Here is a 61654-nt window from a genome sequence, read left to right on the forward strand (position 1 = left end):
AATATCGTGTAGAACGCGACGTAGCTGTGACACATGCCAATGTTTACAGCTGTAATATCATTTTACTACACCGGATAATTTTCACAGGGCTTTCAATTCTAACATTGTCTGTCTGAATAACAAACGGATGTCGCAAAAAACGAATCCGTCTGTAAAACACCTTCACACAATGGTCGAAAACTACCGTCCGTCGTTACTTCGTTATAAAGATCATGTTTATTTTATAAGATGAAACACGAAATGAATTACGATTCTTTGTTGTGTCGGTATCGTCACTATATTGTAAGTGTTTGTGAAGTGATCTTGTTGTTTTATTAATGAACTATTATCCATCCTAAAAATTGCTCAATCAATGTTTGAATCGATATTAATGATGTAAAGTAGGCACTGTCTAAATGCGAACACAGGTTGATCAATAAGATGTACTTTTTGAACTGCCTGATTCATGGCTACACCGAAGCCTACTTTTTACTTTGTTTGATATTTTGGAAGATTTAAACATATACAGTAAACAAAACACACTCTCCGACACACCATCCACATGTACTGATTCGTAACATATCCGTTTCAAACCATTGGTTTATTAACTTATTAGAATTATTAAAAACTATTATTTTATTATTTTATTTCCACATGAAAGCTTGAACAAATCTTTTGTGGGTCATGATATTTTTTAATCCATAAACGGGTCGGCAGTTCACATTGTGTGCTGTGGTAAATGTATTGTGGGTATTGAAGTTCCAAGACACTTCCGTTTAAGATGGATCATATGCGCAGTGTGTTGGCTTTGAATTGCCACACACTATACCAGAAAACGCTCTTACTGCGCTCGCTAACTTAATGTTTATCATTCGTTATTTTTCTGTTTTGTTTTTTTAAAAACAGAGCGTTGTTACAACCTATACTTCATCTTATTCTCGATGATAAAATCGTAAATATAAACCGCGCGAAAATGAATGTTTAGTCTGATGACGATATCTTCATTAAAACGAGTAAAATCAACGATTAACATAGAATTAATATATATAATCAGGATCACATGGTATACTAATTGTCCTTGTGTGTGATCTAAACGTTCGCATGACTGAAAACGTAGACTAATGACTCAGACACTGTACATTAACACATTATCATACATCCGCCAGTCATACTACCCAATAATTCGCGGGTCGTTAGCGCCTGCTTCTACAGAAGATCCCGTCTGTCTTTATTTGTGACGTCATGTACATTTAGTTGCTATTTACAGAGTCTTAAGTGCAGCTCTGTTATCATCCTATGTTCTGTGATATTGGTTTGTAATTGCTGTCCAAGATATCTAGTTGTTTTGTCATCAGAAGCACGGCCACACGACTCTTTACTGGCTTTATATAGCTACATACATGTATAGTTGAGAGGTCCATCAATACCAGGGACCAGTTACTGAAAGCTTGGTAGAGATAACCAGCGGTTAACGAAAATGTTCACATATGAATTCAACGAAATTGGGAACATCCGTTATCATTTCACAGCTGTAGATTTGTAGAGCGTAGAGACATATCAGGTTGATATTTGAAAGAGTCAATTTTGTTTTGAAAATTCTTTTTTTCCTCATTGGCAACAATTTGATGTTTCACTTACATGCTTAAAACTTATCAACCTCGAACGACCGAGGTCAGTTTGTTGCTCTTCCCATCAACATTAAGGTTACAGTTGAAATGTGTGTACTACCAAATAGAATAAAATCTAGCGAAATTCTACCACAAAACTGGTAATAATCAGTTATAAACAATTACGAAACAAGCTGTCAGTTTATATCAATCAATGTTCTTGGCCCGAATAAAAGAGCGCAAGGAAACCGGACAACCTGAGAAATCCCATGTGGTCGGGAAGGTGATCCCGAACGTTTGTGTCTGCGCTCAACATTTCCGTGAAAGATATATACGTGTTTGGAATTTATATGCATTTGCATTTCCCAAGTTCTCAGTACGAGAACGTGAAATTAGATAGAAATTAAAACGTTTTGTAAACGAAAGAAAAGACGCTTTACCTTTCCAAATACCTGGTTTTCTTCTTAGTTATTTTTTCTTTCTTTCTCAATCCAAACCCTATCATAATCCAAACTCAAAATCAGTAAAACTAGGGCAAAAATGAACAAAAGAAAGATTTACGAAGAGACTCAAGTACAAGGAGGTAAAAGACACGGTGGTGTGGAAGCGTAAAAATCTTCCTCGTCAACGACACCTGCCACATAAATCTTGGTCAGTCCAAGTAAGTTGTATCACGATAAACAACGACGGAACTGACAAACATAATAGGTAACCAAATTACAACAGAAAGAAGTCTTCCATTTCCGGAAAGTAAGGTAACGCTACGAAAGGCGCTCTTACCTTTCGTCCAGCAACCGGTGCATGGATCCGATGTCAGATGGAAGTTGTAAATTTCAATGCTAAAATACCGATTAAATATGACGGTTGGAACAATATCCGTAAAGAAAATACATTTTATTACCTTTGTTATCGAATTTTGAGAGTTGCATTATGTGTTTAACTGAAATGATCGACAAACAGTTTTTTTTATCATGAAAGACCAAGTACTTTTATATTATACTCATTGATCTCACTTCATAACGCTTTTAAATTATTTTAATGGGGACCGTTGCTTAGCAAATGGAAATACAAAAATACGTCATTGGCATTTTCACTGACGTGAAAAACATTTAGGTCTATTGGCCGACCATACCAGGTTTCTTGGAGTACTCACTTTTCTCCCATAACGTTTTTATGATCTATTGATATAGTAAAAGAAACAAAATTAATTGAACCGAGTACAAATTCTCCTAAAATTCATTTTTTGTGTTGGAATGGCTGCTACCTTGTAATGCATGAGGTTTATAGAGATATTTTAGTGACCTTTTTATATCTAAAAAGGTAATTTTTATTGTCTCAGAAATCAACTGAGAGGTTGTATCTTTTTATTGACGACTGTAAAGATCAAGTCGTCTTCCTCGGGATTCAAATGTTGTTGATTTAGGCGGTGTATACTCGCCAGTCACTGGAAATATCAACGACAGTCAAGGTTTCCTTAAATGCCAAGAGTCATGTCAGATTTCACTAATGCGGGAGATTTATATTCACCTGTCTTGTCTCGTCTTTCAAATGTCATTCAATTTAGATCAATTGTATAATACGGTGACAAACTTACAACGACGACGACGACGACGACGATAATGATGATGATGTGTCTCCATATTATACTATTTTTTTATTTTATTTGTTTTTGTTTCTTTTTTGTTCACATGTTTGCCCAAATATAAATTTTAATAATGTTGAAATTTCGGTATTTTTATCGCTGTTCCCATTTGTACTTTTCCCTGTATGTCTATTGTGGAATTCTTTGGTAAGGAACGTTAGATAAAATGATATTATTTTCGACTACTCAATATCGTATGTACAAAAACCATGTTTCATCAATCTCTATTGGGTAATCAAAATATTGTACAAAAGACACACAAGTATATAACACCTTTCAGAGTTAGATACCATTGAGCCGCACTTTAAGGACTCGTCAGTGATTGCAATAGCCTAAATTTTGAATCCTTGGAGGTGACTGAAAATTTTTTTTCCATGATAATTTTAAAAAATACATTCCAAAATTACATGTTCATACTATCCAAAGTTTGTGAGGGAAAACGTTTGATTTTTAATTTGGTTTTGTAAATTACTTCATTTACTTGCAATGGTAGAAAAGAACAAGAGCATGAGGATGAAGAAACGTGTTAAGACTGCTTGTCTTACCTAGTCACCCGGAGATATTCTGAGGCAGTGTAACAACATATCATAAATCAAGGTGAACACTCTGAAATTTCTTAAACTTTCCTCTTTATATTTCGCTTGGTAGTTAAAATACAAAGATTTATCGACTATAATTGAATTACAGTGTCTTAACGTGTTCTATAATTGAATGCCTTTCATTTTTCATCATTCCTTCCGTAAATAATCAAGGTTAATGACAAACCGTTTACTTTCGACCACCATGAAAATTTATATTAAGTCTTTACCGTATCTGATTTTTGTCGCGAATGGTTTGCACAAGAACTACATTAAAAAGTATGCATTGAGAGAATGTAGAAATAAGATAATATTAAAAGCCACCGTTACATCAGTTAAGTATAGTAAGATAAAAATATCTGGAGATATGGAGAATTCCGATTATCCGTGATGGATGGTGAACGAGTGACAGCAGAATCCTATTAATTTGAAATGTAACATGTTCAAATTGGTTTCATTTTCTCTCATTTCAAGTTAATCCAAATATAGTGTAGATATATTAGCGACTCAAGACAGAAAGAGATTTCAAAAAAGGTTTTATCTTTAAGAATAATTTGTCATTTGTCAGTAGCTTTGAGGAAAATCAATAGCTTGTGTACGTGATGAATCCCCATAGGAATCGAGTTCAATATAAGTTATGATTTTAGCGTTGTACAAATGGAATCTCTTGGGAAGTCCCCTTGTTTTACCATCTTTACGACACAGCCGTATCATATGTCTAGTCAGCTTATCAATTCTTAGTCTAATATCTCAAATACGTGATTTGATTTTTTTTGAAAACTTCAATGTATTTGCTAATGTTGTCTGTTCTTTTTACAATTTCAAACCTATGTGAAGAAATAATCGTATGTTTTATTGCTTGACGAGTGTCTTAGGTCAATTGTTGTTGATCAGGTCAAGGTGACAATGCTTTGTTAAGACGGTCTGAAAGGATTTTTGTGTTTTATGACGAATGTTTTGCTTTCGTAGATTAGTATAATTCCCTTATAATTGGAATATCCCAGCATTACTAATATCGTTATCTAGTACAAACACATTTCAATTATTCTCGTAATGAGTTGTGCTCGTTTTAAAAACCGAAACTTTGAGACAAAAATTGATAATGAAATCCAACTCTGTTGCAAAAACATGCCATCAAATTTTGTAAAATATGTAAATTATTTCTACATCAATGCTATAGTGGTATATAACTTATTTCATTAGAATTCACATTAGCCTGGAACCGACTCCAGATACCATACGTGCATATATTAATGGGTATAAAGTGTCTTATTTTTGCCGCACCACATGTACAAAAGTTCTAATCATACTAATATGTCCTGTTGTTGTTATTCAAAAAAGCATAAAATATGAGAAACCTCGACATTTTGATCAATAAAAAATCTTCGAGATAGATCCTATTATTTTGTATAAAATCAGTGGACGGCAGCTTAATGGAGTTTGTTAGGTAGTTGAAAAAAATGAAAAATGACATTAGTTTGTCACCTACAACTGTTTTCTATATTAGTTATATCGAATGCTCGACATATTATATCGAGGACTCGGTCTACCAGCAGAGTCCACTACAAGCATATGTGCGTGAGATCGTTGGTTGTCAAGAGGATGGCAGTAATGGTTAGCCGAAGGGTTTTAATGAGATGACACTTGTTGTTTTGTATTTAACCTTGGATAAGACTTTCTTATAGCCGTCACGAGTATATAAACTCTAAACAAATTGTTTTTCTTATTTTGTTCTAAAAAATACAACTTAGTTTAGTGTCAATGAATACCAACAAAATGTCAGTCATAACGTTTCCCTCAGCATGTGAATCGATACTTCCGGTTTGGTAGTGTCAGTGACACAATGGTACCATAATACGGCTGTTCGCAGCTCGATCCTTCGGCAATGTATCATTGACCTGTTTAATATTTCATCATAATTTACATGAAATGTTTATAAAGTATTCCGTTTTTTTTGTTAACAAATGTCGTAAATATCAGGTTCATCAGAAATCATAAAATGATTTGAAAATTGATATGAAGAAATCAATTGAACTTGCTGTTATCTTTTCAAACACTTATGATCCGGGTCTTTAGGTCATTTGGATATATCTCTACTCTGGAAAATTGATGTCCTTGAGGACGGGGCGGGAGTAGATCTCATTACAAGACCAACCCTGGCATGAAGAAGTGTACGTGTCACTATATACTGTCACGATATAACACCCTAGGTTATATTCCAACAGACAAAACAGGACTGCAGCCCATGGTTCGAGACTTTCTCTGTATACGACTTCCGGTTGGTGATCACCACTTCTGATTTTAATCTTCTGCTAACTGTGTATGCCATATCGTAATGTTTACGAATAGTGGCGCGGTTCAGATTAATCACGCATAACATAACATAAAATAAAATATATATGTTTTAACATTTTGTTTTATCATTCGCCTCCAAGGCTACAACTCGTGAGACCCCTAGCATCACTGTTATAGAAGTATGAAACAACTTTTCATAGGGATGTACATTGTATATGAATTTTAACCGAACATTGCACTCAGTTTTTTGGCCATTTAAACGTGAAACAATGCGTTTTATTTCTTCAATAAAATTCAGAATGTATAGAGACTCGATCATGAACGTAAAAACAGCTGCATCACGTGTTACAAACCAGATCTCCCCTCCGGGAAAAGACAAACAGGATAACGTCAATCAGCCATGTAATACGTTAACTTGTCAAATATCATTGCTTTTCTCTAAGTTACCAAATCCTACTTTGACGTTGCAGAATGGAACATTGACTTGTTTAGTCCTTATTGCTATACTTTTTATAGTGTTCGTGAATATACACAGGTGTTATTTGAAATGGTTTATCTCCTCTAAGTTTTGTTTTTCGATTTTGACACAGCACGGACATTAATGAAACTCCTTTAAATTCTATTTCAATAAATAACTATTGACTGCCACAATACTTATCATATGCATGTTTTGTTATTGGACATATAAAAATGACGTGATTTAGTTCTAACACATGCTGTAGAATATGATCTTTTTTCAATTTTCTAGATCCCAGGCAATTCAAGATGACATCACCTTGCATTAAGCAAAGCCGTATTAAGTTCCTCCAAACTCATTAAGAAGCCGTTGATGTTTATTTCCGCTGATATCAATAGTACCTAAGCTGGCAGTTCTAACGTCTCTCATATCTGCCATTAATAACAAACCTTCGGTTATCAATATGATTTTTTCTTTGTTGACAGGAAGGGCATGTAATTATTTCTTAGAAGCTGACATTCAATCACAGAAACTGGGTATCATGTGTCAGAAGCACCGCTCATGTCACATGGAGGACAACAAGGATCACCACGAAGTCGATGTTTACCAAGTACGGCATATTGTCACGTGAGAGTCTGTATCCTAAAAGTGCAATAATTATACAGCTACATGTACGTACAGAACCAAATTGTGTGAAACCATATATCAGAATCGGCGGTCATCAATCCCGAGGAAATGTCATATTAAAAATCTATGCCGAGTTTTTTTTTATTATTCAACAACTGGCATTGCCATTGTCGTTATAACTTACCATGCTTATTTTTAATTCTCTACAAATAATTTATAATTTATGTAACTGTTACATTTAAAATATAAATAAATGTAAAAACATGTTTTCTTAACAAAAGTGCATAACAAGATCATTCAAAAGCCAATATTGAAGTTTTGAATAATTGTTCTTTGAAAAGTGTTAATATGTGTACATCATCAGACCTATATTTACGCTAAAATACCAAACACAATATACAAAATTATTTTCCTTTAGAATGTCATTTCCATTTGATAAATGGTAAAATTGCCATTTCTTTTTAAAACAGTAACGATATTTTGATTCGGGAGAGAAAAAACCTTGTCGAAGACTCACAATTACCGTCATTTGTTACCCTTGTCAAATATGTCTTTTAGACGATATCAAAGGGAAAGTATCTCAGCACCGAGCCTGAACACTTCATTTGTCATGGTTTGCTAATTTCAATTCTTTTAAAACTGTGTTTTTGTAAAGGTGTTTCAAAAATGATAAAATATGGTCTCAATTTTCTATATATAGATATATTTTGATCTCTGAGATCATTTGTCGTGTATGACAAAAATAGCGACGTTAATTCCTATTATGCGTATCGTCATACTACATCTCTTTGTAACCAACAGCAGAGACTCCAGATTCAAACTTCATATACTAATTTGATCGGAGTGTTTTAAAATATTTATAACCAACAAATTTATGAATATACTAACGTTCGCAGCAATGGTGTTTATCCCGATATCAATACACAATCGACTGCCGTCATACTTTGTACCGTTTCCTGTTTCTAAAGCACGCGGTTGCCAATTTCATTCCCAAGCCCTGTCGTTCAATGGTTACTATTTACTATAGAGAGTTCATTTGTAGTGATAGATTGAGTTAAGCACCAGTTTTGTTTTGCATGATCAGAATTCGTCAAACATACATGAAAAGAATATGAACATTTCTATTTATATTGTCAGTCATTGCTTTATATGACAGATTGGTGGATAGCACACAATTGATTAGCAGCTTTTCTGTTTCTGAGGACGTTTGGCTCAACAATACATGCCAAACTCAACTTAATTACTACGCCTCGTTCACAGTGTGATTGGTTTGCTAAAAGGACAATAACCTGGTTTTTAGGGATTTCTGTTCTTACACACTGGGTTACTACTCTGTAAGCTATATATTTAAAAAGTAAATTTGGGGGTGGGTTGGGGGGATTATGACTTCATATGCCGACATGTCTTGACAATAACCTCAGGTAATAAACTGTACATTTTAGTTCTAGTCTACTAACCATTCTTTGGGTAGATGTGTCCCTGCCTGCTGGAAACAGCCTCTTGGGTAACTGATTTGAGAATTTCTTTAAGGAATTTGATAAATACTGGCACTGGTTCCAGATCAAACACTCGTCCTGTGACACTGGAATTTCATTATTGTACTGATATTCATCTGCAAAGCCGTTATACAATAAAGGCTTTCTACCACTGCTGTCTAAATCATGGTATCTGAGTATTGCTACATCCTGAGGCGGACCTTCGGCTGTCAAGCTGAACCTACATATCATGGTAGTTATTTGCTATCTTGTGTTATTGTTTCCTATTATGCATATGCATTTCTTATGATTGTTCTTTTAAAGCATACGAAGAAACCTTAAACAAATTAAAGAATGTTTACAAAGGGTTAAAAAAAACTTTTATTGTGAAGTTTGCAAAAGAAAAAATATTGTGATATCTGTAAAATAAAAGCTCGAATTTCCATACAACATATGTTAGCTTGGAAAAACCCTAATGGACAATACTTTATTTACACAGTGTATTTTACACGATTTAAAGCAATACGTTTCAGATAAACTGGAAAGGCGACATTGTCTCCCAAAGAGCATTGCTCGGTGGCGTCGTGGTAGTTGATGGTCCACTGACTAGGGCCAGTACCAACCATCTTCCGTAAGTATATCCTGTTACTGGTGTTAGCTCTATCAAATCATACAGCGAAGGATGGAACCATAGGGGTGGGCTTCTCAGATGATCAATATGTCACTGATTTTGTGTTGATTACACGTTAATGATTCAGTCCCTTTGTGTATTATAATGAGTCTTTTGTCCTTAACTCCCCCTAAACATATCACATCTAACTATGTACTCGTGTAGCCCTTATAAATGACACTCTTTGTCATTAGACACTAAATTGATTAACACTACTGAAGTATATTTCCCACAAGAGAATAGTAACAAGCAGGAAGGCCTATTTCTGTGATACACCGACACTGGAATGGTAGATTTAAAGGTCAACAAGGGGATATAGGGTCACTCCTATAATGGTATAAGTTTGAACTTTCCACAGATATACAAATACTCGTATTTTCAAAATTGTCAAGTCTGTCATTCAGTAAGATATGATTTCGAATAGTCACATCATTCAACAGCCTTTTTATTGATAGATTGACACCAGAGGAACAAATCTGCCCAGCCCCTATCGTTCCTTATCTGTGACTACTGGGATAATTTTATATAGAAAACGGATTTTTCTTCTCAAAAACTGATTGATAGTGGAATAGCCAGATTTATGGTGACTGGGATTGGCCCGGGCTATAACGCACATGACATATACGAGTATAAGATAATTAGAGAATATCCATGTATACGACCGCCTCGAAGACTGCACTTCACAATTACTGACCTCAAATATCCAAAATGACCTCTAGTCGTCTACTAGCATAGCCACTAAACACACACCCTTTAAAATCACTCAGTATCACATCAGGAACAACTGGCCTGATCAACATCAAATGCCACGAGGCCGGGGATCAACACTAGAACCGAAAGGTCATTCCCTACCACCAGGCCCGGAGGTCATTTCCTACATCGAACTGCAATTATCATGTGAACAAGACGGAAGTCTGGAAGCGGCAGATGCATAAAACTTATCCTAGCCATCGTAGTTTCAAGAATCATCGATCTGTCCTGATTGTCATCACACGGGTGTTATGAGCCAAGTTGTCCCGCTTCATGCAAGCTTTCCTTGGAGGAATGGTAATTCACAGAAATAAAGATGGAATCTTTCCCGATCGTAGACTGATGGTGGATGCGACATCTCTCTGGAGAATAAGGCAGTCGTACAAACAAGTAAAGGACTGTGTTTACAAGGGTTAATATTGACGTTACAGTTTGTACAAGGTAATAACCATGGACCTACTCCAAATTGGCTCTTAAATTTGATGGTAGCCCTGTTTGAGGATGAATATGTAAGAATCGTAACGGTATTATATGGGAATGAAAACATTCTAGGCTTTGCGACAACATTTATCATCCTATAAAAGCCGGCCTTCCAATTGGGCACGTTTCAATTAATTCGAGTAGTTGTTCAGAATACGCACATGTACTTGATTTTTTTTCTGAAATTTCTAAACTTGTCAGAAATATGAAATTTACTATTTTCTTTATATTATAGCTAATGCGCATCTAGTGCATACGAGAGCGTATTCCGGCCACGTTGTGTTTTATTCTATCTCGAAATTTCGAGATAGCAACTCGAAATTTCGGATTACTAATGGCCAAACAAGGTAATATTTTTAAGCGGGGGCTGAAAATAAAACAATAAAACAGTTTGATAGAATCTTAGCTCACGCGTGAAGCTGTTCATATAGTTATCGGGATAAAGGTAAGCCAAATATAGAAAAGTATGTGGTGTCCTTGATATCTTATGTACTGATTATTTGTCTTTCCGCTGCAGCTTTATAACTCTGAAAATCAGTACATTTCAATAACTATCAACGTTTTTAACCTAATCAAAATTTATCAAATCGTTTCATTCTCAGCTTCCCCATATAAACATGATTTTGGATGGTCACTAATCGCTTATTAAAACTGATGTAATATAAAAGAACGCATTAGTACCTCGACGATTGTACAAAACACACACAAGTGAATTTACACCTTTTAATAGAAATTTCAGTGGAGTCAAATAATAAATTTAACTGTAATATATAGCTTTTTTTGTCCATCTATGACTCGTCAGTGATGCTAATAGACTAAATGTTAAACCCAGAAGATGGCGACTGGGGAAATCCAAAGTGATCAAAAGAAATGTCAATTGATTTGCCTTATAAAGCGATGCACGGCGGGAATTGACAAATACTAAAAGATACCTGAATTCTGGAATGGTACAAGGTGGTACGACATAAAGGCAAGTAGCTGTACGTTTAAGCCATTATGTTATTTCTTGGTTAATGCGGTGTCTGAATCAAACCAGCTCGTTGATTAGCGTCCCAGGTGGGAGAGACTTCGACAGACTATATATAGAGATGATAGACTTCTGTATAGATAGGCTGGGCGAACCCCATTCACCATTGCCAACAGGATCAGATGACAGTGAAATGTCCATGTTCGCGTTAGCCGGCGTACCGTCAACAGACGTTTCAACAGTAGAGGAATTAACTCTCACCAACCAGTATTACGTCCTCTGTATCTAGTGTCTGGCAAAACCAAACATGACTGTAATGGGGACATATTAGAATATTAGATCTACTTGTTTTGTTGATGAAAGCCGCACTTTATTTAATCTGACAGACGACAGCGTCCGTGTTTGGAGATCCAAGAAATACATTCAGAATCACATTCTGGGCATAACAACATTTCGTGGTGGCGGTGTTACTGTTTAGGAATTCCTTTTTTCTAAAATGTAAGCTTCGCTTACATGTCCTTTATGTAACTTTAAATGACCAGAAGTAACGCGATTAGCTCCTCCGACATGTAGTTGTTCGCATCCCGTCCATCGGCAGATCGGCCTATTCTAATGCCAGACAGATCCCGCCTAGTGCAAGACTGTCTTCAAAAAGAAGTGATAGAGACGCTCCTATGGTGTGCAATATCATGAACCCAACTGCGCATGTGTAAGACAATCTTGGACAAATAGGATCTACAATGCAAAACAATTGGAGAAAAACAAGGAAATACCAACATGGCAACATAGTCAAAATCAAAATTCAAATTTGCTAAACTATGAACAAAAGAAAGGCGTTCACGGAGACTTCTGAAAAAGTACAAAGATAATAAGACCATGTATTCAGGAAGAGTAAGCGTCTTCTGCTTCATCAACACCAGTTTTGTAGAATTGTAGGAATGTCTTTTTAGCTTGTCTTTTGAAAATGACACTGCAATTCCGGCTTAGTTAATCTAAAAATATATCCTGTTGAGTTGTCATTGATTTTTTTTCTGTTTTTTTTTTTTTGTTTTTTTTTTTGTTTTGTTTTGTTAAATACAGTCCAATCTTACATTTAGGCGTTCTCTAATTATCGGCAATCCAATAAAAAGCAAAGATATATAAATATATAAATAGTTTGGTGACACAAACTTCTGGACATTAAAAACCAATTATCAATTTCAGCAAAGTCTAAAATCATATGTATTCATGTACTATGAAGCTACGTCATCTTGTCCGATGCACCTGTAAAAAGTGATGATCTGTTTGCATGTAACACAACAGAAGACGTCGATCACAGGAAGGTATTCTCGGCCTTGTACATAGGACACTGTAAGAGGTAGCGGCTCCGCAGAGATCCATCCCACACGTTTTGACTCACTAAAGCAAGTTAACACAGTACATTGAGAGAAGAGTTGTCACAGTACATTGAGTGGAGAGTTTGTCACAGTACATTGAGAGAAGAGTTTGTTACAGTACATTGAGAGAAGAGTTGTCACAGTACATTGAGAGGAGAGTTTGTCACAGTACATTGAGAGGAAAGTTTGTTACAGTACATTGAGAGGAAAGTTTGTTACAGTACATTGAGAGGAGAGTTTGTTACAGTACATTGTCACAGTACATTGAGTGGAGAGTTTGTCACAGTACATTGAGAGGAGTGTTTGTTACAGTACATTGAGAGGAGAGTTTGTCACAGTACATTGAGAGGAGAGTTTGTCACAGTACATTGAGAGGAGAGTTTGTCACAGTACATTGAGAGGAGAGTTGTCACAGTACATTGAGAGGAGAGTTTGTCACAGTACATTGAGAGGAGAGTTTGTCACAGTACATTGAGAGGAGAGTTGTCACAGTACATTGAGAGGAGAGTTTGTCACAGTACATTGAGAGAAGAGTTTGTCACAGTACATTGAGAGGAGAGTTGTCACAGTACAGATTGTCACAGTACCTTGAGAGGAGAGGCTACCTGAGTTTGTCACAGTACATTGAGATAGAGTTTGTCACAGTACATTGAGAGGAAAGTTCGTCACAGTACATTGAGAGGAGAGTTTGTCACAGTACATAGAGAGGAGAGTTTGTCACAGTACATTGAGAGGAGATGTTATCTGAGTTTGTCACAGTACATTGAGAGAAGAGTTTGTCACAGTACATTGAGAGGAGAGTTTGTCACAGTACATTGAGAGTAGTGTTTGTCACAGTACATTGAGAGGAGAGTTTGTCACAGTACATTGAGAGGAGAGTTTGTCACAGTACATTGAGAGAAGAGTTGTCACAGTACATTGAGAGGAGAGTTTGTCACAGTACATTGAGAGGAGAGTTTGTCACAGTACATTGAGAGGAGAGTTTGTCACAGTACATTGAGAGGAGAGTTTGTTACAGTACATTGAGAGGAGAGTTTGTCACAGTACATTGAGAGGAGTGTTTGTTACAGTACATTGAGAGGAGAGTTTGTCACAGTACATTGAGAGGAGAGTTTGTCACAGTACATTGAGAGAAGAGTTTGTCACAGTACATTGAGAGTAGTGTTTGTTACAGTACATTGAGAGGAGTGTTTGTTACAGTACATTGAGAGGAGAGTTTGTCACAGTACATTGAGAGGAGAGTTTGTCACAGTACATTGAGAGGAGAGTTTGTCACAGTACATTGAGAGGAGAGTTTGTCACAGTACATTGAGAGGAGAGTTTGTCACAGTACATTGAGAGTAGTGTTTGTTACAGTACATTGAGAGTAGAGTTTGTCACAGTACATTGAGAGGAGAGTTTGTCACAGTACATTGAGAGTAGTGTTTGTTACAGTACATTGAGAGTAGTGTTTGTTACAGTACATTGAGAGGAGAGTTTGTCACAGTACATTGAGAGAAGAGTTTGTCACAGTACATTGAGAGGAGAGTTTGTCACAGTACATTGAGAGGAGAGTTTGTCACAGTACATTGAGAGGAGAGTTTGTCACAGTACATTGAGAGGAGAGTTTGTCACAGTACATTGAGAGGAGAGTTTGTCACAGTACATTGAGAGAGAGTTTGTCACAGTGAGAGGAGAGTTTGTCACAGTACATTGAGAGGAGAGTTTGTCACAGTACATTGAGAGGAGAGTTTGTCACAGTACATTGAGAGGTCACAGTACATTGAGAGGAGAGTTTGTCACAGTACATTGAGAGGAGAGTTTGTCACAGTACATTGAGAGGAGAGTTTGTCACAGTACATTGAGAGGAGAGTTTGTTACAGTACATTGAGAGAAGAGTTTGTCACAGTACATTGAGAGGAGAGTTTGTCACAGTACATTGAGAGGAGAGTTTGTCACAGTACATTGAGAGGAGAGTTTGTCACAGTACATAGAGAGGAGAGTTTGTCACAGTACATTGAGAGGAGAGTTTGTCACAGTACATTGAGAGGAGAGTTTGTCACAGTACATTGAGAGGAAAGTTTGTCACAGTACATTGAGAGGAAAGTTTGTCACAGTACATTGAGAGTAGTGTTTGTCACAGTACACTGAGAGCAGAGGTTACCTGAGTTTGTCACAGTACATTGAGAGGAGAGTTTGTCACAGTACATTGAGAGGAGTGTTTGCCACAGTACATTGAGAGGAGACTTTGTCCCAGTACATTGAGAGGAGGGGTTATCTGAGTTTGTCACAGTACATTGAGAGGAGAGTTTGTCACAGTACATTGAGAGGAGAGTTTGTCACAGTACATTGAGAGGAGAGTTTGTCACAGTACATTGAGAGGAGAGTTTGTCACAGTACATTGAGAGAAGAGTTGTCACAGTACATTGAGAGGAGAGTTTGTCACAGTACATTGAGAGAAGAGTTGTCACAGTACATTGAGAGGAGAGTTTGTCACAGTACATTGAGAGGAGAGTTTGTCACAGTACATTGAGAGGAGAGTTTGTCACAGTACATTGAGAGGAGAGTTTGTCACAGTACATTGAGAGGAGAGTTTGTCACAGTACATTGAGAGGAGAGTTTGTTACAGTACATTGAGAGAAGAGTTGTCACAGTACATTGAGAGAAGAGTTTGTCACAGTACATTGAGAGGAGAGTTTGTCACAGTACATTGAGAGGAGAGTTTGTCACAGTACATTAAGAGGAGAGTTTGTCACTGTACACTGAGAGCAGAGGTTACCTGAGTTTGTCACAGTACATTGAGAGGAGAGTTTGTCACAGTACATTGAGAGGAGAGTTTGTCACAGTACATTGAGAGGAGAGTTTGTCACAGTACATTGAGAGTAGTGTTTGTTACAGTACATAGAGAGGAGAGTTTGTCACAGTACATTGAGTGGAGAGTTTGTCACAGTACATTGAGAGGAGTGTTTGTTACAGTACATTGAGAGGAGAGTTTGTCACAGTACATTGAGAGGAGTGTTTGTTACAGTACATTGAGAGGAGAGTTTGTCACAGTACATTGAGAGGAGTGTTTGTTACAGTACATTGAGAGAAGAGTTTGTACAACCAACTCGTCATGTTTGGTGAAATGAGACTTCTGTTTAACGCAGGTCAGAGTTAAGATGAACTAGATTATTTCCCAGTTTCAATCAGTGCAAGAGCGTCCATTATAGTTTCGGATTTTAGAAGAATTTGTTTTACTCACGTTACATGGGCCCGTGTTTACCGTCGGTGGGTGTTGTGGATTATTGGACGGAGTAATAAGGTGTCTGGAGCTGTGAATGTAAAGCAAAGTGTTCTAATGAATCAGCCACACTTTATAGGCCACTTAGAAACCTGTCGCACGGACACACAGCCTTTTATTACAACAGTGATGTATAGATAATTCGCACTACTCGGATACTTCAGGAAAATTCGATTTGCACCAAATACTGGAAGCCCACAACGGGCGAATACATGTAGTCCGGCTAACCATCGAAGATCGCGCTGGCAATTTACTGAGCTAGCTTTTTATTGAAGTACATTTACACCTAGTAGAAAAGCGGAGACTGGCGGTCACACGTACCGATGTGATTTTTTACCAGTTTCTAAAGGATGACGTAACGCATGATATGCTGACCAGGAGCTCTACAATACCAAACAATATAAAAAAAAATGCTTTGTTTTGATTTGATATGTTGTAATGAACAGTTTATTTCTGAAGATTCTTAAAATTCTAATACATCCGTTCAAGTTCGGAACTCTTGAACAGGCAAAATACAGTTTTAGGTTAAACAAGTATTGAAAAACATAGTATTCAACAACATTGTATTGAACAATATAGTATCAAACAACATAGTATTAAACAGTATAGGATTGAACAACATAGTATTGAATAACACAGAATTGAACAGCAAAGTATTGGACAACATAGTGTTGAACAACATAGTATGAAACAACATAGGATTGAACATCAAAGTGTTGAACAACATAAGATTGAACAATATAATATTGAACAACAAAGTGTTTAACAACATAGTATCTAGCATCATATTATTGAACAACATAGTATTGAACAACATAGTATTGAACAATATGGTATGAAACAACATAGTTTTGAACAACATAGGATTGAACAACATAATATTGGACAACATAGGATTGAACATCAAAGTGTTGAACAACATAAGATTGAACAATATAATATTGAACAACAAAGTGTTTAACAACATAGTATCTAGCATCATATTATTGAACAACATAGTATTGAACAACATAGTATTGAACAATATGGTATGAAACAACATAGTTTTGAACAACATAGGATTGAACAACATAATATTGGACAACATAGAATTGAACAACATAGGATTGAACAATAAAGTATTGAAAAATATAGTATTGAGCAACATAATATTAAACAGCATAGTATTGAACAACATAGTATTGAACAACATAGGATTGAACAACATAATACTTAACAACATAGTATAAAACAACATAGGATTGAACAGCATAGTATTGAACAACATAGTGTTGAACAACAAAGTATTGAACAACAAAGTATTGGACAACATATTATTTGATAACATTGTGTTGAAGTTTATTAGAATCAGAATAAATAGAATAAACGGTTACTGTTCGGGCTTTTTATATCATAAATCACGTGATCTGGTATCACAACTTCCAGAAGTTGAATTAATGGAATATGGATTTGAAGATCTCCACAGAGCTTTAGAATAATCGCAAATATCCAGTCCTTTCTCTGCTAAAACATGCTTGAGAAATACAAATTGTACTTTCGAAAAGTTGAAGAATTTTGTAAATACTAAACTAGTTGGGGATTGTTTTTTTTTCACTTCCAACTATCACTGTTTCATTGACAAATCTTTGCGATCTTTGAAAACAAAGAAAGTAAAACGTTTGGATGGTATCATTGCTAAAATGATAAATATTTCATGTGCTTATATAACACCTTCATTACCATATATAATTAATCTTAGTATTCAAGTTGTTTTCCTATACAATGGAAAAACTGCAAAGGTAATTCCTGTGTACAAAATTACAGACCTCATCTGTATCACCCACTTTATTCAAAATACTAGAGCGACAAATCTTTCTACCAATATTTGAATACACATGATCTCCCTGTATCTTCACAATTAGGTTGTCGTGAAAAGCTTCGTTTGCGAAACAGCCCTGTTGAAAATAGTTAATATTTGGAAAAAATATTGATAAAAGTCTTGTAAACGGTGTTATTTTCTTAGATTTTAAGAAAGTTATTGATTTAGTCAACCATGCCGCGTTACTTGAGAAACTAAAATTATACAAATGTGATTCAAATACCATTACATGGTTTGATTCATATCTCAATGATAGGTCATAAAAAGTAATTATTACAGGAAATATATCCACTAACATGAAAATTACCCATAGTCTATCTCAAATTTCAATTTTGGACCCCTTGATGTTTTTACTTTGCATCAGCGATTTACCATTACACCTTAAATCTGATATATATGTTTATTTCTTTCAAGTAGAAACTTGGGAGACTCCATGACAAGGGAGGAAACTGTGGTTAAATGCGAAAAATGACTTGGTACTAAAATTGATGACACGTTATCCTGGTCAGCGCATATTTTCCTCTGATGTTTCCAAAATAAACCAAGGTTTAGGATAACTACGGCGTATCCGCCAATTCATACCAATAGATGGTCACTTGAAATTTTACAATGCCTGTGTTTTCCTCATTTCATGTACTTTAACACAGTCTGGTCTGGAAGTACAGAAGCTTTTCTAAACATACTGTCAAAAGTTCAAAACTGTGCTGCCAGATTGATTTAAGAGAAATCGTATGGTGCTCCTTCAGCAGAAATGCCTAAACGTCTGGAAGTACAGAAGCTTTTCTAAACATACTGTCAAAAGTTCAAAACTGTGCTGCCAGATTGATTTAAGAGAAATCGTATGGTGCTCCTTCAGCAGAAATGCCTAAAAGTCTGGAAGTACAGAAGCTTTTCTAAACATACTGTCAAAAGTTGGTATCTTCACAATTAGGTTGTCGTGAAAAGCTTCTGTTGAAAATAGTTAAAACTGTGCTGCCAGATTGATTTAAGAGAAATCGTATGGTGCTCCTTCAGCAGAAATGCCTAAAAGTCTGGAAGTACAGAAGCTTTTCTAAACATACTGTCAAAAGTTCAAAACTGTGCTGCCAGATTGATTTAAGAGAAATCGTATGGTGCTCCTTCAGCAGAAATGCTTAAAAGTCTGGAAGTACAGAAGCTTTTCTAAACATACTGTCAAAAGTTCAAAACTGTGCTGCCAGATTGATTTAAGAGAAATCGTATGGTGCTCCTTCAGCAGAAATGCCTAAAAGTCTGGAAGTACAGAAGCTTTTCTAAACATACTGTCAAAAGTTCAAAACTGTGCTGCCAGATTGATTTAAGAGAAATCGTATGGTGCTCCTTCAGCAGAAATGCCTAAAAGTCTGGAAGTACAGAAGCTTTTCTAAACATACTGTCAAAAGTTCAAAACTGTGCTGCCAGATTGATTTAAGAGAAATCGTATGGTGCTCCTTCAGCAGAAATGCCTAAAAGTCTGGAAGTACAGAAGCTTTTCTAAACATACTGTCAAAAGTTCAAAACTGTGCTGCCAGATTGATTTAAGAGAAATCGTATGGTGCTCCTTCAGCAGAAATGCTTAACAGGTTAAATGGATGCCAATTCAAAATCATTTTAAATTCAAAAAAACCAATTATGTCATATAAATATATAAATGGTATGGTGCCACAATTTCTTTCCGGTGATTTTAATTTGGTTGGAAATGTTAATCAGCGGTCTACAAGGCAGGTATCTAGTAAAAAATATATTGGTTTTAAAAACACGGGACATCTTATTATTGGAGACATTTTATGTATCTGGTTGTCAGGAATGGAACAAACTTCCAAATGAAATCAAAACTGAAACATCTTTTCCTATTTTCAAACAAAAACTAGTGTGCTATTATTTAAACTCTTAACGAACTACTTTTTAGATTTTCTTTCCAATGCCAGTAATGTTTAACGAGATTTTATATGAGTGAAAAACTATTTTCATATTTTATATATTATATGTCCTTAAGTAAGTTTATTAGACAAATTGTCTTTGATTGATATGCCTATTTGCACGAACTTTGATAAATTCTGTGGATATTCTTAATTATCAATCTGTGATAAATGTATGAAAATCTTATGATTATATTGTAAGCAATCATGTATTTTAACATATACTAAGTACTATGCGTTACTAACAAGAGGGCCCTGTGGAAGATTAGCCTCGGCTAAACAGGTTCTTAAATCCACATCATTATTATTACTATAGTTATCCTAAACTGAAAGTCTTTGTTTGCCTGGTGATTCAAACTTATGTCATTATAAAATATATAGTACCGATATTATCAGCAAGGGAGGATTAAGATGAAATAACTGAGAATAAAGCTGCCATGATGGTTATCTGGCTAATAAAACTTTGTACTTAAATCTTCCACAGAATTATTGGCATATCCTTTGTGACAAACTGTGCAGATCATGACTTGAAACAACGAATTGATAATTCAATCCCTTATCAATAAGGCAACAAAACCACTGCCTTGAATTTCAGGAGAGTACGAACTGACCTGGGTCGGCTGCTTACTTTGATCTGTGTAACAGGGACGGAGTACAAACTGGTCTGGGTCGGCTGCTTACTTTGATCTGTGTAAAAGGGACGGAGTGCGAACTGGCCGAAGTCGGCTGCTTACTTTGATCTGTGTAACAGGGACGGAGTACAAACTGGTCTGGGTCGGCTGCTTACTTTGATCTGTGTAACAGGGACGGAGTACAAACTGGCCGGGATTGACTTCTTGCTTTGATCTGTGTAACAGGGAAGGAGTACAAACTGGCCGGAATTGAGTCGGCTGCTTACTTTGATCTGTGTAACAGGGACGGAGTACAAACTGGTCTGGGTCGGTTGCTTACTTTGATCTGTGTAACAGGGACGGAGTACAAACTGGCCTAAGTCGGCTGCTTACTTTGATCTGTGTAACAGGGACGGAGTACAAACTGGCCGGGATTGACTTCTTGCTTTGATCTGTGTAACAGGGACGGAGTACGAACTGGTCTGGGTCGGCTGCTTACTTTGATCTGTGTAACAGGGACGGAGTACGAACTGATCTGGGTCGGTTGCTTACTTTGATCTGTGTAACAGGGACGGAGTACGAACTGGTCTGGGTCGGCTGCTTACTTTGATCTGTGTAACAGGGACGGAGTACGAACTGATTTGGGTCGGTTGCTTACTTTGATCTGTGTAACAGGGACGGAGTACGAACTGATCTGGGTCGGTTGCTTACTTTGATCTGTGTAACAGGGACGGAGTACGAACTGGTCTGGGTCGGCTGCTTACTTTGATCTGTGTAACAGGGACGGAGTACGAACTGGCCGGGATCGGCTGCTTACTTTGATCTGTGTAACAGTGACGGAGTACGAACTGGCCGGGATCGGTTGCTTACTTTGATCTGTGTAACAGGGACGGAGTACAAACTGGTCTGGGTCGGTTGCTTACCTTGATCTGTGTAACAGGGACGGAGTACGAACTGGCCGGGATCGGCTGCTTACTTTGATCTGTGTAACAGGGACGGAGTACAAACTGGCCGGGATTGACTTCTTGCTTTGATCTGTGTAACAGGGACGGAGTACGAACTGGCCGGGATCGGCTGCTTACTTTGATCTGTGTAACAGAGACGGAGTACGGACTGACCTAAGTCTTACTTCGATCTGTGTAACAGGGACGGAGTACGAACTGGTCTTGGTCGGCTGCTTACTTTGATCTGTGTAACAGGGACGGAGTACGAACTGGCCGGGATCGGCTGCTTACTTCGATCTGTGTAACAGGGACGGAGTACGGACTGACCTAAGTCTTACTTCGATCTGTGTAACAGGGACGGAGTACAAACTGGCCGGGATCGGCTGCTTACTTCGATCTGTGTAACAGGGACGGAGTACGGACTGACCTAAGTCTTACTTCGATCTGTGTAACAGAGACGGAGTACGGACTGACCTAAGTCTTACTTCGATCTGTGTAACAGGGACGGAGTACGGACTGACCTAAGTCTTACTTCGATCTGTGTAACAGGGACGGAGTACAACTAAGTTGTTGACTTTGGAATCTTAAAATCATCTCGAACGCGAACTGATCATATTGCAAGTCCAAGGGAGGTAACACGAATAACGCTCTTGAAAGTGGTAGCATCTGGCATTACTTTCATTATCATCATCATCATCATCATCATCAGCAGCAGCAGCAGCAGCAGCAGCTTTTATCATCAGTATAGTTTGAATCCTTCAATTACTAAATTATGTGCAGATACAGGCGTGAAAGACAGCAAATCCACTAAAATACTACTTTTGATCGGTAATCTGTGTATTTTGGTTACAAATCTAACATTATCTGACGCACAGACAACCATTGTGTTATAGTCAGTAACATTATTGGTGTTACCAAGTAGTGCTGCTTTAACGTCTCTGTGTAGTTTAAAGGTCTTTTTTATAGAACAATCAGCTGTATCGTTAAGATTAAAAACATGATTGCATGTCATAAATTGAGGTACTTTGACCACTTAAAACATCCGCTATCTCAACAAGTCTTGTGATAGCTGGCCATTGTTCACTAGGCAAGATATTGATAACTGGGGCATCAGCCTTCGCCTAGGTCAAAGTTCGTGTTCATATCTGTGTGACAGTCTAGACGACATCGTTTAATTGTTGATATAACATATCGACACGATACATGTTCTCATCTAGATGTCTGTATCACTGACGTGTCATCATCATGGAGATTTAACTGGCAACTGAAAAAAGTACGTATTTCCTGGTTCTTATGAGAGAACTTTTCCCTTGATATTACTATGGTCTAATTTCCTAAAGATGTCTCGCTCCGTCGACAGAAATAAGCCATTCTGTTTTGAAGTGCCAGACCTACTGATAATGAACTTGTCACTTCCGGTTTTTAGCGTTTCGATCCACGGTGATGTGATAAATTTCAAATATACTTGTTATATTATGACTGGTCCATTTTTAGGTACCACTTATTGTAGCAACCAATGTGCAACCAGCAACAAGTTCGCGTGAGTTTGGATATATGAACCTCTTGTTAATCTGCTGCCAAAACAATACACCGTTGCATTTTTAATTGTTCTATTCACTCTTTGTGGGGAAGGTAATCTTCAATTGTTATCACTCTTATTTGTTTGTATGTATAATCAGCGAACGTAATTCTAGTAAGGCATAGTGAAAATTTACCAAGGCATAATAGCAATTTTAAATCCATTGAAAACGGGTGTATGTCATAACCCAATGTAAATAATGTACACCATTGAATTTCTTTTGTCCGTTTCAAACTGACATTTCGTCTGTCTATGTTTGCCACTGATTGGATTATTAACACAAATCAATATGCTCCATTTCTAATAGATGGCTGACTTAGAGACTGTATGTTTTTATATTACAGTAACCGACAGCACCAGCAGGATGTTACGACCCCTGTTCAAGTTGTTACGTATAACTGTCACAATGTGCCTTATGTACGTTTTGTACCTGGTCTTCAAGTTGCCTCTATTCGGTCCATTTTTGAAAGAGTTATTGCTTGCAGCGAAGCGCCGTCCGGGGGAGTACCTGGACACCGATTTGACCCCCGACACGTTACGTCATTGGTGGACATGTACCTACTCAGATATGTACTATAAACAAGCATTCCAAAACTGTCCCGCCCCAAACCCAGAAGTAATCGCTCTTCAAGATAGAACAATCAAACAAATTTTGGATTACCAAATAAAAAGTAGGCCTTTGATTTTAAATTTTGGGAGTTGTTCATGACCCGTCTTTATGACGTCGCTGCTGCATTTCGAAAGCCTGTTGCGAGACTTTAACGATATTGCTGACTTTTTGATAGTCTACATCAAAGAGGCACATCCCTTAGATGAGTGGAATATCACTGGTCACCAGTACTCACATCTCCGCCAGCACGTGGACTTGCACGATCGGATAACAGCCGCGTCTCTATTGGAAAAACACAAGCTTCCTTGTCAGGTGGTGGTGGACCCTATGGACAACAAAGCCACCCTCCTTTACTCCGCCGTCCCCAAACGTCTTTACATCGTACAAGAGGGCGTGATTCGGTATGCAGGTGGGATGGGCACACACAGGTACCGTCTCAAACACATCGACCGCTGGTTGCAGAAATACAAGAAATCTTTAGGCACACCTGTAATACCTATTACAAAGGACACTATCGAATAAAAGTAAAAACACCCGTCATACTTCAAATCAAACGTTGCAATCAACGCTACACAGGTACGCCCCAGAACGACGAAGGCAACGTTTGACAAAACCCAAGGGTCACGTGCAGTTACGCAAACATTTTCAGTCATTGTTGAAAGCAAATTAAGAGAGTTCCCGTCCATAGCAATTTTCTATTTTTATTTTGAAATGGAAAGAGCACAGGCAGCATGCGATGCTAGCACTGGATAGACTTTGCTGTCTCGTTCGCGTGCCAAATTTTCCGAGCTTCACATGAGGGACGGAACTGTACGCATGAAGTTCTCGTGACAAAGCCCTCCCCTGGGGGTCCTGAGACCGGAGTTACATAGACAGTTTCTCTCGTGTGGACAAGGAATAACAATAATGATCTTAGATCGACGACTACACAATCGAGTTCATTATCGACAGTGAATATTTATGCGAGATTAAAGCTATCCTGTATGTCAAATCCCATTTTGTTTCATTTTTTAAAATCTCGTAGCACAACGGTTTGGTCAAGTAAAAACTGGTGCCATTATAATCATTTCACTTACGAGTTTGGTCGAGTGAAAATTAGTGTCCTACAGAATGTTTTACATACGAGGTAGTGTAGCATGGTGCCATGTACAATGTTTGACTTTTGAGTAAACGTAAACAGGTGCCCTCCACAACGTTTTACGTATGGGGTTGTAAAAGTGTAGACAGGTGACCTAAACTATATTTAACAAACGAGTCTGTACAAGTGTAGACTGATGTCGAAAGCAACGTTTTACATATCGTTTAGTCTTGTGTAGAATGGTGCCTTAAACAATGTTTTACATACGAGTTTTACAAGTGTAAACTGGTGCATTACACAACGTTATATATACGAGATTGTAGATTGATGCCCTCGAAAGCATTTGTTTCAAATGATTTTGTAAAAGTGTAGACTGACGCCCTCCACAACATTTTACATACAAGATTGTAAAAGTGTAGACTGATGTCCTACACAACGTTTTACATAGGAGATTGTAAAAGTGTAGACTGATGCCCTACACAACGTTTTACATACGAGATTGTTAAAGTGTAGACTGATACCCTACACAACGTTTTACATACCGCAACGTTTTACATACGAGATTGTAAAAGTGTAGACAGATGTCCTACACAACGTTTTACATACGAGATTGTAAAAGTGTAGATATTAATGCCCTACACAACGTTTTACATACGAGATTGTTAAAGTGTAGATATTAATGCCCTACACAACGTTTTACATACGATATTGTAAAAGTGTAGATATTAATGCCCTACACAACGTTTTACATACGATATTGTAAAAGTGTAGACAGATGTCCTACACAACGTTTTACATACGAGATTGTTAAAGTGTAGACTGATGCCCTACACAACGTTTTACATACGAGATTGTTAAAGTATAGACTGATGCCCTACACAACGTTTTACATACCGCAACGTTTTACATACGAGATTGTTAAAGTGTATATATTAATGCCCTACACAACGTTTTACATACGATATTGTAAAAGTGTAGATATTAATGCCCTACACAACGTTTTACATACGATATTGTAAAAGTGTAGATATTAATGCCCTACACAACATTTTACATACGAGATTGTAAAAGTGTAGACAGATGTCCTACACAACGTTTTACATACGAGATTGTTAAAGTGTAGACTGATGCCCTACACAACGTTTTACATACGAGATTGTTAAAACGTAGACTGATACCCTACACAACGTTTTACATACGAGATTGTTAAAGTGTAGATATTAATGCCCTACACAACGTTTTACATACGAGGTTGTAAAGTGTAGATATTAATGCCCTACACAACGTTTTACATACGAGGTTGTAAAGTGTAGACTGATGTCCTACACAACGTTTTACAAAACTTAGTTCTGGTGATAACAATCAAGTACGGCTGATTTAATCTAAAACAACCCAATGGAGGTCATCAATGGCGGGTGCAAACTCATACACCCAGTTAGAGTAGTTCACCAATATAAAAAAGACATATTTGTGGAGCAGAAGTTTATTGGCGTAAAGTTACAGTACAAGGGTGTAAGCCACAGGTGATACAGGAAAGCACTCAGGCACCACAAACATGTGGCAGGACAATTGCTAAAATACGTGTAAATAAAATCAGTCATCAATTGCTAACAAAATTTCATGAAATGGCGTTCAGAACATACATTGATCTTATTAACTTGGTCTTCTGGTTATGAACCAGGCGTTGTTTTAAACCAATTAATATAAGGAAATCATCTTTAAATAATCAAAACGTCACTAATTTCAGTGTACCATAGAATACAAAGTTAAACCTATGATAAATAATAACACAGGTGAAATCATCCAAGCAACGGTACATATGCTTCAGCACAGCAGTGAATCTAGCAGTGTAAATTAATCAGTCCTGCTTTTTAATGCCCATAAGTGACCATACAAGAAGAATCACAATAGCAGTGAATACATACAGAGAATACTGAACACATTCCCTACATCAGTTCCCTGTTGGAATTTCTTAATCACTTGCCTTCATTACAGTTACTCCAATATTAACACCTATTCGGTATAAATGTGCTGTAATACTGGTAGCTGATTAGAAGATTGTTGACATATAAATAAAAAGAATAAAACTGATCACATTGACCATTTTCTGTATATTTAGTAAAGCTGACTCATCCCTGATACCTTCTGATATTCCATTCTGTGTGTTAAGTCTCACAAGGAGCAACAGATCTCATTCTTTGTTGTCCTGCATACAGCATAATCACTTCCCACCTCTATTCTTCAAATGTGGAGATCTACAATATTCTTCACAAAAAGTTTGCATTTATTTCTAGGCAAAAACGAGGGCGAGAAATCAAATTTTGCCATCTGGTGAAAAATCGGCTGGGGTATGTTATATCTTGACTTAGGAACTAATCACTTTTCAGTTTGAGTTTTGACAGTGTATTTTAGTAGTACAAAGAACTGCAGGAAAAACTTAATACAACAGATATTCAGCAGCATACAAAATTGTCAAGATTTTTCTTCATCAAAAGCCTGTTACAAAGAACTCTCATCATCAATATCTGCAGTTTTGAACTAAAGTTTGAAGCAACCAAATGCTGAAGATTCCATGCCACAGGGATCTCCTATAACTTATACAGGCTACATGGAAATAATGAGGCTAATGTACTAGGGGACAAACCAATAGTTGTAATCATCACCAAGAAGTGGGTCCTTCATATCTCTCCAAGCATATCTACAACTAATCAGCAATTACAAATACCATTCACCATGATTTCTTGGTCATTCCATGCCTTAGTCTAATGTCATACAGTAAGTTTCCTTCATGTTTGACAGCTATATCTAGAACATTCCATCCAAACGCCCTTTTAACATCAGCAATGACTATCAATGGTAGAAACAAAATTACTTGATTAAAAAAAAAGAGGGGAAAAAAAAAAAAAAAAACAATTACAAATCACCATACATTGTTAACTGAGAGAAGACTATATTTCAACACAAAGAAAAAACATATAAGCTTGCATTCTGATTCTCAGATGGTACCAAACTCTCCTCGAACACAATTTTTTCTGTTTGAGTGTAGTTTCGCGAATCTACTCTTGCATGAAACCAGGGCTACATAGGATCTCTGATTTATATCTTGTAGTGCTACCCACACATTAGGTTCAGATTCACTGAACCCCTCCAGTATGGTATCAAAACCACAGGCCCAGCAGTGTCTGTCGTCTGCTTGGATTCATCCAGCAGGTGGCATATGTCTGCCCATTCGTATCTCCACCAACATGCCACGTTACCGCTTTAGAGCCACATGATCGGTCATGTGAGCGGATGGCTGTGTCGGACCCCAGTGGCTGTCTCACTCAGCCGTGTGGGAGGGGATGCGCCCCTCAGGTGTGGCCGTGGGAAGCCCGTGGTTGGTGGTGTTTTTACCTGGCAGGCCACTTTAGCAGACACTGCTCATTGTGTGCACATCGTACTGTCAGAGACATTGCGGTAGCTAAGATCTTGTGTGATCGGTCACTTAGTTTTCATTTCATCTTTCTGCCATAGGCTGATTTTGTGAGTGGCGGTCCTAGTTGAAGGGACCTTGTGACAGCTGGGAGGCATAGAACATGCGGTCACCCTGGTATGTCGAGTCCTGGGACAACATGCCATCAGCCTGCGACTTGAAGTCATCAGCCAGGAAACTGTCCTGCAATCATAAACACCAAACAGACCTTCAGTTTTTTGAGTATAAATACATTCATCTCACAAGATTAATGCAGATAAAACACATGATACTGAAGAAGGAAACTAATGAACACACAACATGGTAAACAGATTACCTTTGTAAATATAAAAAAATTAGTTGAAGTCTAAAGTAACAATTTGTTCTGCATTTCTTTACAATGAGGGACTTGAAACATTCATCAATCCAACATTTTACAAATAATGGACAATAAACAACTATCAACAACAGAGGGTGTACACAAACCTGAGACAGTTCTGGCTGGGATAGCCCTGAGAGGCCAGGCTGGCTCATCTGGAACGACTGGCTCATTGACATAGGCCCTTGGGTTAAAGGACCCTGCGAAAATGGCTGGGAAATGCCATCCTGAAATAATTCAAAATGTTCTTAATAAAATTTCAAGGAATGATGATCATTGTCATTTTGTCCAAGTGCTTTGTATTTTGTGACTTTTTATTAGATGTCACATGAATTAAACTGAACAATTTAGACATATCTATAACATATCCCACCATTCTTTCGTACAGAAGTAAATAAATAACAACACATGACACGATGATTTAAGGAAAAAAACACAACAGAAAATAAAGTTCTGCACCATTTCACTTCATTTCGTATGCTTTATAAATTATAAATATTTCTATCAAAAAATTATGACTGCATACCATAAAGATGAAATGTGAACATTTCAACAGCAGAAGAACCACTGTGCAAATTTCTGTTCTTGCTTCTGGTATGTTTAAAAGCGGATTTTTTTCATCAATATAATGGTACTCTTTAACCTAACTGGAATAATATCACTAATAAATTACATCTATGTACAATCTTGTAAATAATGCAGCTATAAAATATTCTGTCAAGTTTGGATTACTATATACCAGATCACAAAAGTCATTCATAAATGAGATAATGAAGGTGTTGACAGTTGATTCAGTGTTTCAGGCATTGTCACCAACAAGGGAATTATCAGATCTTTTACCACAGGGTGTTGACAGATTATAAACCTGTCCATGTAGACTACAGTTGAGATAAACATGTGCTGAGTTGCTATATTCCCTTATACAAGCCTAAACCAAAATTACCAAACACTTCCCTTAGAAATAAACTGACTGCATGGACAACAATTAAAATTTATCACTTAAGGAAACTTAGGAATTTTAATTTGACAGCACCTCTGCAAAGTTACGTGACAAAACTATCCTGTTACTGCCCAGTACATACAACACCACACCTCTCTCATCAAATTTCAAGTGTGAGAAAGCAGTTTATGAATAGCATGCTATATTTAGATCTTCACCTGACTTGCCTGACTCTGACTGCCATTCTGACTCATCTGTGACCCCTGGGTGGTCTGCGTGTTGCTGTATCTGGGTGGTTTCTGGCGGTAGTTGAAGCCACGCTGGTTCTGTCGTGGATTACTCTTGTTGTCTGAGATACAAAACATACCAGATTATAACTAACTCATGTCTAAGTAGACAATCTCTCATTTTAACATGCCAAAGAAAAAGTTTGAATCAATAAGCTTCCATTAAATCTCAACATTCTTCAAATTTCTTTAATCATGCCTTTACTTATTCTCCATTATTGGAACCTACTCATTCCATTTTGGTTTATTATGATACTGATTGATATAAATATTTCATCATATCATCATAGCATAGCTTTGTTTTACAGCAATTCAATTGTTCATTCTCTCTTGTTGTTGTCTGCCTTCCATCATCATTATTAACAAGTTTGTGTCTAAAAGTTGACAAGGAATTTCATCCAAGCAATTTTCAGGCCAAGTACTTCCTTTGAACATCTATCAATGAATTTGTAACATATTAAAGGCTTTGTAACTGAATAGTTAATGTCTTGTAATATGTAAAACTTATTTTGGACACATCTAGAGTAAAGTACATTTCTAACATCTTTATTTTACATAAAGGCATGAATTATTTAACTTGAAATTAAATAAATTGCTTAAAGCAAAGTAAAGTAAAGGTATGAAAGCATGATTAGTTGTAATGTAGCATCTGCTGACTCTGCAAAACTATGTTAGTACTGTAGTTCTGCTACAGTAAAAGGCAATTTTTGAGCATGTTTATCATCAAAGGAATTATCCTGAATTACCAGTATTAAATACTGCTATTGAAAAAGAAATTTCAATGAGAAGACATACTCATGTGGACAGGTTGTTGAGTGTTGAATGGCTGTGGCATTGGGGGTATGAACATGTTGACAGGTACCGGCAAATTAAGGGCGGGGCCTGTGTAGGCACGCTCAGGTCCGATGTAGCTCAGTTGATCATGGTGACGAACCACAGCTGGTTCACGATATCCCTGGGCTGGACCACGAAAAATTCAAAACTTAATCTAAACATTTCAATCGTTTTTGGTAAGAAATTTGACTAAAGTTCGTAATTATCTATTAGCTACAATTCATATATACACATTTAGCTGTTATAATAGAACTATAGTTATAATATATATAATGAACTGTTTAGTCTTCAGGGAGTGCTGTTCGGTGGGTATTTAACCTCCATCAATTTTTTGAGGTAAGCTAAAAGTACTTTTCTATTTCATACTTTTGACAAACAAACCTTGAAATTCATCATGTTTTCTGTTTATAAGCCATGCAATGCACTGAAACCAGGCCCCACTTGTATAAAACATCTCAACTTGAGATTTCCTTAAATCGAGATTTTCCTCAGCTGATATCTCCTCAAAAACGGCTTGTATAAAATTTTCCCAAGGAACAGGAGGAAGGCATCGGCTAGGATGTCCTGAAATTCCTTGAGGAATTTTCATACAAGATATTTTCAAGGAGATATTAGCTGAGGAAAATCTCGACTTGAGGAAATCTCAAGTTGAGATGTTTTATACAAGTGGGGCCTGAACACATACAAAGAGAGTAAATCTGTAAAAGTTACAATAGGCAAACTTACTTCTGTCATACACACTTCCTGGGATAAGTACTTCTCGGGCATCAAACATGATGTTACTCATAAATCTACCACCCTATAATCAAAGGAAAACAAATTATTACAAATAAATACTTAAAATAAAGCATGAAGATATACCACACGATAGGAAAGGAGAGAAAATACTTTTGATCTGAACTTTACTAAAAACAGATACAGAATCATTGTAACTAGAAATATGCACCTGCCATTTTTGTGTTTTTCAAACAGGACCTTAACAAGATCTAAACAATTTAAAGCATCTTTTCCATCAACCTAAATGTGATGGATACAGCATAGCATTCAGAGATATAAAGCTGTTAGCTTCTGAATACAGATGGTCAACAAACTGACATACAGGATTGGCCGAGTTAACAAGCTTGCGTGGTTTGCTGAACTGTATCAGGCTCTCCTTGAGGTTGTTGAGTGGTCCTTCCACCAGACATTTCTGCTCCTTGTAATATGTCAACAGGTGATTCCACAAGGGTTGCTAGTAAATAGAGAATCAAAACCTGGTACAACAGGTGGAACGCAAAAAATATCATAACCAGGTACAACAGGTTGAACACAGAGCATAACATAACCAGGTACAACAGTGAAACATAGAAAATATCATAACAAGGTACAACAGGTGGAACATAGAAAATATCATAACCAGGTACAACAGGTGGAACATAGAACATAATATAACCAGGTACAACAGGTGAAACATAGAAAATATAACCAGGTACAACAGGTGGAACATAGAAAATATAACCAGGTACAACAGGTGGAATATAGAAAATATAACCAGATACAACAGGTGGAGCACAGAACATAACATAACCAGGTACAACAGGTGGAACATAGAACATAATATAACCAGGTACAACAGGTGGAACATAGAAAATATAACCAGGTACAACAGGTGGAATACAGAAAATATAACCAGGTACAACAGGTGGAGCACAGAACATAATATAACCAGGTACAACAGGTGGAACACAGAACATAACATAACCAGGTACAACAGGTGGAACATAGAACATAACATAACCAGGTACAACAGGTGGAACATAGAACATAACATAACCAGGTACAACAGGTGGAACATAGAAAATATCATAACCAGGTACAACAGGTGGAACATAGAAAATATCATAACCTGGTACAACAGGTGGAACATAGAAAATATAACCAGGTATAACAGGTGGAACACAGAACATAACATAACCAGGAACAACAGGTGGAACATAGAACATAACATAACCAGGTACAACAGGTGGAACATAGAAAATATCATAACCAGGTACAACAGGTGGAACATAGAAAACATCATAACCTGGTACAACAGGTGGAACATAGAAAATATAACCAGGTACAACAGGTGGAACACAGAAAATATCATAACCAGGTACAACAGGTGGAACATAGAAAATATCATAACCTGGTACAACAGGTGGAAAACAGAATATTGTAACCTGATACAACAGTTGGTTCGACAAGGGTTGCTAGTTAATAGAACACAGAATTACAACCTGGTACAACAGGTTGTTCCAAATTATATAAGTTTTGATAATAAAAGCAATTGCTTTGGTACATTTTCGGCAATAACACTCATCTATTTACTTCTGTATCAATATTCAGACAACTTGCTCATTGATTTATTAAGGATACTGTTACAAACCTTAGACAGGACTTTGGGGTTACCGACTATGATGATCCCATACCTAGTAAAGACAAAAGCAGATATCTCATAATCCAATCCTACATTCAAAATTACAAACACAATTACTTAAATGTTCTCTCAGTCATTTAGATTTTCATTACTAGAATGATTAATATTCTGAACCCAGTACAATTTGGTACTTACTTAGCCCGCGTCAAAGCTACATTAAGACGACGTGGATCATTTAGAAATCCAATTCCCTGGTGTTCGTTGGATCGGACACATGACAAAATGATAAAGTCTTTCTCCCTTCCTTGGAAAGCATCCACACTAGCTACTTCAATTTCCTGAAAGCAACACCATGGTAACTGTAAGGAGTCCAACATCAAGTCACACACTCAGAAAAGTGGCTCAATTACTACTAAACTGATACCAATGCCACACTTTTTACTTTGTACACTTAGACATATTGACTATAAATGCCATGGCTACATCACAAATGATCTCTAATTATGTCAGGGTAACTGTACCATTGGAAACTTGAAACAGTTCCTTGCCATACTACCTTACAATATTCCTTGCTATAATGAAGAATATAGTGCTTAGTGCTTTAGTGTAGTCTGACTACCTGGTCCATTCTCCTGCTGATAAAGTTCTTGTGCATTACTCAAAACAATGTATACCTACCCGACTACATGTACTGGACAATGTATACCTACCTGACTACATGTACTGGACAATGTATACCTACCTGATAGATTACATGTACTGGACAATGTATACCTACCTGACTACATGTACTGGACAATGTATACCTACCTGACTACATGTACTGGACAATGTATACCTACCTGATAAAGTTTCTTGTTGAGAGATCCACTGTACTGCATGTACTGGACAATGTATGCCCGCTGTCCCTCATATGGAGTAATGATACCAATCTGTTCTGGCTTGATGCTTGATCGCAGGAAACGAGTTGCAATTTTCTCTACATTGACTGCCTCAGTTCTATAATCAAGAGGGACCAACATTAATTCTGGATATACTTAAAAGTCATCAAAACAAGTATCAGCCTTTACTTATCTCCCTTTCTTTGTTTTGTTATTGGTCAATTCTGTGCTCTGTATACGGATTGCTTACATATACAGAGTTGGGGCCTCAATTTATGTCAGCTGGCGCCCACTCGATGTGACAGTGAGACATGAAAGAAAGTTGAAAGTTGACTTGTGGAGAACGTAGTTACCTGGTTTGGTCACAAGTAGGTAGATAATAACTTATACCTGTGATTTCAACACTGAAGATTAGGGCTAGTGTAAAGACAAGTCCTTGTGAACGCAAGATAATTATGGGATAATTGGATAGGTAAGTGAATGACAGCGAGATGTGTATGATGTCAAAGAAAACAAACAAGAAGATGCAAAAACATTACGCAGTAATTAAACAGAAGATTAATAAAAGTCAGTAAAAGAGAGGAAAACAAATTTTGGAGAGAATACTTTCAAGTTTTGCATTTAATATCGTTGGTCTGATGTGTTAGCTGAACATTCCAAGATCAATTTCTTGGCTCCCTGAGATCGATTTTGACATAATATTTGGGTGTGCATATTATGCAAGTAGAAGCTTTTTTAAACATTTTTAGACCCAAAAAGTACCTGTGCACATTGTGTCATTGTGCAAATTACGCTGGTTTTTACGGTAAATTATAATATTTTTAAGGTTCTGATGTAAACAGGACAATGTTACACAGAAAAAAAATGCCATAAGTGTTAAACAGAAATCAATAATCATGTTTTTCCTAAAGAACCAATAATCAACAGATCCATATATGCATGAAATCAAGGTCATAGCATATCTAAGGAGAGTCTATGATTTCTCAACACTATTAACTCTGGTCAGTGAAGTAGCATTGCTGATATTCTGCAGTATAATGGGTGTTGATGTTACCTGTTGAGATAGGAGGTGCCGGAACTGGAGATTTCCTCCTGGCCTGACGTCGTGTAGAAGAACATGGGCTTGTCTGCCTGTGGCCAAGGTATGTCAAGATTCTTCCTTGTGCGATCAGCTGTGAAAACGATTTTTTTTTTTGTAATTAGCAAACATTCATATTTAAAGTTCACTCTAGATGAAATCTTTTCTTCCATATCATGTTGGAAGCAGTAAGAATGTTAATAGTACTTTGTATTAGTTTTACCATATCAAGTCCTATCTGGACTACTCATATAAAATGTAAGATTTTCATAGGAACTGTTACACCAAATGCTGTACCTGGAGCAACTCCATTCTGTAAGGAACCTTCGTAAAAGATGTTTGAGGGGAAGGCGCTGAGTGCTGGGTGCATTCTGTACTGGACTTGGAGTCTGATAGGTCGAATGCCTAGGACTACCAAACGCTCAAACAGAGACTGAGACAAGCCAGCACGGGCTGCCTTCTTGCACATTACCACTGGTCCAAGCTGGCAGTGGTCCCCAACCAGAATCAGCTGTGGAAAAACATGTAACAATCAGTAACCTATATATCAGATGACACTTATGACAACATCATTTTTGTTTTCAACAAACTTCTGAATTTCAAACCATATGCATGTTTACTTTGAAAGGTTTTCACAATTTGCTATCAATCTTAATTTCCTCTCCTCAAGTGGTAATGCTGTGTGTTGAAATATTGCCATCCTTGAGCATAAAATCAGAGGGCTTACTTGTCTGCATCCTAGAATCACAGGAATCATGCACTCAGGTTCTGTGGCCTGGGTACTCTCATCAATTAGAACTGAGCGGAATTGCATCTTCCCAAGTCTTGGGTCCCCTGCTCCCACACATGTACAGCAGATAACGTCGGCATGCTGTAAACATGTAATAAACAGATGCTCAATCATGTCTTCTGTCAAATAGCCATATTTACCATTTTCAGGTAAAAATTCATAAAATACGGAATTCACAAAACATGCAAAATACAGTAACAGTAAATGCTGAATCAACAATTAATGTTATTTTGGTGACAAGATTCAATGACTCAATCTAATGAGAATTTGATATTTTCCTGTCTACGCATATGTTTAACTAGTGCCTTTACAGACCTGTAGAAGTTCCTTCTCACACTGTTTCTTTAGGGAGCGGTATCTCTTCTCATCAGCAGATGACAGCTCACCAGTCTCATCTTTAAGCTGCTGCAGCTTCTGCAGCTCTGGTACACTGAAATTAAAAAAGAGGGGCATAGAACTAATACACTACTGATACCTTAATAAGCTCCAGACACTTGCTCTTGCTTCCAGATCGTCACAATTAAAGATTGTTTTGTAAATACCTCCATCAAATCATACTTTGGTAAGGATGTTGTGTCTAGAATATCATACAATACTTCACACAATTTGCAGTATTTCAGTTCATTGTAAGTCTATTCTTTACATGAAACTGATTTCGAGCAATTGGACTTATTAGAAGTATGAAAAGACAATACTGTAACTAATTGTATACAGTCACAGCCAGTTTGTACTTGTTTACATAATGCCAAGATTAAAGTATCTATCTACATGTGTTTCTAACTTTAAATTCCAAACACTGTGAAAGTTGCAGATATGCCCAGTGGAGTTATCTCCCTTCTAATAGTTATCATTTGATTTCAGAGTTATTTCCCGTCTACTTTCAACTTAACACTAGCTACTGACAGTGGAGATCCTGCCCATGTTACTACTAACAAGTGATGCAGAACAACTCTATCATGGAATGATATCTAACTATGACAATGTTGCTTATAATATTGAATACAGACCATGTAGATAACTTCAAAATTGTCTTCGGAAGACAGCGTCAAAATAATGATCCTTTAACAAAAAGTTTGGAAGATATAATCTATACATAGGTGATTTAAAAATATCACATTAGTATTATATTTAAGAGCATAAATCACTTTAAAAACCTATCTGTCTGTCTCAATCTGCCTCCACCAATCTGTCTCCATTTGTTTGCTTCCTACCAAATACTCACCTTTCGATATTTCTGATCTGGTTGTGTAAAGACAGGAAAGAGACTGGAGACTCAATAGCTTCACGACTCTTAGCACAAAGACGCACCACCTAGAAAAACACAAAATCTTTCACCATACAATGGGACAAATTGAATTATGTCAGAATTATGGTTTACAACCATCTTTATCTGTGAAGAATCTAATATCAAATGACAACAAGAGATACTGTTTGTTTGTGATCACATACAATGATGACATCACAGATTATGTATCAAAACAGAATGTTTTACAACCAATACGGCTGATTTTCAAAACATTTGCATTTACTTCCCTGAAATGGTTTTACTCATTTCAAGAATTTCATTTGTCACCTTTCTGAATTTCACAAGGATGACATTTACTGACCTTTAGTCCAGTCCTATGGATCTTCTCAGTGAGCTGGTCGACAGCGATGTTTGAAGGAGCACACACAAGGACCTGACCACTGTTCTGTTTGGCCAGATGGTAAACCACAGTTGCTGAAGTAACAGTCTTACCGGTTCCTGGTGGACCCTGCAGAGAAAAATGACAATACATCTAGAAATCTTAATTCAACAATGGTCTCTTTTGATCTTAGGTAAACTGATTAATTCCAATGCGACAATCTATTCAGCTAGGACAATTTTTTCCCTTACTATAATTTATACATCAACATAACTCATTCAAAACACTCCAAATTTTACAGTGATGGTTCATGTTTTTTCATTAAAATACAAGGTATAAGAGCAAGGCCGACATTTTTTATTTTTACCTGAATGAGACTTAGGGGACGTTGCAGCACAGTCTTGACTGCGTACACCTGGGAGTGATTGAGTTCTGGCAGATTGAGGGCACTGAAGCGTTTGGGAAGCTGACACTTGATGACCACATCCTCAACCTCGTGTCCCAACAGTTTGTGGTAAATGTAGCCCCACACTGATGTCTCATCCACTGCAAATGTCTTCAGAGCTGCCTGCATTCTGTTGATAGATACAAAATCTCTCAATGAAGTAAAATGCATTCAGTTTCTAGGCATAAAACAATATTATAAGACTCTTTTCTATATGGGTATGTAGGATAGGGATATTCCACCCGAGGGGTCACAAAATGTGGTAAAACCCGAGGCTTTCAACCATATTTTGTGATCCCGAGGGTGGAATATCCCTATCCTACATACCCATATAGAAAAAAAGTTTTTTCTCTCATTTCTAATCTCATATTATCAAATATTTGCACTCACCTCGCGGTAGCCATCACTGGACGCCGCCATTTTTCAGATTTCTATTTTTTTCCTTGGGCCATATACATAAAAAATATGCTGAAATAGATTCTCCATCCCCGAATTTTGCAAACTGTGTTTGCGGTTGAAAACATAATATGGACTTTGAACGTAAACATCCAACGTCAGTGTTTAACTGTTTTTTCTTCAAGCGGGCTGGGTCAAATACCCTGTCAAATACATCACCCAGAGACATGCGTACGTGTTCAAATATAGTGCCTTAAAACACGCAATAAAACAACACTTTTCTTTTTAATATTTACTATTGCTCAATGTATAATATATCATTAACACTTTTTACATCTTTGAACATGTTGGTCAAGTTATTAATACTACTTCACTGTCAATAGTAATCTTACAAATCTTACACATTTATGAATGGAATTCTTGGTTTGCTTGTGAGATGACGTCACTTACGTCACACATTTCGCGCCACACCGACAGGAGGAAAGTTAGTCATTGTCACTTTCAATCACACGTGGACGACGGCGGAAAGGCAGAGTCCCAGGGTTGGTGATGTTGATATTTATAAAACAGTTTTGTTAATACGAGCCTGCAAACAATGACTCCAATCGACTATGCGTGTTTGTGGATGAAGCGGATGACGAGGACATAGTCGATGAGTGCGCGGGAAAAAACTATGAATTACTCCGCGCGCGAGGCTTTATTACACAGGCGCCTGTGTAATAAACGTCTATCATGACCATGTTTATTGCCCTGGACAGGCCTATCTGACACAGGTGGAAATGAGAGAAAATTACTTACAAACCTGACATCACTCATTTCAACTAAATTGTTAAAATCATGGTACACACTGGTACACTTTCACTTAGAACTTAAGGCAAATGGTGTATCATCTGATTAGAAAGTAAAAAATGTAACTGTGCGAGTATCCATGTGAAAGTAGATCGAATCACCAGTAATCATGGAAGTCTTAACAGTAATGTAATCATAATAAAGTGTACCTGTCAAATGATGTTGATTTCCAGACAAAGTCCACTACAAAGTTATGTGTACAGTCAGTAGGCACCCCAGCATTACTCTTCAGTTCAATGGCCACCTCGTCACTATGATCTGTGCACTGTTAAGGCAACAATATCAACCAGCGCCAACTCACAAATACAATTATCTCAGGTCAGTCTTCTAATAATACCAATTCTAAAGACAAAATTCACCTACCCTGATACATCACAATCAGGTAAGTGAATCAAGCTGGTCTGACAACAGTATAAGAATGTACCAACTTTCTCTTACAATACCCTAACAATCAGAATTTTGTGAAGCAATATCTAACCAATGAAAATTAGCTCAAATGAAACTAATATTGGTAGGAGATGCAGATCATGTCATCTGCTGTTATCTGTAGGTATGAAAGGATACTGTCTGGTATCTTGATGACATGGCCAACACCTGACCATGGCTTATGTAGTTCTCCCATGTAACGAATCCTCAACTCGTCTCCATGCATCAGCTTCATTTCTGAAATTCACAAATAAATGTAAAGACACTGTTTACAGTCTGTACCTAAAATAGGTACAGGTGTGCCAGAGTTAATAACTTAAACACACTGTTTACAGTCTGTACCTAAAATAGGCACAGAGGAGCTAGAGTTAATAACTTAAACACACTGTTTACAGCCTGTACCTAAAACAAGTACAGGTGTGACAGAATAAATCTATTTTTACTTCCCTGTACTGCTGTCATGATCATTATCTATACAACTTGAGTAAACACACATCCGTTTAAGAATCTCTGAGCAAGAAGGATTAAATAAGGAATCTAACCAAGGAAAAATGTTTCATTACATGAATGTTTCCAGACTTTTTCCTATCAGTTATTAACTATTATGAGTTTTTACCAAATAAGGACATAACCCTAAATACAAGTAAGCTTTATTACAACTTTACTGGGTACTAATTTATTGTTTTCATCTGATATTGGACATCATTACACTTAATTTCTTGTGCATGCTTTTATCTGATATTCTAACATGATTTCACAACACAGTACAAAATTGTACACATACCTTCATTGGCCTTTGGGAGATGGAAGTAAGTGATGCGCTTCTTGTTCAGGCCAACATCCCAGCGCACTACAATATTATCTTGGGTCTGAGACTCCTTCAGCTTTTTATCATAGTCAGCCTCCAACTTGACAAGGGGACCAAAGATGTTTTGGTACTGATAAGCATCATCATACCTACAAAATTAAGACTTAAGTGATTGTCTACACACAGCCAATGGAATTATCTACATATCACCAATATAAACATCTAGCCTTGCTGAAGTTTACTGTGAAGAGATCTGAAATTTCACTTCTACTGGACCTGATGTATTAGTTATATTGACAAGCCTATGATTATCTTGAGCTTCCTTTACACATACCTGAGGAGAACCTGCTGGGGCTCCTCATCTACTCCTGGCTTCTCTAAATCCTCCAGTGTGGCATCAGGATTGTCTTTCCACAACTCCTCCAGTTTGTTTATCTGCTGGGCGGAGATCTGTCGTCCTCGCATCTGCTCTTGGTCGGAAGGCACCTTCACAAGCCAGGCTAAAAATTGGCGATCCTGGATCAGGGGTTGCCACTGGCTGGGGTCCCTGTAACACAGATCATGCATATAACAAATATTTTTTTATCAAATACTTTAACCAAACATAATAAGTCATTGTTAAAGAAGATAAAAATGTCTACAGGGCATGGAAGCCCAATATCCCACACAAATCAGAATCTGATCAGGTGTAGAATAATGTAAAACACGGGGTAAATATAAACAAAATCTGATGAGATCAACTCAGAATGTGACACAACAGCCACCGAAAGACATGGATAAACACTATTGGTGTACTGATAATTTCAATATTTTGAAATGCAAAGCACTCGACTGTGAACTCATTTATAATGAGACAATCTAAAACATTTCAGAATTCTTGTATCATCTATGCCTAATCTATCACTTTCTCAGTGGAATCAACAGAACAACAAAATGCTAGTGTCCACCTACCTTGTATTTGCATATTGTTATGAACAATTGTTTAAAACATGACATTTGTCACAAATTCAAAGCAAAGTAAGAATCATGATGTGATGTATGATTCAGAATTTTTAATCAGAACTAATCTCCTGTTCAATCAAAATTACATAACTAAAGAAAAATACAAAAGCAGGTCTATTACAACCAGCAGAAATGAATGTAAACATGGCAGATCGTGACATTGTGATTGACATTTTTTTTATAATTTCTAGAACAGTCCTGGGTATAGAAATTCTTTTTAGTCTTGTAAGTTGCTGTCAATCTTTACTTCAGCTGTTTAAGTCATTCCTTGTGTTTGAAGTTATTAACTAGTTTGACAGATAACACATCTCACGAATTCATGTACCACTACAACACTAGTACAATTTGTACAGACGACAAATATCAAACAGAAAAATACAGAATTCCTCACTTATCTGTAAGTAATAAATTCTTTACACTTCAGATGTTCATGCAAAATGAAAATGCAAAAGAAATTGATTTACATCAATTTAGTGTCATAAATGAATGCAAAAAAAAAAAAAAAAAGATTCCCAACACTAGATAACACTATATCCACCCTCCCTCCCACCCACCAATCGCAAGGGCACACAACTATCTTTTTCAATCTATTTAAATGAACCCAAGAAAACTTTTAAAACTGAAATGTTTATTTCACATCAGCTGACAGTTGATATACAGTATAACCTCATTGAATTGTCGTCCAATGTAACACTAAGCTTGCATACTACTATTTGTCATGATGTTTCAACAATAAAAACAAATAAATAAAAATGAATTAAAACTATCATCACACAGAAAATTGCTTTTGCTGTAAAAATTGTGTGTTCAAATTACCTGCTTATTAGAATTGAGAAAGTTTTACCAAATCTTATTAAAGGATACAATCTGGAGTCATGTCTGTGATGGGAGACCTGCGATAACCAGTCCAACAAATCATTATGCCTCTAATTAGTTAAAACAAGTGAAATCTTTTCTTAAATGTCACCTTTGTGTAAGAAATGGGTGTATTACATAGCAAAGCAGGTTATATCATCTCTTTAGAAGGTCAAATGCAAGACTTTCTCTAGAGTAGTTCATGAAAATATACCAGATCATGTGTGGCTTACTACTTACCAGTTCATATCTTTCAGGTTGGTTAGTGTGGCACAGGGCTGTCTACACAGCAGTACCACTACAGAGTCAGCTTTGGCTGGGATGAAGCCAAGCAAGAACACATTACGACAACCACAGTTGTAGCACTCAAGCACTGTCTCCCCTAGTGGACCATCCTTGTGGAGGGTCACCTCCTTTGCTTTCGCTCTCACCAAGTGGTTGATGATGTGGCTGGGAAAAGGAAACAGAATCTGATTTTGACTTTGAGTGTAATAAAGTCCTACATACATATCATTAAAAGTTCAAATTTACAATATGGAATCTGCAGAAATTCTGATGATCAACCAATGAGATGTTATCCAATATCAAAGCTGAATGACATACAATATTATCCTGGAGAAAGATTTCGGGTCTGTATAATTAATAAAGATCTTATTGAAATTCTTATCAAAAATATTTCATGTCTATCATAAACTAGATACCATGTTTCCTATCTCCTGCATGTGTTTCAGAAAGTATACAAAGTACTTCAAGTTAGCATTTGGTAGTGTCTAGATGCAAGGTAACAACTAGGAAACACTACTCACCTTCCTGAAGTGTTGCCGCGGCCATTACAAAACCACTTCTTTGTTGAGTTGCACAAGACCACACATGCAGGGTCATGTATCCCACAGTACCTATCAATATATATAATATCAGATTTTAGCACCATAGGATGTACAACAACTTTCAAATAAATACACTTATCAAAATAAAACATTTCTCTTTAAAACATTAAGAAAGTATGAAGGAGCTTACGAGCATGCATGTTTGGGGAGATCTTTCATATAAAACTGTTCTTCTTCCTCTTCCTCAAAGTTGAGCTCACCCACTCCCTGTGTGATGACTCCAATACCCTTATCCAGGCCATTTTGTAGTGGTATTTCGACACCATTGGGTTGCTGCAAATTAAGATTTTTTTTTCAGTTATATTAAAACTCAAAATTAGTTTTCCCTAGTGAAAAACTCATCAAAGAATAACCTTCTCTTAGGATTTGAGATGTTTCCATATAAAGAAAAGCATTTAAACAGTTTTGGTACTTCAAATTTAATTTTTTAAATTGATATATTTAGCACCTACTGTAATAAAGGAATTACCTATATAGGGATCTCACTTACAATTTTACATCAACCAATATCATAATGTTTAGGAAACAAGACTGATACAAGCCAACTATTTTTGTTGGTCATTCTCTTGATTTTTTTTTAAACAAATGATATGAATATTCCACTGAAAATTTGCTATGTAGGAATATAATTTTTTTCTTATTAATACAGTCAAACTTTGCTATCTCAAACCAGCACCTGTGGGAAAATCTCCAGATAACTGAGTATTTGAGTTCAAATGTTTGGTGTGAAGTTTGGCGGGGACCAACAAACAAGGTTTTCATGTTAACGAGTTGAATAATTGGTACATACCAATGTTGTTATGTTCAGGTGGTGCCAGTAACACTTTGCTGTCTTTTTTGCCCTTTATTATATATTTCAAGGGTGTGAAATTTTTTTCAATGCAATAGCCCAGGGCTGTTAGCCTGCTAAAATCCATGAACCCGATACAACATTGTACTAGCCCCAAATGTTTCCACAACTATGTGAAGTATTACAAAATTTGTTGATGTTTTACAACTGTTTAGCAAATTAACTGAAACACCTCTTATAAAATTAAGCATACATGTATCTATATCATTAAAAAACTCATCCACTGAAAATCAAATAATAAAAATTAGAAAAAAGTCCCGATTTCAGCACCAGCAGTTAGAGAATACACCATAAACAAACATTAGTACCTCTGTTTTAGCTAGATTCTTGCCAACTTTTGGATAGATCAACTTCAAATCTTCACCAAGATTCTCATATCAAATAAAAAGTATTACTATGATGACCAATGATTGCTATTTTGATGGTTGGTATTACCTTCTGAGTACTTTTTTCAATAAAAAAAAAAAACTGGTACTTTTGCCAAATGGGTTGGACATTGTATGCCAGGGTATTTTATAATCAGTAAAAAACTTAATTCTCCAATGAAATTTCATTTTTAACTAAAAGAAGCAACTCTTATCTTATATGATTGAAATGTTATGAGAGATAATAAAAAAAGAAATAATTTGAATTTTTTTTTGTGTTGAAGGGAAAAATGTGCACAGAAAGTCACTAACAACCGCCTCCCCTTCAATCCAGTGGGCCTGTAATTTCCAATAGCCCAAGCTGAAAATTTGATTTGGTAACCCTGGCATCAGGCTATTTGATTTGTAAATCGCTGTTATTTCTATTTCAATATTAAGATACAGAATTTAACATTTTTTTGTTTAAAATAATCTTAGAAAAATAAAAACTATACAAAATTAAAGTGAGTGTCCATACTCTGGCCTTGACCCCTATACGACCTTATTATTTACTGACTTATAAACAGACCTTTATTACAGGTCAAACATGCCCATTACGCACCATGCATTTATGTTTACTAATATATGTGTAATTGTGAAATTATGTTAAGAAGGCTGTTTAATGCAATGTCAATATAACTTAATGCATGAATTTGTACAACTGGAGACCAAACTGTGTGACCATTTAGACATGTACATGTACATTAGTTTTTTAAGTGGTTCTACAATGGTGTTTTTGGAAATGTGTAATTAACTTGTTCCTTTCACCTTTTATTGCCATTCAAGCCCAAATACTTTATATTTTATAGGCTTTTCACTGACATCAGGTTATAAGTTTACTGTAATCAAGATCAATATTGAAGTAGATTGCAGTATTTGATGGTCACTTTTGTTTTCACTGCTGGAATGTCAAACTTCCTTTAAGAAAGTTATAGTATTTGCTAATGAGATGTACCATGTCACTTTGAGAAAATGGAAAACAAAAATCATATAGCCATGGGTCATAGTGAAAATCACAATATCACAACATTTGTTGGGTGTAAAGATGTTTTTGCATTACTACATACATAAAGAACATGTAAAGTTAATAACTTTTGTGTTCCTAAATGGGTTTTCAGATAACATGAAGCAATATTTATATGTGATCTGTAGCAAGCTGTTGTAATCCCTGGAATTCCATGTGGTAGAAAGCTGAATAATTTTCAAATTCATGGTGATAACCTTTGTGACAAATTATTCTTGTCATGCACTAAACTTTTGACATTTTAAATATTGGGCACAGGTAAATAACAGCTGTGAGAAGACAGGACTTTGTTGATATTACAGGTCAGTGATTGAACAAACACAAAAGCTTTCTGCCTTTTTACCCTTTTATCATTTGTCCCGGGTATAACACGATCTCATTACCCATAAGGGGAAGTAAAATAACTTTAGTCATACTGATCAAATACTTTTGATTTGGCCCATCTGATGCCATGATTTTAATTTACATCATTAACAAGATAAATAATATACATCATATATCTATCATTCTGAAACAGCCAATATTGTATCTATTGTGTACATTTTATTTCTCGGACCATCCATTTTCAATATTTTGCAATGCAAATTATGAAAATCTTCGAATTTGAAATTAAGACACAATTTTGGAAAAATATATATAGCCAAATATTTGACTAACTATGATTTAGCATGTTCTAAACTTACGCTGACATAGCCATAACTTTTGACTTCCAACATTTGGCATGTTATGCAACTTACAATGTGTTCACTTTAAGGTTCCTAAAATATTTATGAATACTATTTGAAGTTAAGAAAGAAAGACATGTGCTATGATAATACGACATTCCAGGTGTCGTATTCAAGATACAAAATCGCGATCAACCACTTGAATAAAGTCAAGATGGCAGTTTATCATGTGGCCACATGTCCCATATCGCACATGGCAGAAGTGGTGTTAATGTCAACCATCTTAGCACATCGATTTGTTATACCTGACTTTGGCTCTGTCCTGGTTCTAGCTGAGAGGCTTGAGTCTGCGACTGAGTTTGTGAGGGCAATGTAAAATCTGTGAAGTCGAAGTCTGTGCCTTGTGTGTCCGCTCCGAGGAGATCTTCCTCGGTGTCCAGGAACGTGAGTGTTTGGGAATTTGGGGCATACGCGTCAACACTCATCATGTCATGGCCGTTTCCTTAGAAATATATAAAAGTAAGGGGAACCAAAAATGACAGCTTTAGTAAAACTGCTCAAAACACGTTAAATTTTGAACTGAAAGTAGAAATGTTTTCCCAATGTTTCACGCCATTTCGTTCTTCTCGTAGCTGACGTCACGACTACACTTAAATTGATGACGTTTCAACAGTGTGCACTTTTTACATTGACGTATTTCTCATTCACCTGCAGAATTTACAAGATTAGAAACCGATGCGAAACAGTTAATTGAAAGTACGAAAAGCATTTCGGCATTTACTCCGTATATTTTATTTTATTACATAAACTAATTCTTTATAAGTAAGTTATGTCCAGGAGTATTTCTGTTTTTTTTCCTATTAAAAGTTTTTTTCACGTATTAATGAGTACTGCACCCCTGTTGTACACAGAAAAATAGCCATGAACGGAAACAAGACGGTTCATTTGTAACAAGTTCCTTTTCAAAATCTCCCAGTGATTTGTAACAAGTACTCCAGAATCTCCCACTGGATCTGATAAAGGTTTGCATACGTCTAAATATATCTTAATTTGTCTTCGATTATCTTGATTATACCTTACAGACGGTTCACTTTTAAAATTTCTTTGTATATTTTTACTTCATAAAAAGAAATGATATTGGAATAGTGAGAATGGAGAATACCCTCCTCTTCCCATTTTTTAGAAATTATTTTATCGATGCAAAGACGTTCTCTCGATCTTTAATGAACCCCAGAAATAATTATACATATGCTTAATATTTTGTTCATATGTAGTTAATGAATAGTTCATTAATTAACTGCATGAAATTGAGACTTACTGGTTAGCTGTTTAAGTGGCTCTGGACAGGATGGTCAGTGCCAAGTCCTTGCTAACTACATAATAGAATGAATGGAGGAGAGGTAGATAAGATTAAATAACTTGGGAGAGTGAACTGCTGACTACACAGCTCTGTGGACAAGTACAAATTCGATCACCAGAGATATCCTTTGTGTCTAGCTTCTTATCCCTATATAGTATATTATGTATTGTTTGTCCCTGTTGGGATTCCCATAAGTTTATGTGATATTTCATATGGAAACATCAGCTTTCCTGATGAGTGAGAATGTTTATTTGGTAGTGTTATTATTTCAGGTAAACAGGGTTTCTCCACACATGTAAAGAGAAGAAGGCTTGATATTTATTAATTGGCCTGAAGCTTTAGACAATCACAAACTTGCAAGTTTGTTGGTAACCTCCTCATCTCCACCCGTCCCTTCGCAAAAAGTTCATTTTGATATATAATGAAAGTGAAACTTGTAGATATTTTGTGAGTCAATCAATTAACTAAATGAATGCTGAAGTCAACACAGAAAATGTGTTTCAGAACATTTGCCTTGAAGCACACAACTTTGGCCATGTTGATTTCATCAGTCATTTATATATTGATATATTTAGGTCTATGTTGCAACAGCATCATTCGCTTATGGGATGTAAACTTACCATGTTCAGATACATTATATATATATATATATATATATATATGTATCTGAACATGGTAAGACAACACAATTTTTGACTTGTGCCCAACCTGGGCCTCAAACTGCCTTAACCACCTACACCACCCTCACATCCATCTCCCATCCCCTACTCTCCTAAAAAAAACCTAGATGTTTTGAAATGGAAGTTGTAGTGGTAGGCAGTTGGAAATTCTTGACATGATCAGAGTTGCAATTGTCTATTATGTGAAATGAACATCTGGATCACAATGTATATATGCATATATACAAATTGTACATAGGATACATATTAAACATGGGTACAATTTAGACAGGAAATTCAAATCTGAAACCTAGGCATCAACATACATTGCTATATATGATGCATATATAAACTGAAAAGAATACTGTCATTTGTTAGTGATCGAACCAGAGGTGAACCCAAACTCTCGCTGTTGGCTATAAATAATATAACCCAACATGATTAATTCTCAGAAGAAAAAATAATGACATTATAAATAATAATAATGATCCTGATATCAAGAGATACAGTTTTTCAGCTGGATTTGTTTTGAAGCAATAAAGATTAATTCTCTGTGCCTGAAGCTATGGTTGGATCATGTTGACATATAACACTGTATGTACAGTACTATGATCCTTTGTATACAGGCTTATATTGCTTTGAATGTAATTATCGATATGTAACTTTTGAGATTTTACCAAACAGTTCCTTCATATTTCAGATTGATATGGATGTTTAGATAATGGAACAGGCAGACTTTTCCAATATTAAAGACGAACTGGAAAATGCCAAGAAGGGAGACACCATTCTTCACTTGAATTACAAAGGACTGAAAAATCTACCACCATGTCTGTTGTATGACATCTGCTACAGGAACCTCAAAACAATATATGCAAAGAGAAATCTGCTGACATGCTTGGTATTATACAGTTGGTGCTGTGATTACGTAATCATTAAAAAAATCATCTTAGAGGTCTTCTGGCAACCATTATACATGCTTCTTTGTTTTCATTTATTTTTCATACTATCATGACATGGTACTTACACGATTCATACCTTAGATAACCATAACACTTCAATTATTTTTATTTTTTCGTAAAAGACATTATCAAAATATGTATCTTCCTATCCAATAATTTGATTTTACCACATAAAAGTTAATTCCTCTTTTGCTGTTTCAGAATGCTATTTATGTATTTAGATACTTTTATTTAGCCAAGTTTTTCATATTGTCATGTTTACTTATGTAGGTGAAGCCAAAGCATAGAAAAAAAATCATAAATATTTTCTCAGTCCCCATCTTATGTATGTCAGTGATTGCTTTTCACTAAGATCATGATGATAATCCTAAGGGGTTTGATCCCTCTGTGGGCTTTCCTGCCTGACTAAATGTGATTTTCAGTCCACTTTACATGGGTCTACTTAGAACTGCCATCTGTTTCTTCAACTTAGCTATACTTAAGCTAAAGGGTTCATTGTTTTGTGTTAGTACCAAAATGTATTTCTTGTCTAGAAATGAATGATTTTTGTTTTCTTCAGCCAGATAACTTGAACCAACTTTCAAGTTTAGTTGAGATGTAAGTACTTATATTTCAGAAGCATGTATTATACGTTTAGTTTATAACATTTTTCTTCTTTAATAGAAAACACAGTATTGCTATTTTGGAGAGTGATAACACCACAAAGCAAATAATTTATACCTGCAATTTGACAATAAATAGGTAATGTAATTTTAATGAATTTATTTTATGTGGTAATGTATATTTCTATGGTAAGGTACAATATAAACAGCATTGTAAAATAGGAAATAACAATACAAACAGTCAGATGATGAAAATCCTGTATAAAATTAATGATACACACTTAATTTTTAGATATATGCCAAGTAACAACATCAAAGCCATACCAGATGGTAAGTGTAATACTAACATAGTGTTGGTATACTGTTTAACACATTTGTATGTATTTCCTTGCAACAGGTAATTGTTTTTCCTTCATTTTTAAAGAAATAACTTTATACAAGTCCATTGTTTTGTTTCAGTGATGTATAATATAGTTTTATAAACCTTTATTATTTGTATCATTTTTTTTATACACATGTTGAAAGATGGGTCATATTATATTGCCATGTGAACGGACAGGTTGGCAGGCACACACGTCTGCTTAATAAATTGGGTAGTTTTCTACTAATCATAGTTAGAGATCTATTACTGTAATTTTCAGACTGTAATTCAGAGTTATGGCCCCTTATTTTGATTACTTAAACAGTGTCCCTTCGATTTTTCCAGTAATTTCCGATTGATAAACTTAAAACTTCATAAGGAGATTCATTACCACCATAGTTTGACAACCAAAATTATGCACCTGCTGTTCATTAAGTTATGACCATTTCACAGCAAATAATTCACAACTGCATGCAATATCTATGACATACCTCTACAAATTTCTCATTTGTATATAGAAAGTCCAGATAGTGATTGTTGCCAATGTCCATGACCTCATCTGACCTGGATGTATCATGGAAATGGTACCACATATAACAGATATCTGAAAATAAAAATAATTGATTTCCTTTTTGTGAAATCCTACTATTATCTTATGGTAGTGTTACAATTATACTGTCACAACTGAAGTTTATCTTATAAAATTGAACAAATCCGATAGGAAAAATATTTGTTAAAAAAATTAACCACAATAATCCACCTAAATCACTGCAATTTATCCCTTAATTGAAAGAATACATATTAAGTGTAATCCACGTAAACTTGAAAGATGTTTACACTTGATCATATTCATCATCAATTCCTTTATGTGACAGTCTTTTGTTCTTCATGTGTAATGCTGTGTTTCAGGAATATGTAACCTGACAAAACTTGAGTCTCTAAACCTTTGTGATAATGAGCTGACCCAGCTGCCAGCTGATATTGGTCGTCTAGGAAACCTGCAGAAGCTGCAAGTGTCCGTAAACAAATTGGCAAGTCTGCCTTCAAGTGAGTTTTTACATTTATTGGAGGACATTGTTAATTTGTCTATATTTTAAGGGAAACATACAGGGAATAAATTGTAGATACAATGTGTCTGTAAATACTAGAAAATACAGAGTATATACAATGTGTCTATACCTACTACTGAAGACATTATAGGTACAATATGTCCATGTATACAAGGGAATGCATTGTACATACAAGATGATGTATTGTAGATGAAATGTGTCTATGCATACAGTAGATACATGTTAATTACAATTTGACTATACATACAGGGGAATGAATTGTAGATGAAATGTGTCTCTAAATACTAGGAATTCCATAGTACACACAAGGTGTCTATACTTACAAGAGAATACATTGTAGATACAAATGATACATTGGAGATGAAATGTGTCTATACATAAAGGGAATACATTGTAGGTACAATGTGTCTTTACAGACAGGGAATACATTGTAGGTACAATGTGTCTTTACAGACATGGAATACATTGTAGGTACAATGTGTCTATACAGACAGGAAACCCATTGTAGATATGTTATGCTCTTTGTTGGTAACTATTTAAATGAATTCTGTTTGTAGAGATGTGTTTACAATCTGGAATAATTACAATATTGATTGGAATACTTTCAAGATGTTGACAAATCAACTGATATTCTTCTGTTACCAATTTCACATACAACTGGGATCTTACAGTACTGAAAGCTTAGAGTCATAGAAATGAATCTGGGCATCTGTGTTTTTGATCGAAATGAATCTTCACAATGTTGACCCCAACACTATACAAGTAGATATTAAAGAATGGAATAGAAATATGTTATATATTCATAATGGTCTTTCTGTGTATAGGTATTGGACAACTCCGTTACCTGAAGACACTAGAACTTATGAGGAATGACCTGTCCACGCTACCCATCAGTTTGTGTAGGTGTGAGAGTCTGATGACTCTGAACTTGGACTACAACCGATTGACTAGTCTTCCTCGTCACTTCTGGCGATTGACCAGCTTGACAGAACTCTCTGTTTGTGGAAACAACTTAATTACTCTACCACAAAGTAATGTATACAAGTCTTATATTAAAATGTAGAAATAATTCAAATATTTTTAATCTTCTTTTTAATACCCAGGAATGACAGAATCAAATACTCTTTATTGATGGAAGGATCTTAAGGTGCTTTACTCAAATTTTAGAACCTTATAAACCATATGTTCCACATTTTCATTTAGCAGTTAGGTGGAATTTACCAAAGGAATATCATATTTTTGAGCATCATTTGTTAAATAGTCACTGGAAATAATTCAAACTTGGTTAGAATTATTAGTATGGGATGGCAGATTGATAGTAATCATATATTTACAGGGGATGATGGGTGGGGCCAAGATTGGCCAAATTGGCTGAAATATTTCATAAGTCAGTCGACTGTTAAGATTCATGGGCCTCTTGTTGGTGAATTAGCAGATTGATGAATTAGCAAATCCTCTGTAATTGCTATATTAACAACATTCAGATATTGCCATAATGTCAATCATATTTAAGTGCAATATTTTCAGCACGAAAAGTACTAAATTCAGATTATTGCTAAAATATATGCATTTACAGAATTTCTTAGAAAATAATGGCAGATTTTACTGGTCCTACATCTGATATGCTAAATTTTTTAATTTAATCAATCTTTAGAAAATATAAGCCAGAGATTTCTTAATCATCTAATACCATCAATTTGTAAACATAGACAAATAATTCTGCTGTTGAAGATAATTGTTACTGCTTTTTCTCAAAAACAAATAATTCCCAAGTTTCCAAGATATATTGTGTTTTGATACTGTATTATGATTTCTTTTATTAAAAGACAAATCTCTTAAGATATCAAATATGGCTGTTGTTTTAATCACAAGTAGCTGGATGATGCTAATCTAAAAAGAAATATTACTTAAACTAGAACAAATTAAAGCCCTGTAAGGAATATCTCTAAACTAATGATGTTATATTGTAAGTCAAGTCTTGTGTTTATTACATCACACTGTACTGAACTCATCCTATTTTAATTCCAGCATTTGCAAACAAAGGTCTAGGCAGTCTGAGATTTCTGCTGGTGGACAAGAACCCAGCACTCCACGTTCTCCCTATTTCTCTGATACACATAGACACTGGAAATTTTCAAAGGTAAACAAGGATTTATTGAGGCAAATTATTTTTGTGACATCTTTTTAATGAGTTGTACAACTTGACATTGGTTGACTTGCTGTATACATTTTGTACATATGTTACTTATGTATTGGAACACAAGCTGAATTGTTGATGGGACAATTTTGTTGAATATTTCTGTATGATTATGACCTGTAGTAGGTAACACACAGATACCATACAATTTCAATAGGATGTGATCTATTGATCGAGACATTTAAAAGCAAATATCCAGCTTTTTCTTCGGATAGAAGTTTGATTGAAATTTAGATAGTCAAAAATGACTGCCATAGTTTACATCTTTCAGTAGGGAAACTGACAAATTATTCTGTTCAATCTTACAATGAAACCTAAATCTTTCAACAGGGAAACTGACAAGTTATCAGTTCAATTCTACAATGAAACCGTACGTAAGATATATCCTAAAAACTTCATCTGATCACTAGAGGAGGTCTTAATCGTAATATCATCACAACTGTTACCATCATTAAGAAACAAGAAATGGAAAGATTGTTCTGAAACTCTTCCTTGTGTCTTACTTTTAACAAATGCTATAGAACTCTTCCAGGCATGTAAGTACCTTATAAATGGTTGGTATTCACCTTGTGTAAATTTCTCCATTTGGTGATGAAACTAGAATATGTAATTTTTACTATTTCTTTCTAAGTATTCTTCATTGGTACATATTCAATAATATTAAATCTTAGGCACAAATAGTGAACATGAGACAACGGTCAATAAACCATTTGCTGTATATTGTGGGTTGGTATGTTTATCATATTTTCTACACCCAGGTCTGATGATAAACCCATCAATTTCTTTTGCTGTAGAATTACCAACAAATGTTGCTATTTTATTTTCCTGTGATAAGCCCTAACTTTGAGATAAGACGTTGAACTCCACATCTAGGCTTTTTATAATGAAGCTATTGTTTCCATAAATGAGACAATTGTAATTGCATTTAATTGTTAAGTAATTCTTCTTATTGTTATAGAGAATATATGATTAGTGTCTGAAAATGTAAGCTATATTTTGGCGAGGGTGAAGAAACACAAAAGTGACGAGCCACTGGTGAATCACTCTGCTCCGAGCCAAAATACAGCCTATATTTTAAGGCATTAACCAAGCATTCTATTTATCCTGCAACACTGATTGCAATTCAGACAATCAAAACATCAACAGTTTTGTTGTTCAATCTTTGTTTACCTGATGTTGATGTTTTGCTAAATTTTGCCTGATGGTGTATACCGAAATGATTGCTCCGCGCAGAAATATAGTTCCAAACTTCAACGAATATGACAGCATCTTTACAAATTGCCATCAATAACCTTGTTCTTAACAAAATGTTAAATTGCTTATTTCAACAGTTATTTTTATTGTTAAACATAATTTTTGAGTAATTTCAGAAAGTAATTCTATTGAATTAATGCACATGCTAAAATACAGCTGTTTTCCATCACTGCAGAATATGGCAAAAATATATGTGGCAGGTGTATTGCGACAATGTCAACGGAAGTTGCAGGATAAAAGTTGTTATCTGTTTCTTTCCATGAGATCTTTACATGATATTATACATTCAGTTGTCGACAGCGTAACCCGCTCGGTGTACTTCCTGGTGTAGTTGAGTTGGTGGTGCCATATAAGGAGACATCAGTTCCCATAGTGATGCCCCCTGAGATTAGGGACATAACTGCTCCCTGGAATAGCATACCATCCTTACAGGAACTTGGCCTCAGAACAACTGGTGCACTGAGGTCTAGATTTTCAGGTGAAGTATGAATTCTATGTTAGTAAGTTATGGAACTAGGTCAGATGTTAATGGTCAAAGGTCAATGGAAGAAGTTATTGGATTACATCTCACGTCTTACATGTTCATGTCATAGATCAATTCACTGGTAAGAAAGCTGTCGGAGAACAATGGCAGGGATGTTCTCGAATTTTTATAAAAATGTTCAGTATGGACAATAATTGTAAATTCAAGATGGCATTTTATAATTTGGCACTCCAGATTTGTTGTTCACTATTTCCCCACACCTGTTCTTGCAGTATGAACATGCTCTGTATGGGCTTAAGATGAGCATACAATGGTTATTTGATACATGTACTCTTACTCACAATGACCATGTTGAATTTTAAGTTATTTTGAGCTTAATTCTGTCGTAATTGAGGAGATTGTCCTTAAAACTTGTCAATATGTCAAGTTATGTGTTCTGTACTTTGACCATGACATTTATGATGACTGTCAGTGACCATTTTAAATCTTTACAATACATACTGTACTTCAAAGTTTTTTACAATTATGTTTTATATGTAACTAGCAAACATAGCAAAGGAAATTTTTAACTTGTTACCAATGAATACGTCATTCATTAAATCAATAAGGATCATCAATAGTGGCACCAAGATCCCTCGGAAATTTCTCATATATATATATATATATATATATATATACATGCTTTTTTGTGCCCTAAAAAACCTTTATCAAAAAAGTCAATAATGTATCTTTTACACACTATTGCCAATAATGAACAATATTTCTGATAAACTTGAATGAAGTTCTCTGTTATTGGTGAAAATGATCTATTAAAGTGTGAAAACATTAATGTCTCATCTACATTTATTTCAGACCCCAAGGAATTTCTTGCCTTACTGGATTCTCTGCCCTGCACGTTGAAGTCCTTGTTGTTAGATCCAACAGCTTTATGCCAGTTTTGTCTCCAGGAGGTTTATGTGTCAGCCTTACCTTTGTTGGTATTCAACAAATCAGTTTTCTATCTCGGATTTTGTTGTTCTGTCAAGTGCGCAGTTCAGATATGTTTAACGTATTCTACAAACTTTGGTATGGACATAGTGTACCCTTTATACATGCCAGTTATTTAGTCCCAGAAATAAAAGTCTCAGATTTTAAACATTTCTTTCTAGGTTTTTAAAGATAAATTGTAATTTATCGGATGTTTTGTTTTTGAGATATGAATTGTTTATAACAACCCTGAACTGGGTTTTGGAGCTGAGCCAAGGCAAGGTATGTCATACACCTATCATAGGCAACATAACGAAAAGATGGCAGTACTTGTTGAAGAATTTAAGCATGTTAACATTAATTTTGGAAATTCTACAACATATGAGAAATAACACCATCAAGAGACATTTTGTGTAGACATTGACATGGGCACTGTATGCCACCACAAGTATAGATTTGGTGATTCCAGCACAGTTATTAAGGTACTGCCGTGGGACAGCAGTTTGGTTATGACCATCCATCAATATAATACCTGACCAAGTATTCCAGCTAAGGTTTACTACAAGGGGGAACTTTGTGCATTTCTTGTTTTGTTGAGTATACATATATTGACAAATTCATGAGGCCATATCATGGCCAAATACCTCATTCATCAAACACTCATTGGAAAAATAGAACATTTCTCTGAAAGATAATATTTGTGTTAAGATCTGCGGCCCTTAGAATGTAAAAAAGCATAATTAGAAAAAAGATCTGTTTTATTTTCCCTTCTCAGGACTTACAATCCTGTAATACATACATAGGCTATGAGTTGTGAATTCATGCTGAGTCCCTGTGATACATGCCTGTCTTTTAGTATGAGAAAGACAAGTAAATAAACTGAAGGTTTGACAGTCACACCTCTGTTTGATTGCTCTTGATAGGTTTTCTTTCTAGTTTCTTGTGAAGAAATGTTGATCATTGCCAAATAGACTGGAAAATTCCTTACCCTCTCAAGACTCCATAATCATGAAGCATGACCCTGTTTTGAATATTGTACTATTTCTCTAAATTCATTCTACTTTCCAGAAATTGTAGAAGTTTTGGCCTTGAGGGTTATACAAAGTGATATCATAAATTTAGCTTATGATTTTGCATAAGGCTTATCTAAGTTTTAAATTTTCAAATCTGATCTTGAAAATTGATATATCACACAGAACACAAGAAATTTTTCCCCTCACATTCCAGTTATTAAATACCAGAAGTTGTTTTGATTAATAGACTGAGGGTGAGTCAAAATTGATGATGTTATCTAGTCCTGATATGGTTTCCCTACAGAATGTCATAAGGCGGACTCTATTCAGAATGGTGATACTTTAACAATAAAAGCACATTAATTGTCATTTGACAAGGGAGAAATAGACTTATATTTTCCAAGCAAATGGGAAATATACTTGAAGAGAGCGAGGAAAATATTTCTGTTACTGTATGTACATATGGATTTATAGTCTAAAAATGTTCCGTTATCCACACTCCTAACTGTTCTGATCTGTGATTTGTGATACCTATGAATAACATGTTATAAGAGTTCATGAGCAGTTACTTCCCTTTTATGCCATGTGTATTTTTCCTACATATAGTTATGATTTCATAAGGTATTGATATGTTGTGATATCTCTTGACTATAAACAAAAGAAATGTAAATGTTAAATAGGTGTCTATATTCTCACATGGTGCTTCTGTACATTTCATATGTCCAAGTAATGTCCATTAACAGGAAGACACACCTAAATAGGTGATTCATTTCTCTTTTGTTTGTTGTGTTTATGGATTTGATAGGATTTAATTAAGCTTTAATTTCAATCATTCACAATATATGATATTGTTTTTGGTATTCCTATTATCAGTTAAACTGACCATATATTTATTAGGTTGTGAAGTGTTCTGAACAATATTCCTATTGTATGAAAGGATTGTTAAATGTGACTGTGCGTGGATACATTTTTATCATAAACATTTATTTTTTTACTATTTTGAAGTTAGTCATTAAGTGATATGAATATTGGAGGAAGGTATATTTGCTCTACTGCATATATAATGCTATTCAAAACAAATTTATGTAGGCTATTAAAAAATAGGGAGTCAAAAAAGGAGGAAATATAGGTGTCAAATCAGACCAGTTAACACATGTCAAATCAGACCAGTTAAACATTTACTCAGATTAGTTGAACACTTTTGTAAAATCAGATTATGCAAGGTAGTTAAACCCTTATGTCAAATTAAAGCGATTAATGTAAAATCATATTAGTTAAACACTTATGTCAAATCAGATTAGTTAAACACTTATGTCAAATCAGATTAGTTAAACACTTATGTCAAATCAGATTAGTTAAACACTTATGTCAAATCAGATTAGTTAAACACTTATGTCAAATCATATTAGTTAAACACTTATGTCAAATCAGATTAGTTAAACACTTATGTCAAATCAGATTGATTAAACACTTATGTCAAATCAGATTAGTTAAACACTTATGTCAAATCAGATTAGTTAAACACTTATGTCAAATCAGATTAGTTAAACACTTATGTCAAATCAGATTAGTTAAACACTTATGTCAAATCATATTAGTTAAACACTTATGTCAAATCAGATTAGTTAAACCCTTATGTCAAATCAGATTAGTTAAACCCTTATGTCAAATCAGATTAGTTAAACACTTATGTCAAATCAGATTAGTTAAACACTTATGTCAAATCAGATTAGTTAAACACTTATGTCAAATCAGATTAGTTAAACACTTATGTCAAATCATATTAGTTAAACACTTATGTCAAATCAGATTAGTTAAACACATGTCAAATCAGATTGATTAAACACTTATATGAGTAGGGAATGTTGCATGATGCACATTTCTGATTTGTAAAAATATTTTTATGAACCGCTTCATTGAATGTGGTAGGTAGCAATAATTTTTTTATTTGTGTTATATTGTCAACAGTACATTATATATTGGAAAAAGAAAGCTCTTGCTTCATCACGAATATTATTTATAGATTTGTTTTGTTCAGGGTTTACTTGGATTTTATCAGTCGTAGTTTCATATTGTGATAGCCCACTGCTCTAAGATCTGTTTACTGCTGTAAAAGAGGAAATGATGAAACCCATTACAAAATTTAGTAATGAAGTTATGAGTTACTTTTCATTGTTTTAGTTAGTATTGTATGTATGCTTTTATGGTGCTTCTTAACAATTTTGGTAAGTTTGGTGCCCTTTACTTTTGGACCTTTTTGTCTACCACCATTTCTTGTCCCTGATGATGTTCTCAGTGTTGATGGGCCATATAGAATAGAATAATGATAATAAATCTATTCTTAAGTCATAATATACCAAAGTGTGTCTTAGTTAGTTACAATTGTTTTCAAAATTACATAAAGCTTCTATATAACTGTTTATGTATAATGATCAAATGTTAAATAAAAATGTAATCATACTTTTTTTAGACATTACTTTTTATTTGCTTGACACAAAAACAGTTATGTGGTGCTACCTGGAGGTGGGTTATAGATATGGTGCTACCTGGGGGTTGTTATAGATATGGTACTACCTGGGGGTTGTTATAGATGTGGTACTACCTGGGGGTTGTTATAGATATGGTACTACCTGGGGGTTGTTATAGATATGGTACTACCTGGGGGTTGTTATAGATATGGTACTACCTGGGGGTTGTTATAGATGTGGTACTACCTGGGGGTTGTTATAGATGTGGTGCTACCTGGGGGTTGTTATAGATGTGGTACTACCTGGGGGTTGTTATAGATGTGGTACTACCTGGGGGTTGTTATAGATGTGGTACTACCTGGGGGTTGTTATAGATGTGGTACTACCTGGGGGTTGTTATATAGATAGATATGGTACTACCTGGGGGTTGTTATAGATATGGTGCTACCTGGGGGTTGTTATAGATATGGTACTACCTGGGGGTTGTTATAGATATGGTGCTACCTGGGGGTTGTTATAGATGTGGTACTACCTGGGGGTTGTTATAGATGTGGTACTACCTGGGGGTTGTTATAGATGTGGTACTACCTGGGGGTTGTTATAGATATGGTACTACCTGGGGGTTGTTATAGATATGGTACTACCTGGGGGTTGTTATAGATATGGTACTACCTGGAGGTGGGTTATAGATATGGTGCTACCTGGGGGTTGTTATAGATATGGTACTACCTGGGGGTTGTTATAGATATGGTACTACCTGGAGGTGGGTTATAGATATGGTACTACCTGGGGGTTGTTATAGATATGGTACTACCTGGGGGTGGGTTATAGATGTGGTGCTACCTGGGGGTGGGTTATAGATGTGATTCTACTTGGAGGTGGGTTATAGATATGGTGCTACCTGGGGATGCGTTATAGATGTGGTTCTACCTGGGAATGGGTTATAGATGTAATGCTACCTGGGGATGGGTGCTACCTGGGGGTGGGTTTAAGATCTGGTGCTACCTGGGGGTGGATTATAGATGTGGTGCTACCTGGGGGTGGGTTATAGATGTGGTGCTACCTGGGGGTGAGTTATAGATGTGGTGCTACCTGGGGATGGGTTATAGATGTGGTGCTACCTGGGGATGGGTGCTACCTGGGGATGGGTTATAGATGTGGTACTACCTGGAGGTGGGTTATAGATATGGTACTACCTGGGGGTTGTTATAGATATGGTACTACCTGGGGGTGGGTTATAGATGTGGTGCTACCTGGGGGTGGGTTATAGATGTGGTTCTACTTGGAGGTGGGTTATAGATATGGTGCTACCTGGGGATGCGTTATAGATGTGGTTCTACCTGGGAATGGGTTATAGATGTAATGCTACCTGGGGATGGGTGCTACCTGGGGGTGGGTTTAATATCTGGTGCTACCTGGGGGTGGATTATAGATGTGGTGCTACCTGGGGGTGGGTTATAGATGTGGTGCTACCTGGGGGTGAGTTATAGATCTAGTGCTACCTGGGGATGGGTTATAGATGTGGTGCTACCTGGGGGTGAGTTATAGATCTGGTGCTACCTGGGGGTGGGTTATAGATGTGGTGCTACCTGGGGGTTGTTATAGATGTGGTGCTACCTTGGGGGTGGGTTATAGATGTGGTGCTACCTGGGGGTGAGTTATAGATCTGGTGCTACCTGGGGATGGGTTATAGATGTGGTGCTACCTGGGGATGGGTGCTACCTGGGGATGGGTTATAGATGTGGTGCTACCTGGGGGTGGGTTATATATCTGGTGCTACCTGGGGGTGGATTATAGATGTGGTGCTACCTGGTGGTGGGTTATAGATGTGGTGCTACCTGGGGATGGGTTATAGATGTGGTGCTACCTTGTGGTGGGTTATTGATGTGGTGCTCCCTGCTAGTTGGTTATAGATGTGGTGCTGCCTGGTGGTGGGTTATAGATGTGGTGCTACCTGGTGGTGGGTTATAGATGTGGTGCTACCTGGTGGTGGGTTATAGATGTGGTGCTACCTGGTGGTGGGTTATAATTGTGGTGCTACCTTGTGGTGAGTTATTGATGTGGTGCTGCCTGGTTGTTGGTTATAGATATGGTGCTACCTGGGGGTAGGTTATAGTTTTGTAATCAATCAGTTAACCTATACATTACTTTTGTATGACTGACATGATTACTGCATTTAGTTGTGTATCAAAAAAGTGCAATCTTCACAGAAATGTGAAAACTTCA

General features: G+C 36.1%; 3 protein-coding genes across 5 annotated transcripts; 2 read left to right on the forward strand and 1 right to left on the reverse strand.

The window, feature by feature from the left end:
• Window positions 1-22675: 22675 nt before the first annotated feature.
• Window positions 22676-24674, forward strand: LOC132556371 (thyroxine 5-deiodinase-like). Its single transcript, XM_060220778.1, has 2 exons — window positions 22676-22767; window positions 23418-24674. Exon 2 carries the CDS (start codon window positions 23438-23440, stop codon window positions 24203-24205), a length of 768 nt encoding a protein of 255 aa, XP_060076761.1. The 5' UTR covers window positions 22676-22767; window positions 23418-23437; the 3' UTR covers window positions 24206-24674.
• A 1554-nt stretch (window positions 24675-26228) lies between these two features.
• Window positions 26229-46651, reverse strand: LOC132556345 (regulator of nonsense transcripts 1-like). Of its 2 annotated transcripts, none has more exons than XM_060220736.1 (24): window positions 46341-46651; window positions 43223-43365; window positions 43012-43101; window positions 42446-42655; window positions 40683-40895; window positions 40325-40497; window positions 39679-39777; window positions 39264-39372; window positions 37792-37999; window positions 37407-37553; window positions 37022-37110; window positions 36115-36229; window positions 35737-35880; window positions 35307-35520; window positions 34986-35103; window positions 33893-34049; window positions 33246-33388; window positions 33060-33102; window positions 31752-31883; window positions 31379-31451; window positions 30614-30778; window positions 29759-29880; window positions 28699-28818; window positions 26229-28416 (listed from the first exon to the last, which is right to left on the reverse strand). In XM_060220736.1, exons 1-24 carry the CDS (start codon window positions 46521-46523, stop codon window positions 28297-28299), a joined length of 3330 nt encoding a protein of 1109 aa, XP_060076719.1. In that variant the 5' UTR covers window positions 46524-46651; the 3' UTR covers window positions 26229-28296. The 2 variants fall into 2 exon arrangements, with proteins under 2 accessions (XP_060076719.1, XP_060076718.1); XM_060220735.1 differs by having other exon boundaries at window positions 29750-29880.
• A 105-nt stretch (window positions 46652-46756) lies between these two features.
• Window positions 46757-59420, forward strand: LOC132556350 (leucine-rich repeat-containing protein 28-like). Of its 2 annotated transcripts, XM_060220742.1 has the most exons (10): window positions 46757-46791; window positions 46947-47057; window positions 48755-48952; window positions 49573-49610; window positions 49908-49945; window positions 50886-51023; window positions 51871-52077; window positions 53075-53186; window positions 54788-54975; window positions 55834-59420. In XM_060220742.1, exons 3-10 carry the CDS (start codon window positions 48776-48778, stop codon window positions 56085-56087), a joined length of 1152 nt encoding a protein of 383 aa, XP_060076725.1. In that variant the 5' UTR covers window positions 46757-46791; window positions 46947-47057; window positions 48755-48775; the 3' UTR covers window positions 56088-59420. The 2 variants fall into 2 exon arrangements, with proteins under 2 accessions (XP_060076725.1, XP_060076724.1); XM_060220741.1 differs by lacking the exon at window positions 46757-46791 and having other exon boundaries at window positions 46837-47057.
• Window positions 59421-61654: the final 2234 nt, after the last annotated feature.

This window comes from Ylistrum balloti, unplaced genomic scaffold (genome assembly GCF_031769215.1).
Source record: "Ylistrum balloti isolate Yb309-2 unplaced genomic scaffold, AGI_CSIRO_Ybal_v1 Utg370566, whole genome shotgun sequence".
NCBI classification, from domain to species: domain Eukaryota; kingdom Metazoa; phylum Mollusca; class Bivalvia; order Pectinida; family Pectinidae; genus Ylistrum; species Ylistrum balloti.

What these genes read in the sequence shown, in the direction of transcription:
- LOC132556345 (XM_060220735.1), bottom strand. Translation starts at nt 46,523, where the DNA reads ATGATGAGTGTTGACGCGTATGCCCCAAATTCCCAAACACTCACGTTC. An exon ending in TGTCATCAAGATACCAGACA is followed by an intron (nt 39,373 to 39,678) that starts GTATCCTTTCAT and finishes AACAGTGCACAG; the next exon opens with ATCATAGTGACGAGGTGGCC. An exon ending in CCCAGCCAGAACTGTCTCAG is followed by an intron (nt 28,417 to 28,698) that starts GTTTGTGTACAC and finishes TTATGATTGCAG; the next exon opens with GACAGTTTCCTGGCTGATGA.
- LOC132556350 (XM_060220742.1), top strand. Translation starts at nt 48,776, where the DNA reads ATGGAACAGGCAGACTTTTCCAATATTAAAGACGAACTGGAAAATGCC. An exon ending in CTTTCAAGTTTAGTTGAGAT is followed by an intron (nt 49,611 to 49,907) that starts GTAAGTACTTAT and finishes CTTAATTTTTAG; the next exon opens with ATATATGCCAAGTAACAACA. An exon ending in CATCAAAGCCATACCAGATG is followed by an intron (nt 49,946 to 50,885) that starts GTAAGTGTAATA and finishes GCTGTGTTTCAG; the next exon opens with GAATATGTAACCTGACAAAA.